The sequence below is a fragment of the Gracilinanus agilis genome, chromosome 1, assembly GCF_016433145.1.
Source record: "Gracilinanus agilis isolate LMUSP501 chromosome 1, AgileGrace, whole genome shotgun sequence".
NCBI classification, from domain to species: Eukaryota; Metazoa; Chordata; class Mammalia; order Didelphimorphia; family Didelphidae; genus Gracilinanus; species Gracilinanus agilis.
The window spans coordinates 186,619,011-186,691,099 of NC_058130.1; the positions used below are offsets into that span (position 1 = coordinate 186,619,011).

At 38.3% G+C, this 72,089-nt stretch overlaps 1 protein-coding gene across 1 annotated transcript; it reads left to right on the forward strand.

Annotated features, from left to right (window-relative positions):
* Positions 1-3,038: 3,038 nt before the first annotated feature.
* Positions 3,039-47,213, forward strand: TXNDC8 (thioredoxin domain containing 8). The gene is made up of 5 exons (XM_044657348.1): positions 3,039-3,059; positions 7,360-7,464; positions 23,404-23,463; positions 29,593-29,658; positions 47,151-47,213. The coding sequence occupies exons 1-5, from the start codon at positions 3,039-3,041 to the stop codon at positions 47,211-47,213; spliced, it is 315 nt and encodes a 104-aa protein (XP_044513283.1).
* The last annotated feature ends 24,876 nt before the right edge of the window (positions 47,214-72,089 follow it).

A 72,089-nucleotide genomic window follows, 5' to 3' on the forward strand; every position in this document is an offset into this window, starting at 1 on the left:
ATGCAACTCTACCTCGCTTAAATCCAATTTATTCACAAATCAAAAGACATCAGGATGTCATTTTGGTCTTCCTCAAGAACAAAGGATAACAACCAACTGATAACAGCACAAATATAAAGTGAATAAATAATATATAAATAGAAATTAAATATAAATAATATATAATATAGTATGTCACATAATATAATGTATATTATAAATATATAAATAAATAATAAATAATATCTAAATATGCTATATATAAATGTTATATACATAAATATATATAAAATATGTAAAAAGTAGTAAAGTAAAATGTGGTTTGCGAGGAGAGTACTTGTAGTTGGGGCAATTAGGAAATGCTTCATGCAAATCTGAGATGCATTTTAAAGGAAGAGAGAGACTCTTTGAGGTTGGTGTATTCTTGCATAGGGAAGTCAGTTCAAAGGTACTGAGATGAAAGATGGTATCCTGTATGGGGAACAAAGAGAAGGCCAGTTTGGCTGTATCATGTGTTGCCAGAGGGAATGTAATGAGGCCAGAAAGACCATTTGGAGCCAGGTTGTATAAAGTTCTCAGAGTGAAACAGGGGAATTCAGAGTTTATCCTAGATACAAAAGGAAGACCATGGAAATGATTGAATAGGGTAACCACCTGGTCAAATTTAGGACGGATTGAAATTGGGAGTTTAGAGGCAGGGAGGCCAATTAGGAAGGTGGTACAATGATATAGAAGAAAGATAAAGGCAGAAAATAAGTAAGTGGAGAGAAGAGGTCTTTTTTTTTTAACCCTTATAGTAGATATTGGTTCCAAGGCAGAAGAGTGGTAAGGGTAGGCAATGGGGGTCAAGTGACTTGCCCAAGGTCACCCAGCTAGGAAGTGTCTGAGGCCAGATTTGAACCCAGGACCTCCCATCTCTAGGCCTGACTCTCAATCCACTGAGCCACCCAGCTGCCCTGAGAGAAGAGGTCTTTGATGACCATTAGTCTGAAGCTGCACAGGGTGAACTACTGTTCTGGAAATTCATGAGCAACAGAGCACCAACTATTTTCCCTCAAAACCTACCCATTTCCAAGTTTCTGTATTTGTGTTGAAGATGCCTCCATTCTTCCAGTAATCCAGATTTGCAGCCTCTAAGTCTTCCCTAACTTCCCTCATCCACATAGGAAATTAGTTCTCAGGTCTGCCTAACATCTCTCACAACCCTCCTCCTTCTCTCCAAAATTTACAGGGGTACCACCCCAATTCAAGACCTCACTCCCTCTCATTGAGACTATTGCAACAGCCTCTTAATTGCTCCTCCCTGCATCAAATTTCTCCCCTCTCTAATGTCCTCCATGCAGCTACTAAGCCATAATCTGAAAGTACAGGTTACTACTACCTTGCTCAATGTTTCCCTATTAAATCTAGCATCAAATACAAATTCCTCTGGCATTTAAAGACCTTCACAACATGACTAGAAAGTTTTTGATCCTACTTGGTTTCCAAAAATACCTGCTGCTCTTTAATGGTGGGAAGTTGGAATGAGATAACTTTGGAGTAATTTAGTTGACAGATACTGTCCCAAAAGTGGGGGAAAAAAAAGGTTCTTCTCTTATAGACCAGAGGTGTCAAACCCAAATAGAAATGGAAGTCATGAAACTATACATAGGGATCCCTGCAGGCCACAAATTGACCTAGAAAATCACATAATAACATTATCTATGTTTTGTTGAATTTTTATTAATTTTGTCAAATATTTCCCAATGATATTTTTATCTGGTTCTGCCATACTGAGGAGTGTTCTAGGCTTGGCAGTGTGTTTGATACCTTTGCTGCAGAGATCTGCTTCCTCTGAGAAAGAATTTTGACTGATCTCAAGTGATTAGAGAGCACCAGGAGTGACATCTCAGAGACCCCCAAATAAAAGATTTCAGAGGAGGTCAGGAAGAGTAGAAAAGGGTGATTTGGGTGTTATGGCTGCATTTTAGGCCAAGAGCAGATCCGGGGAGAGAAAATCTCCAGTACTGGAGATGAAAATTGGAAATTTTGGTTTGAATAGGAAAGCGTATCCTCTTAAGGTCATGAATATAGCATTCAAAAAATATTACTGGGGTAGTCATTAAGGGCAAAGGAGTTTCTTCTGGGCATTCATGTCTTTTAAAAATAACTTCAAGTAAGGAGCAGTTAGCTGCCTCAGTGGATAAAGTCCCAGGCCTAGAATTGAGAGGTCCTGAGTTCAAATTTGGCCTCAGACACTTCCTTATGTGACCCTGGGCAAGTCACTTAACCCCCATTGCCCAGCCCTTATTGCTAGTCTACCTTGGAACCATTACACAGTATTGATTCTAAGACAGAAGGTAAGGATTTTTTTTAAAAAATACCTTCAATCTTCTGGAGGGCCAAAGTTCAGAATTTCATAGTTCTGAGCCAGATACATTCCAACCACATTGTCTAGTGTCTGTGGAAAATCTCATCATAATCGGAAAAGAATTAACTTCCTTTCATGTTTTCCTAACATTCAATAAGTTCTGAGAAAAGCATAAATCCAAAGCTTTCCCAGAGCAATGTTCTTACTTTTTTGGCTAAACAATTTACAGTCAAATAATGAGATTCTTTCTAAAAAAGGTCTATGTTTGAGTCATAATACCATGAAAACCTTATTACATTCTGTAATTATGACTTTGGAGTGTGTTTCCCAACTACAAAAGGAATCCTGTAAATGTGATATGTGAACCATTTAAAATTTTTTTATTTATTTACTTCCCTTCTCCACCACCTCCCCAAAAATAAAGGACGTAAGAAGATTTTAGGAAAGTGAGGCAGACAGATTAGCTAGGATACACCAGAGACCTTCAGAAAGTCTGAAATATTAAGACCCTCTTTGGATCTCACTTAGCCAAGACACAGCAAAACAGTAAAATGGATTCATAGTCCACTGAAGCTCTAGGTTCTAAGATGACGTAGGTGGTGATGTCACAGAAACCTCAATCCTGACTATTTAACCAGCAGCATCCAGCCACCAGTGCTGGAAGTAGTGAGCAAACTTAGCCTGCAGTTTGTTTCCATTGACAATCATTATGCAGAGCATTAAAAACATGGTAAGTAGTTGATTTGAATAGCTTTTTTTTAAGGACCATTTCTTTGGGTGCCCTACAGAAGAGAAAAGAAAAAGACTTTGACCGGCTTAAAGATGGTTTCCTAGAACAGTAGTCAGTGATGCTCATGGAAATGCATGTTATGGGGGCCTTTCACCTAGTAGGGCTTCAAATAGTTGTTAAATTGAATCAAATGCCTTTTCAAAGTTCTATAGCTGAGATCACAGAATCATTGAGTTATCATAGCAAAGAGAGCTGAGCTGTAAGGGGACCTCAGAAGCCATCTAGTTCGATTGCCTTCTTTAACTGATAATAAAACTGAGATTCAGGGTGCTTAAGTGACTTTGCCCAGAGTCACACATCGAAGTTAGTATTCAAGCTTAGGTCTTCTGATTCTAGACCCAGTGTTTCTTCCTATATCTTTATTTTTGATAGACTGTCCAGAAGAAATGGTTCCCATGAAAAATATCCAAGAGGCAAATTACCCAATTAGCAATTTTATTTTATTTTTATTTTTTTACTCAAGTTTCTACTGCATCAAATGTTTAATACTGCTGACCACTAGCTCAAAGTTTAAGGCAAGACTGAGAGAGTTAAATCTTGTTTTTGTTTCCTCCAGCTAAAAATAATCCCTTTATCTCCAAATTTCACAAAGCACCCTTCCTAGATCTTTCTTTCCTGTTATGGTTTATTATATTCCCCTAAAATCACCACAATCACTACCACCATCCTCAAACTTCCCCAATCCCCTGCATACCTCTAATTAGCTTGTAAGCTCTTTGAGACAATATATATTTCATATCTACTTTTTGTAACCCCAGTGCCTAACAAATTATTTGTTTTATTTTAATGTTTTTTGATCTGGACTTTTGATTTCATTGATGTATGAGAACTCCCCGTTTGGAATATCCCTTCATCAGTGCATATTTTCAGACATTCATCTATAAATTGTGATTTTAGATTTATCTGAACCACTAAGTTTATTATGTCATTGTAGGAATAGTGCTAAACTTGGAGTCAGAGAGACCCAAGTTCAAATCTAGACAAAGGTACTTTAAAGTGTATGGCAGTTGGAAAGCTATATCATTTTTCTTAGTCTCCATTTCAAATGGCACTAATAATGTCTACAGAATTTATTTGGGAAGGCTGCTAGAAGTCAGACAAAATGAGATAATACACATAAAGTGTTCTTTATAATTAAATAGGGTCAAGATTTGAACATAGATGTCCATAACTTTAAGGCTGGTGTCGCCCATAATAAATATTTTTTCAAATTGAATTGATAGAGCTCAACAACCTTTGGTGCAAATACTAAAGATCTATTTTCAAAATCCTACTCTCTACTATCTGCTCACTTTGCTGCTAGTAGCCCAAGACACTAGAAAACATCTGTTGTGATAATGTTGGCTATAACTATTTTGCCAATGACCTCCACCAAGCCCTCTACCAATATAATCATAGGATATTTGAGGAACTTATTTGCCAATAATTACCATGTTGCATCTCTTTTAAAAAATGAATGAATGTTTTGAATACTATCTCTGAAATATCAACATAGGAAATAGGAGAGAGTCATTGGTTTTAACTTCTGTTTCTTCACTTTTATATTTATATACTTTATATATTTTATATACTTTCACTTTTATATTTTGCTGATTTCTTGGGGAAACTATATAGATTTCATTAACTATCTAAATTGATTGGAGAAATGTAAACTAAAATAACTTGAGGTACCACCTTAAACCTATTAGGTTGGTTAATATGCCAGAAAAGGAAAATAACAAATGTTTGATGGGATAAGGAAAACTATGGACACTAATGCCCTATTGGTGGAGTTGTGAACTGATCAAATCATTCTGGACAGCAATTTGGAACCTTGACCCAAGAGTTATAAAATGTTGCATACCCTTTGACCTAGAAATGCCACTACCAGATCTATACCCAAAAGGGATCAAAGAAAAAAGGGAAAGGACCTATATGTACAAAAAGATTTGTAGCATCTCTTTTTGTGGTGGCAAAGAATCCAAAATTGAGAAGATGCCTATCAACTGGGAAATGGATGAACAAATTGTGGCATGTGATTGTTCTGGAATACTATTGTGCTCTAAGAAATGATGACCAGGATGCTTTCAGAAAAACCTGGGAAGACTTACATTAATTGTTGCAAAGTGAAATAAATAGAACCAGAAGATCATTGTACATATATATATATATATATATATATATATGTGTGTGTGTGTGTGTGTGTATGTATGTATATATGTATGTATATATGTATATATATATAATCATGCAATACATATTTTTCCATACATCATGTTGTGAAACAAAATATATATAACATACACTAAAAAAATTCATGGAGGAAATAAAGTGAAGAATAGTATGTTTCAAACTGCATTAAGACTTCATCTGTTTGGGGCAGCTGGGTAGCTCAGTGGATTGGGAGCCAGGCCTGGAGATGGGAAGTTCTGGGTTCAAATCTTGCCTCAGACACTTCCCAGCTGTGTGACCCTGGGCAAGTCACTTGACCCCCATTGCCCACCCTTACCACTCTTCCACCTAGGAGCCAATACACAGAAGTTAAGGGTTTAAAAAAAAAAAAAAAAAGTAAGACATCATCTGTTCCTTCTATGGCACTGGATAGCCTCTTTTGTTATGAGTCCTTTGGAGCTGCCCTGGATCCTTGCCTTGTAGATAACAGTTAAATCATTCACAGTTGATCATATCATCATACACAATTGTTGATACTATGTACAACATTCTCCTGGTTCTGTTCCCTTCACTTTACATCAATTCATATAAGTTTTCCCAGTTTTTTATGTGCATCTTTTTCTTATGGCACAGTACTATTCCATTACAATCATATACACAACTTGTTCAGCCATTTCCCAGTTGCTACACATCCCTTCAGTTTCCCTTCATTGCCACCACAAAATGAACTACTATAAATATTTTAGCATATATAGTTTTTTTTCCTTTTTCCTTGATCATCTTAGGAAACTGACCTAATAGTGGTATTTCTGGATAAAAAGGTATACACAGTTTTTGGATGAAAAAATCAAAACTATATATATATATAATTATCATTTAAAATGATCTAAATCATTATTGATAGGAGAAATACAAATCAAAACAACTCTGAAATATCATTTAACTTCTATAAATAGGGAATAAATCATACACAATTATTGTTACTATGTACAACATTCTCCTGGTTCTGTTCCCTTCACTTTATACCAGTTCATATAAGTTTTCCCAGTTTTTTATGTGCATCTTTTGCTTATGGCACAGTAGTATTCCATTACAATCATATACATAACTTGTTCACTAATACATTGTTAGTGGAACTATGAACTGATCTGAGCATTTTGGAGAACTATATGGAATTTATACTCCATATAGTTTTATATCTCCAAGAGATATAAAACTGTATGCTTTTTAGTAGATGTTTTTAAAAAGGCCTCTTCAAGTTTATATATTCAGTTAAAATAGAAATAAGTCCTGAGAAAATGCTCAAGTTCTTATTGTCATTTGCATAATAGTACAAAAAATAAATACATAAATGCCTCAAAGCATTAGCTCTGTTCCATTTGAAACCTTTGGCATCCACTGGTAGCTGGTATATTTCACAAGTTTGGGGGAAAGGAGAGTGAAAATTTTAATATTAATACTCTCTGGAAAATTGTGGCAGTGTTATATAATTGATAATGTACTTCACTAAGAATAAGAAGACAATTTCTAGGATATCTTTTTGCTTCCAAACACTTGTTAAGCACCTACTGTTTGCCAGATACTTTATGTTAGGGCTTTTTATATCTTGTGGAAGGAGATAAGTACAAAAATTGTGTATTCATTATCTGTGTGACATTGGGCAAGTCATATTATCTTAAGGGCCTCAGTTTCCCTAGATGGTACAGTAGATAGAGCACAGAGCCTGGAATGAGGAAGACTCATCTTCCTATCTTCAAATCTGGCCTCAGACACTTACTAGCTGTGTGACCCTGGGCAAGTTGCTTAGCCCTGTTTGCTTCAGGTTCCTCATCTGTAAAATGAGCTGGAAAAGGAAACAGCAAACCACTCCAGTATCTTTGCAAGAAAACGTCAAATGGAGCCATGAACAGTCAGACACAATGACCGAAATGGCAAACCACTCTAGTATCTTTGCCAACAAAGCCCCAAATGGGTCACAAAGAATCAGATATGACTGAACAACAACAAAGGTCCCTTCCTGTAGTTCCTTGATTCTATGGCTCATGTCTGATAACTAAAATGCATTTTCTCATTTATGTACTTGTTTCAGAATGAATTTGAGAGCTTTCTGAAGGATGCTGGTTCCAAACTTGTTGTCGTTGACTTCTCAGCAAAATGGTGTGGTCCATGCAAAAGAATTGGCCCTGTTGTTCATGTAAGTATTATTGACCACTCTCCTAAGTTCATTTTATTCTTCTGTTTGCTTTTTTCAATAAACCTTTTATCTTCTTAGAATTGATACTAGATACTTAGAATTGATACTAAGTGTTGGTTCTAAGGCAGAAAAGTTGGAGTTAAGCCCAAGATCACACAGCTCAGAAGTGTCTGAGTTCAAATTTCAACCCAGGAACTCCTGTCTCTCTATTCCTGGCTCTCTAGCCATTGAGCCATCTAGCTGCCCCTATCCCTGTCCTAAGTTTTTAAAGAGGATTTAATGTCCTTTGATATGCTTCCTTGCCACTCTTGAAAGCTGGACATTTGAAATTTTTGTATTATTGTTAATGAACCTTCTTCAGGATCTTGACTATTGGATTAGAAGCTCCTCAAGAATAGAGACTCATTTTTTCTTTATATTCTCAGTACCCAGCATAGTGCCTGGCACCTAGAACTATGCTTGAGAAATACTTGTTGATTGACCAGTTGAATTAATTAGAACTGAGTAAAATATACCTTATTCCAAATGCAGATATGAGGTCATTAATCTGGATACTCAGGAGTTAAAAGTTGTTATTCCTTTTTTATTTACTTATTTTTAAAAAAAATTGTAACATTTTTATTTATTTTTCACATTTATTTACAAATATGCCTCTATTCAACAAGTAATCTCTTATAAAAAAGATAATAATAGCAAAGGAAGAGAAAAAAAAAGTTCACAAAACTTACCAGTGCATCAGCTGAGTCTGATAGCACAGAATCCCTCACCTATCCTGGAGTTACGTTCCAGAGACCCCAATATAAGTGAAAATCCACAAAGTAGCGGGAGAGCAAACAGACTGATGCTACAGTTACTGAGCCAATTAGCCCCCCAGGATACGCTGTGGTTAGTCACCTTGGCAAACTTGTGCGATCAGTAGTGGCATACTGCATTTCCATTGTACATAGTACAGTTTTCATCCGCAAAATCCTGCAATATAGCAAAAACCACATGATACAGAATTAGTTGTTTGTTTTTTAAACCCATGATACAGTGAAGCCGTGATAAATGAACCGCAATATAGTAATGGACAACCTTATATCCAATATTCCATGCTCATAGTTGCCTACTCCTTCAGAGAAAGAAAAGAGGTATATTTTCTCAATTCTGCTATGGGGTAAAGTTTAGTTATTATAATTACACAACATTTAATTTCTTTTTTGCTATTCTTTCCTATTACTGTATTGTAGTTTTATATGATTTTCCTGGGTCTGCTCAGTTTACTTTACATCAGTTCATGTCTTACCATTTATCTCTGAATTCATTTTTTATATTTCTTACATATGAATATATATTCCATTATATTAACATGCCACAATTTGTTTAGTCATTCTCCAATACATAGACATCTTCTTTGTTTCTAGATCTTTAATATCTCAAAAAGCTTCTAAAAATATTTTGAAATTTGGGACATATTTTTCTTTGAGCTCCTTGACATGAATTCCCAGAAGTTACATAGCTAGGTCAAAGGTCCTTTCACTTTCGTGTATTTTATCCCCTTTGACAAGGGGAAGAGAGCAGATAATTCCAAATTTAATGATTTTTTTTTGGTGGGGGGTAGTTTCTGCAAAGAAATCCAAACTATTATAATATTACATGAGCTGATAAATTTATTCTCCCTTCCTTTTAAATCAGAATAATGGGTTTTAAAAGAACCCCAAAATAAATTCTATAAAATACTAAACCAAATGAGGAGTAGAATTTACTTTCATGGAGATTGTTAAAGTTAGAATTCATACCCTACTTGAGGACAGCTAGATGGTTCAGTGGATTAAGTCAGGCATAAAGATGGAAGGTCTTGGCTTTAAATCTGGCCTCAGATACTTCCTAGTTGGGTGACCCTGAGCAAGTCACTTAACCTCCATTGCCTAGCCCCATGGTGGCAAACCTAAGGAATGAGTGCCAGTGGCGGCACTCAAAGCCCTCTCTGTGGACATGGCCATCATCCTCACCCCAACACAGAGTTTTCCAGAGTGGGTTACTAGAAAGCCAATGGGTAGGCTACTCGCCGGCCTCTCTCCACAAGCATCTGAGGACATTTCTAACTTTACCCATCTCTCTCCCTAGCAGCCCAATGGGAGTGCTTCCTCCCTCCCTTTTCTGGGGTAAACTCAGTCTCTAAAAGGATTGCCATCACTGGCCTAGCCCTTATTGCTCTTCTGCCTTGGAACCAATAAACAGTAATGATTCTAAGATGGAAGGAAAGGGTTTAAAAAAAATTCATACTTTTTTCTTGAGAAAAATGTAAATGATCTTCTCTGAAGATAGAAGATTAGACCAGATAACCTTTTTAAAAAATTATTAAAACCTTTAGAGTTTTTTTTAGTCATCTTCATTTCTAAATATCCCTCCCCCACCACCACCCCTCAGAGAGCCATCCCTTGTACAAAGATTACAAAAGAGGAAAAGGAGTAATTGAGCAAAACTAATCAACACATTGGCCAAGTCAGGTAGTATATGTAGAGTCCCATATCCATAATATCCAAAGTTCAATCATCTCTCAATCATCACCCTCACCCCAGCAAAGGAGAGAAGAAGGGGAGTTATCCCATCTCTTATAGGCCAAGCTTTACCCGCTAAGTGGGGTACATGCATACCCAAGAGAATTAATTTGGTGTGCGTGAAGAAAATATTAGGATTGGGGCAGCCAAGTGGTTCAGTGGTTCAGGACAGGAAGTCCTGGGTTTAAAACTGATCTCAGATACTTCCTAGCTGTATGACCCTGGGCAAGTCATTTAATCCCAGCATTAGCCTTTATTCCTCTTCTGCCTTGGAAGCAATACTTAGAATTGATTCGAAGAAGAAAGGTAAGAGTTTAAGGGGGGAAAAAAAGAAAAGAAATATTACACCTGAAAACAGCCCAGCTGTTCAGTGAGTCTGCAGTTTCTGCCTGACTTCTGCTCTCCTTCCACCTGCATATATGATGGAAGGTCAGCCTAGCCAGAAAAGAGGTAGGCAGGAAAGCACTTGGGAAAGTCTCCATTCACCCTTGCCCTTCCTACCCAGTCCCCATTGCATCAGCACTACACACCTTTGATGTCCCAAGGCCAGGGCTCTGCATACTACCCTTGCCCTAGAAACCATGAACTGCAACTGCTTCCCCAGGAACTGGGGCCTTTCTAGGGCCTCACCTTCCCAGGAGGGGATGGCTGCTACACACACCCTGCTCCATCCCCCAGGAGAGACAGGAAGCAAGCTGCTAGAACTCTTGATGGGGCCCAGGAGCAATGGAAATTGGGAGACCCTGCTTCCCTGGGAGCCATTCATCTAGGCACCCAGAAGTTAAATTGACTTTCTCTTACCCCGCCCCCCCTTACCTTCCATCTTAGAATCAATACTGTGTATTAGCTCTAAGAAAGAAGAGCAGTAAAGGCAAGGCAAAGGGTGTTTAGTGACTTGCCTAGGGTCACACAGCTAGGAAGTTGTTTCTTATAAAAAAAAAAAATGGTATTTTTTTTTCCTTTCCTGGGCTTCAGGGAAGGATAGATGTGCTTCACAACATGGTACAAAAGGAGTCCAACCCTCCGGAATTGCTCGTGAGCCCCCGGAGCCAGGGTGGCCACAGAGATGGCCAGGCTTCCGGAGGATACAAATTCCTTAGTGCACCTCCCCCACCCGCAGAATTAGGGAGGGTCCTGGCAGCTGGCCGAAACCCTGAGGCGGAGGAAGGCTGAGGAGATGGGACGCAGCTGGGGCGGGAGGCCACTAAAGCCGCAGCTACTAGCAGAGGGAGGAGGGTGGCTGCCGCCTCTGCTGTCCGAAAACTCTGGGCTCTTGCCATGAGCCCCAGAACCCTGGCGACTCTGCAGCTGTGCCCCCGACTTCCAAATAAACCGGTCAGGAGGTGTGTGTGGAGGTAAACAAAGACCGCCCCCAAAAAGACCGCCCCCCATTACAGACCTGAGATCTGACTTCTGGACACAGACACACACAGACACACAGACACACAGACACACACACACACACACACACACACACACACGAAATTGACTAGTAGAATGTCCACAAAAACATCTTGATAAATTAGATGGGCGGAATTGAAAACTGAATATCGTGATTTTAGTAAGCACAACTTTGATCATTGACTTCCATTTTTATCTACAGACTGCAAAGGCCATTAAAACCAAGTATCAAAATAAAAGCAGACGTCATCACCACATCACAAAGTGTTAAGCTATGATTTTAAAACGATGAAGCATATTCAATCACCCAACTCTTATTAAAAAACGTAGGTTTTTAGTGAGGGCAAAATATTTTAAATAATAATAATATTTTAAAACTTCAGATTTATTTCATCTTTATCTATTTTTTTGTTTTAGAAGGGAGAGTATTGGCTTTATGATTTCAGTCTGAAGTCCAGAGTGAGGAAATTCCGTCTATCACTATACATTAGCACTCTCTGCAACATACATACAGTCTTAGAGAGTTGCCTGGATTACTGAGAGGTTTTGTTGTGTCCAGGGTCACAGAGCTAGTGAGATATGTCAGAGGTAGCACCTGAACTCAGATCTTTCTGGTTCTCTCAATCCACATCTGCATTTTTAAATATAATGAGTAGAATTATATAATAATATATATATATAATTTATTTAATGTTTATAATTATATCTAAAAATAATATATAATAATATATATTTAATATATAACTATATATGAGTAATATATAATTAATTGTTTGATATAATTTTAAAATAAATTAATATTTAGTGTAATGAATATAATCTATACTGATTGAATGAATTTAATATAATAAATATATAATACAATAAATGAATTTAATGTAATGAATATAATATGTAATATAATGAATGAGTTTAATATAATGAATATAATCTATAATACAATGAATTAATTTAATGTAATGAATATAATATAATGAATGAATTTAATGTAATGAATATAATATGTAATATAATTAATGAGTTTAATATAATGAATATAATATATAATACAATGAATTAATTTAATGTAATTAGTATAATATAATGAATGAATTTAATGTAATGAATATAATATGTAATATAATGAATGAATTTAATATAATGAATATGATATCATTGTACATGTATGTAAATAAATTTCTTATTTGGGGATGCACAGCCCCAGTTTTTGTTGATAGGAGTATACAATTTTTTTTAAACCCTTACTTTCTGCCTTAGAATCAATACTATGTATTCCAAGGCAGAAAAGCTGTAAGGGCTAGGCAATTGTGACTTGCCCAGGGTCTCACAGCTAGGAAGTATCTATCGACTGAGCCAGCCAGCTCACAATTTAAAAAAAAAAATCTTTCCTAAGTAACTTTTCAAGAGCCTTTCCTGATGTGAGATTCTATGTCAGATCAGGAAGACAAATCCCTACTTTCCACTGTGGGTTACTTGGTTGCAGGGCAGGTTAACAAGAGACATCTGCTATGTGACTTGATTCCCAGAACACAAATACAGTATCTCCCTGCCTCACTGCAGCTCCACATTCCACAAGTCTGTGAGAGAGTATGTGAAATGAGCCAAGCCCTAGAGTGTTTCCTTCCAGTGAATTCAGATTGCTAAAAGGACTGCTCCTCTCCATTAGGAACCAGTGTGCTCTGTGGTATGTTAACCGGGAAAACTAATGCAGAGAGACCAGCCCTAGTCCCTAGGGAATGCTGTATTTCACAACCCTTTTCAGACCAGACCAGATGCACTCATTAGAGAAATGACCGGTTTGGCCAATACTTCTCAGCATTTCCTCATTAAAAAGACCACCCTTGATCTCCATAACTAGGGTAATGAAAAAGAAACCAGGGTGGGGAAGAGAAAGAAAGGAGTAATTGACTTGGAATGCAACCTGAGAAGCATAGCCAGTATCAACAGCATCCTCCCCAATGGTCCCAAGAGAAAACTTTGGAGCAAGGGTTTTTCACTTTTTTGTCTCTTAGGGCCCTTTCGGCTGTCTGGTGAAGCCTATGGACTCCTCAGAATAATGTCTTTAAATATACTAAATAGAATGCAAAGGATTACAAAAGGAAATTATATTGAGTATATTGAAATACAGTTATCAAAATCAGTTTTTTCAGAGATTAAAAGCTGCTGATTTGGAGAGAAGAATATAAAAAACTCAGGATCGACACAATAGTCTGCTTGCTCCCTGAAGGAAAAAGATATATAAGCGAATATGAACTAGATGGCACAATGGATAGAGGGCAGGAGATTTGGAGTTGGTTCAAACTCTGTACTTACTAGTTATGTAGCTCTGGGCAATTCCCTTTTTAAAAATTCAATTAAATTAGTTTTTCATTAAATTTAAATCAAATTAAATTTGTTTGTTCAATTTAAATACCCAGGTTAGTTCTCTCCATCCCTCCCCATATTAGAGACATCATTTGACAAAAAGTAACATATATACATATATATTTATATACTATATATATATATACATATATATATATATAACCAAGTCTTGCTTGTTTCCATTTATCAGTTCTTTCTCTAGAGATGGACATACACAAATTATTCTTCAAATGATATTTCTGTTGCTGTGCACAATATTCTTGTGGTTCTGCTTATTTCACTATTCATAATTTCATGTAGATCTCTCCATGTTTTTCTAAAATGAAACTGTTTATCATTTCTTACTGCACAATAGTATTCCACAATCATATACCACAACTTGTTTAGCCATTCTTAATATTTCCTAACCCCAATTTCCTCACCTGTAAAATGAGGATAATTATACCACGCACTTCACAGGATTATTGTAAGAGTGAAATAAGATAGTCTATGTAAAGTGTTTTGCAAACCCGAAATTGCTATGTAAATGTATATTTTGTAGGTTCATAGATTTAAAGGTGGAAAGGAATTTAGAGTCACATAGTCTAGGCCTGTCATTTTACAGATGAGAAGCCTCAGAGAGGTTTAGTAAATTGTTCATGGTCTCACAGCTAGTCAGTATTAGAGGCAGTATTTGAATCTAGATTTTCCTCGCTTTCATGTAATATTCTATCAGCCATACCTTACCTTATTACTTTTCTATTGATAAGCTGTTTGTTTCTAAGTAGAGGCAGAAGGATGCTATAATGCATTTGGTACCCACAACTCATACCCTCAGGCCATTATTACCCTTCCTTTCTTTCTTAGCCAAACTCTTAGATAACACTTCTTTACTCATAGCCTCCTCTCACTTTCTTCTAAAACCTCTGAAATATGGCTTCCAACTTCCACCACTCAAATGAGAAACCTCTCTCCAAAATTATCAATGTTCTCTTTTTTAAGAATTTTAAATTTTTTTCTCAATTATTTGTAAAAACAATTTTAACATTCATTTTAAAATAATTTTTGAATTCCATTTCTCTCCTTCCCTCCCTCATTGAGAAAGCAATCACTTTGATAGAGATTATACACATTCATTCATGCAAAATGTGCTTCCCATATTATCAATATTACAAAAGAGAACACAGACCAAAAACAACAATAAGAACAACAAAATAAAAGTTTTAAAAGTATCTGCATTCAGTCTCCATAAGTTTTTCCCTTGGAAGTAGATATCATTTTTCATCATATCTTAGATTATTGTTTTGCTGAGAATAGCTAAATCATGACAGATGATCAGCATACAATATTGATGTTACAGTGTACAACAATCTCCTGGCTTTACTCATTTCACTTTGCATCAGGTTTTTCTCCCCAGGTTTTTCCAAAACCAATCGACTTATTTCTTATAGCACAATAGTATTATATCACAATCATTATACTACAACTTGTTCAGGCATTTCACAATTGATGGTCATCCTGCCTCAATTTCCAATTGATGCTATAAATATCTTTGAACATATAGGAAATGCAAAAAGAGATGCTATGAATATTTTTGAACATACAGGAAACTTTTATTTTTCTTTGATCTCTTTGATAAACTACTTGTGGTGGTATTGCTGGGTCAAATGGTATGCACAGTTTTATAGACCTTTGGGTATAGTTCTAAATTGATCTCCAAGATGGTTGGATCAGTTTACAACTCCACCAATAGTACATTAGTTTCCCAATTTTTCTAAATCCCCTCCAACATTTGTCATTTTCCAGTGTTCTTTTAATTGCCAGGTTGAATAGTGTCATTTCAATCCTCACCCTTATTGACTAATCTTTAGCATTTGACACTGCTGAATACCCTTTCCTCCTGTATATGCTTTCCACTCTAGGTTGTAATGCCACTGCTCTCTTCTGGTTTTCTTCTCTATCTGACTACATTTTCTTAGTCTGCTTTGCATATCATCATATATATCACACCCAGTATCAGTAAGCCATCAGTAAGCCATAAGTAAGGACATCAAATCAATGTGCTAGGTCCTATTCTTTTAAATTAAAATGTCTTACGTAGATGAGTCACAGATTAACTAGATTTGCTTAGTCTTTTTTTTTCCCAAGCTCAAGTCCTATAACTCCAATTACCTACTAAATATTTCTGAGATATGAGTCCAAAAAGATGGAGGAATAGACATTTTCTCATGACCATGAACTTTCTAACTTCTCTAAAATAGGAATTATGTACAAGAGATAAGCCAATCTCAAGTGTTTCCACAGCCTAGGCACAAAGAACCAAAGTGAGGTAAAAATCTAATGAATAAATAACAATCAGCACATATTATCAGTATAAACTGCAAAAGCCAATCCGTGCATTTACAACAAGGACTATACTGCTCTTTTCTCCTCCTAGTCCCAGGGAAAATCAAAAGGAAGAAATTTGTCCTGAATGAGACGGCAGCATGGCACCACTCTGAACTCAACAGAACTCAGTCAGAGAACAAAGAAACAAAGGGAACAGGAGCAGAAAATGTTTATGGCTATATGACACTCCACTAATCCTGAGGGGAAAAGTCAACTATCTATCTAGGGACAGTTCTATAACCCCAAAAGTTACTTTGGGCAGAGACCGAGGTTGGTAAAATGTGAACTTCCCAGGATAGGAAGAAATTCAGAGCCAACCACCAGGGAAACTTTATTAAAGGGGAAGGAGTCAGAAAGTGAACAATAGGGGAAAATAAGTAAAAAAAGACTGAAATTACCAATGATCTTAGAAAGAAGAAAATTCAGTTAAAAGTTTTGAGTATAAGTAGATAAACATCAAGGAAGATATTTTTAATAGAATGGAATATAGCCTCTGGATCAGCAAAAAAAGACCAGGCATCTATAAATAAATATTTCAAGACATATAGCAGATGCAGAAGAGAAACTCATGGATTGCCAAGAGAGCATGGAACGACAATAGAATATTCTTGTATGGTTTAATAATAATAATAATAATACCTCAAATGCATTTCAGATTCAGCACATTCAAAATTGAAGTAAGTTGTCTTTACCCCAAAACCAATCCCTCTTTTGAACTTTCCTGTTAAGAATGCCACCATTTTTCTGGTGACTCAGTTTCGCAACTCCATGATTTCTCATTGTCACCACACATATCTAATCAGTTCAGTATGTACTTATATATGTCTTTTTTTCCCAACTCTCCCATTTTTAAGCAAAACAAACAGGAACCACCCTAATTTAACCCAATGTAGCATATAAATATGATTGATTATAATTAACAATTAAAGGAAAAAGTAACAAGGTACAGAGGTCTTATTAATCACCCCTGATTCTATATGCTACTATCACAAAATAGGTCTCTGACCTTTTTTTAGTTTTTTCTCCTTCATTTTTTCATGACTTAGCACCTTCTATAAGGATTTTTCATTGATATTAGCTCAATTTGAATACTGCCGGGACAGCTACTCCATATCTCAGTTTTTTATATTCTGCTTCCTCTAATCTTTTAGGGAAGACCAGAGCCTTCCTATGACAGACCCTCCCTGTGTATACTACCCCCCCACAAACACACACACACACACACACACACACACACACACACACACACACACAAATAAATAAATAAAAACACCAGTCCTTTATTCTGAGTTTCAAACTTTCTACCCTAACCTAGGTCTTAGCATACTGTCTGACACAGAGTAGGTACTTAATAAATGCTTGTTGACTTGACCTGAATTGGCAATGTCTACTTATGGCAGACTCTGGCCAAAGAACTGAGGAAGTGATATTCATGTCCCATGGCTCTTTGGACAAGAAAGACTCTGCTGTTTAGCCTCCTAAACTATCTCTTAATGCCATGTTGTCAAACCTATGGCTTATGTGCCAATGGGGGCTGCTCCTCCTCTCCACTGTGCCTGAGGACATTACTCATTTCACTCGCCTCTCTACCCAGCAACCCAATGGAAGTGCTTTCTCCCTCCCCTGTCTGGCATAAGGAGGTGGCTCACATGTGGTATGAGGATGCAGTTTGGGCACTCAGTCTCTAAAAGGTTCCCATCGCTGTCCTAATGCATCAAAGATATTGTGGGAATTGGAAAAGTCTTTGATACTGCCAAATGATTTAAGATCTGAAATTTATATCAACAGTGGAAATGACATTTAAAAAGAAGCATTAAGATCTACTTTGCTGCTGAACTCTAAAGATCTTGGGATCTTTCCATATAACTTGCAGCTGAAACCTTACATATGTGCTGTTTCACCTATAACAATGTGAGGTCCTTAATAAGAAAGATTCTTCTTATTTTTCTATTTATACCCCAATACTTAACATAGTACTTTGCATATAGAAGGCACTTTATAAATGTTTCATTCATGAAGTCATAGACTTTTTCTTGGCTTTTTCTATTACTCTGGCTCTTGGAGTCATCTTTTTCTTACTTAATCCTTAGATTAGAATAGAACAGAACAACTATTCCTGGTTGTTTAGACTGAAACTAATCCCCTGCTAAGAGTGTGTTGGCTAGGCCAGTCTCTGCTCTAGAGATTCTGGCCAAACCTCCATGATGCCTTTCCCTGGTCAGGCTTGCACTATGTTGTGGGGTATACAATATGTAAATATATAGTTAGATTCAAACTATTTGCAAAATAAATAGTAATTTAGGAGGGAAGCACTAATGCCTGGAGGAATTAGGAAAGGCTTTTTATAGGAGATGACCCTGAGCTGAAACTCCAAGGGAGGAAGGGATGCCAAGAGGCAGAGAATGAGAATATTCTACAGAAAGGGCTCCCTCCCTCTATAAAGATATATTAGTTGGAGATGAAATGGCATGAACTGGCTAGCTCTTAGACCAATTTAACTAGAATATAGAGTTCATGAAGAGGAAGGTATTAATCTGCCTGGAAAGATTGACTGGAGCCTGGCTGAAGGGCTTTAAATGTCAAAGAGAAACATTAAATAGGGAACCACCTAAGCTTCTTGAGCAGGGGAATAACCTTGTCAGTTAACCTTGTTAGTAATATGATTTGGTAGCCTTGTGGAGGAACAGGGAAAGGATCAAAACAGGAAGACCAATTAAAAAAATACTGTCTGGGCAGCTAAATGGCTCAGTAGATGGAGACCCTGGCCTAAAGATAGGAAGTCCTTGGTTCAAATCTAGCCTCAGATATTTCCTGGCTATATAGCCCTGGGCAAGCCATTTAACCACAATTGCGTAGCCCTTTACTTCTCTTCTGCTTTGGAACCAATACTTAGTATTGTTTCTAAGCCAGACAGTAAAGTGTGAAAAAAAAAAAAGGATATTTTCCCCAACCTACCCCTTCGGTAGAGATGGGAGGTCTGCCATTGCTATTAAATATTGTACGTTTTCAGGTTTATTCAATGTACCAATAGGTTATGATGATTTTTTTTCCTCTAAAAATATTATTTGTTGTATGGGATGGGCTGGAGAGAGGGAAAGAGAGTTGGGATAACTATGCTGATGTAAGAAATAGAAATATCAATTTAAAAAATCAGAAAAATACATATATTCTATTAGTCTTAGAGGAGTACCTGAATTCAGCTGACTGTGGTGGGAGAGAACAGAAGGGAGATATGATATTTTACCTAATTGTACAAAGCAGGACATTGTGCACAATAGTGATTTTAAAAAACAAACAAACACAACGCTTTGTTCTACTTAGGGCTCTGTAGACAGGTGCCACAGCTGTTCTTGTTATGTTGCTGAGCAACCACCCATTTTAAATAGAAGAGACCATCCTCTGAGGCTCTTATTGTAAGCTGCAAAGAGACTAAGAAGGAGCAAAGCCTGACAGAACAGACCTGGCTAATGAAGCTTCACTCTCTTGTTCATTTTTGTACCTTTCAACAATAGATGTTGGTCAAAATAAGAAAAATTGAATGGACAATATTTCCTTCATGACAAATGAATCTTCCTAGATGATTTCTCAAGGAAAAAATTATATTGGCCAAGTCCCAGACCCTTAAGTGCTTGCTGATTCGATTTGACTTTTTTAATTGAACTTAGCAGGAGCCAAATGTACCTTGTCAGAAAGCCAGGCTCCTCAGTTTAATTTTTTAAAAAGCTTTTCCCATCCATCCTATTGACCATGTAGTGAAACCTATTCCCCTAAATATGCTGCAACCATATTATTCAAAGAGCCTTGGCTGGAAAGATTGGATGGTGCAATTTCCTGCTTTCCTGTGAATTATTGAACAAATGATGCCAACCTTGATATTGTGATTGCTTTCTCAGTGGATATTTGTTCATAATGGGATCATTTTTAAGTTTCTTTACGAATGATACCATTTATTGGGTAATTTACATGGTGTCTAACAAGGAAAAGAGAGTTAACATTTGGGGAAGTCAATACTTTATAAAATTGGAATTTTTGCCTTGTATTGAGCACATAGGTTAATACTTGTCCTAAAACAGTGATGGTGAACCTTTTAGAGATGGAGTGCTTGGCCCTGCCCCACCCCCACCCCCTAGACCATGAGCCATGCCCCCCCCAGACCCCATGATGTGTCCCTCCCCCCACTGCATGCTGAGTATGCCTTGTCCCTCCCTTATTCCAAAAAAGGGGAGGGAGAAAGCGCTCCCATTGGGCTGCCTAGAGGAGGGGTGGGTAAAATGAGGAATGCCTTCAGCAAGTGTAGAGAGCAGGAGGAGAGTGACCCAAGTGCTTTGCTCCCCTCTAGCTCTGACACCTGTTAGTTACTGACCTTACCCCCCTGTGCGCTTCCATGGGCTGCTCGGCAGAGGGGCCAGGGATGTGAAAAAATGTCCTCAGGTGCAGTGGAGAGGGGGAGGGGAGCAGCCCCACCAGAGTCCCTCTGCCTTTCTAGTAATAAACTGGGGGGGGGGGGGCGACGCATGCCCACAAAGAGTGCTCTACATGCCGTCTTTGGCACTCGTGCCATAGGTTTGCCAATACTGACCTAGAAGATTGCTTCAGGCACACCCTTCCCCTTCCTACCCAACCTGATAGTGATCTCTCCCCATCAGCAACTGCTTATACCTCAGTTTTACAGAGCTGCTTCCAATGGGCAGAGCTTAGCTGCAAGCAAAGTTCACATGAAGTTGGGATAGGATTTTTTTAACATAAAAGTTATGCTACGACTTGAGATGCGACATATGTATATATATATGGAGAGAGAGAAAGAGAGAGAGAGAGAGAGAGAGAGAGAGAGAGAGAGAGAGAGAGAGAGAGAGAGAGAGAGAGAGAGATGCTAAGACCTAAACTAAAAAACCTATTATCCTTTAGACCAGTGATTCCCAAAGTGGGCGCCACTGTAACCTGGTGAGTGCTGCAGTAATCCAGGGGGGCAATGATGGCCACAGGTGCATTTGGCGGCGGTGAATAACTGCAAGGGGGCGGTGATAGTATATGACAGGGGGCGCTAAGTAATATTTTTTCTGGAAAGGGGGTGGTAGGCCAAAAAAGTTTGGGAACCACTGCTTTAGACCTTGAAAATCTCTGAGATGCTTTTATGATAACAAAACAAAACAAACTAAACTAAACTAAACTAAAATAAACTAAAATAAACTAAAATAAATAAAATAAAATAAAATAAAATAAAATAAANAGGAATGAAGAAATGAGATACACCGTGCCAAAAGAGATCTTCAGGTAGAGAAACTGCTTATTATTTCCATTCAATGAAATGAAGCAAGAACAGGAATACCAATAAAATAAAATAAAATAAAATAAAATAAAATAAAATAAAATAAAAAACCTAGAAGCAAGTCAGATATACATTGATTGTGAACTGGTTGAAATAAATTGTGGCATATGAATATAATAGAATATTGTTGTGTCCTAATAAATAATGAATATGATGAATTCAAATAAATTTGGAAACATATAAACTAAGACAGGGTAAAGTAAGAAGGACTAAGAACAACATGTGTTGTATATGTAACCCAATAATGTAAAGGAAAACACTAAATGGTGTTAAAATTCAGATCCATACAATGATCATTCATTATTCTGGAGGACTAATGATGAAATATATTCACCTCAGTAAAGAGGTGGTAGACTATAGAAGCAGAACTGTCAGACAAAGTCAACATGTCCATGTTCTGTTTCACTTAACTTTGTTTTAAGTTCTGATTCAGGATCTGTGTATTGGGAGAAGGGGGTGGAATATTGAGAAGTGGCACAATGCAAAAAAAAAGCATAATTCCAACAAAAAAAAGAAAGAAAACAGATGCCATTATTATCCCAATTTATTAATCAAGGAAGCAGGACCCCATCATTCAATTTAAAAAATTGATTCAGCATTTCAGTGTCTAATAAGGGGTGGAGATGGAGAAGACAGGAGATTAGGATTTAGGACAGTTGTCATGGTGTAGGAAATCCTCTACTAGGAAAAGAGGAACAAGGTCTGAAACAGATTCTTCTCAAGCATAAATCCAAAGCCATGTTGGGTGGGAACCAAAGCTTTTCCCATGCACAAAAAAATCCAAAAAATTCCTGAATGGGCAATATGAAACTGGGTGCAGAAACAGCAGATTCAAGCTAGAAAAGTCAATACTAGATCAGGAAGTATGTGGATGATTCAGTCTGCCCTTCTCAAAGCTCTGTCCTTTTCTTCCCAGCCATAAGGATGGGTCCCTCCTTGCCAAGCTGCCCCAGAGTTCTGATGGGTTTGGACACCTAGTACTGCTCAGTTAAATGCCACAAGGTATACAAAAACCACCTTAGGCATAATCTGTAATCCCAGATTTTATAATCTAATTGGAGAAACAAGACATGCTAATAGGACACAGCTCATCCCAAAATGCAAGGCTTACAGCAAATATCTTTTATTTGGCAAATGGTTTTATATGGTTTATGTGGCAAATCATCAAAATGGCTGGTAAAGACATGTGTCAAAGTTAGTTTGGTAAAGACAATAGTGTCAAAGGACATCATTGTAAGGAGAGATCCACATGGGTTCAAGTCAGCTAATCAGTAGTGGTATCAGAACCTGAATCCAGATCCCTTGACACCCATTCTAGACCCTGAAAGCACACCAAATGACACTTTGGCTTAAGATGCCAGTGTGTCTTGTCTTAACAATGTCCTGAGAGAGCCATGTCATTCTTGGGAAGTCTGTCTACTCTAGATAGTACTAAAATACCAGAGTTATGTTTAGTAGATTGTGAGCTTCTCAAGGACAGGAACTGTCTTTTGGTTTTCTTTGTATCCCTAGATACATGCACAGGCAAGTCCTTAATAAATGCTTATTGATTATCAATTAACTCTTTAAGATCATTTGATTTATGTAAAAAGCTCCTGTTAACACCTTGCCATTTGTTAATATAAACATACAGAAGGGGCAGCTGGGTGACTCAGTAGATTGAGACTCAGGGCTAGAGACAGGAGATCTTAGGTTCAAATTTGACCTCATATATTTCCTAGCTGTGTGACCCTGGGCAAGTCACTTTACCCCCATTGCCTGTCCCTTGCTGCTCTTCTGCCTTGGAATCAATAATTGGATTCTAAGACAGAAGGTAAAGGACTTTTTTTTTAAAGAATTTTAAATATATATATATACATATATATATACATGTATGTATATATATATATATATATAAACTTACAGTGTACTAATTTTGGATTCTTCCATTTTGTTTTTAAGGAAATGGCTATGCGATATGAAAATGTAATATTTGCCAATGTGGATGTGGATGCTGCAGAGGTAAGATGTTTAAATCCCCCCCACCCTTGAATGATGTCCAATATAACGTGCACTGAGTATATTATAGCCTTATGTATCATCAATCTACAGAATCTCAGAGTTGGGAGGATCCTAAAGCTAAGGAGGGCCGCTTCTACACAGACCCATCCTGTGGTCACATCCATCCTTTATTCAAAGTATCTCCTCTGGGGAAGGGAAAGATGACCCACTGCTCCCCAAAGCAGCCTATCATTCTTTGGGATGTGTTAAGAAGTTTTGTTATGAAATGTTCCCTTCTCGTTAAGCCTAAATTTGCTTTTTTTGCAACTCATACCTGTTGCTCATAGTGCTGTGATCAAGCAAAAAAGTCATCTCCCTCTTGCTCTTGAAAGCCCTTCAGATCCTTGAAGGCAGTTTTATGTCCCTACTAATTCATTTCTTCCTGTAGAACACCCTAATTACTAATCTAGCTAAGTTAAACACATTTCCCTGTGGGAAGTGAGTTCAGCTAGTAATTAAGTTTTGCTTTGTTGGGTTTTTTTAACCTTTATTTTCTGTCTTAACAGCTGTAAGATAGAAGGACAGGGGTTAGGCAATTGGGGTTAGGTGACTTGCCCAGGGTCACACAGCTAGGAAATGTCTGAGAGCAGATTTGAACTGAGGACCTCTTGACTCCAGGCCTGGTGTTCTATCCACTGTGCCACCTAGTTGCCACTAGTAATTAGATTGGGGGGGGGTGTTATCTATTTTTTTAGTAGTTAGTTTTAATGCAAATGTATTAGTTCAGTCTTTATTAAACTGTAATGAACATTTCTGGAAGTGCTTGAGTATATGTCAAACTACATAAGGATAGGGCCCTTCTTCACCCATGTGATTTCCTAGGTATGGAAACTCCTTCTAGCAAGGGAGGTTGGTGCCATTTATGCAACTTAGAATCTTACTTAGAGCACTAGAAGGTTAAGAAATTTGCCCAGGGTTACCCAGTTGGTTGTATCTCTATGACAGGACTTTAACCAAGATCTTCCTGACATTAAGACCCTCTCTCTATCCACTAAGTAATGCATGCTCCCATGCTGTAAGTCCTAGGACATTCCAACAGAGACAAAAATATTTCTACCACTTCCTGTCATGTGAGAGACAGAGGAAAAGGAAGGTAGAAAGGGAAGAAGGGAGATGGTTGCTCATATTTATTTTATACAATTTTTAAGATTTTTTTGAAAATTCATTTATCTTTTTTTTCCAATTCTTGCCCCTGTACAAAAGCTAGAGCTATCTTCTCATCAAAAATATAATATTAGAGAGCCATAGAGAGGTCTACATGATACCCAGTGTCTTTTTTTTAAGTATCCTACTTTATATTCTATAATTTTAGCTGGAAAAACATTTTTATCAGTGATTTATAGTTAATTAATGTAAACAAAATAAAAGAAATGAGTACATTTTGTGAAAGTCTGTTGACTCATCATCTGTGATGACTCATTAATTAATTGACGTTGAGAAATCTTTTGGAGTCTATAAAAGTCACTAACATAACTGGTTAGGATGTAAAAGGATAATCATATTTCAGGTTTCTTGTGTGGGTGCCACCCATTCCCTGAAAAAACTCAATTTTCCTCCGAGTCAGCCAAATCAAGTACTATACATTCAGCCTGAGTCTCTATCAGCATTGTTCCTTAGCCATTTAAGTGAAACCCCTGATATTCTCTTCTGATGAATTTATTTGGTTGCTAATGTCAACGGTTGCTAACATTATGAAGATTCAATTCAATCCAAGTATATTTTGTGCTAGGCACAAAGGTTACAAACACAAAGATCTTCCCTGCCCTTGAAGAGCATCATTATCAGGCACCACCAACCCATTTCTCTCAGTTCCAATGGCTACCACTTTAGTTTGGGATCTTATTACCTCCCCTGGATCACTAAAGGAACTTCTTAATTAGTTTCCTCAGGGGCAACTAAATGGCACAGTGGATAGAGTGCCAGACCCAGAGCTAGGAAGACACCCTCCTGAGTTCAAATCTAATCTCAGATACTTAGGAGAAGCTGTGTGACCCTGGGCAAGTCACTTAACTGTTGGCCTCCATTTCTTCATCTATCAGATAAGCTGGAGAAGGAAATGGTAAAACCACTCCAGTATCCTTGCCAAGAAGACCCCAAATGGGTTCACAAAAAGTCAGACATGTCTGAACCACAAAGAAAGTTAGCCTCCCTGGCTCTAGTTCTTCCCTTCTCCCATTCATTCTCTGACATCTTATTTTAATCTTCATCATTCTTTAACCTACATTTAACACATTTGACCATCCTTTCATCCTGGACACTCTCCTCTCTCGGGGTTTTTATAACTCTTCTCTCTCCTAGTTTCTTCACCTGGCTAGTTGCTTTCTCCAACGCCATTGCTTGGTTCCTCATTTCATGCAAGCTAACTGTGCCTGTTCCTCAAGGCTCTGTCTTAGATCCCCTCTTCTCATTCTACACTTTCCTTTGTTGACTTCATTAGCATCCTTGGAGTTAATTATCATCTTTATGCTAATGACTCATAGATGTAAGCATCTTCCCCAGACTCTCCCTTTAGCTTCAGTCTTGCATCACCTAATTATTTATTAGACATGTCCAACTGAATGGCCTAGAGACATCTCAAATTTAGCATGTTCCAAACCAACTTCAGCTTTCTCCCCAAATTCTAGATTTGTAATCTTGTAGTTAACCTTGTTTCCTCACTCTCCATCTCCCCAAGTATCCAATTAGCTGCCCTTTATTTACCTCCAAATCATCTCCTATATTCGACTGCTTCTCTCTTCTCAAACACTTTAGTTCAGACCCTCATTTATCTCCTTGATTATTGCAATGGCCTCTTAATTGGTTTCTTTACCTCAAGACTCTTCCCTTTCTAGTTTATCCCCCACATCAGTGCCAAAATGATTTTCCTTAAGAGCAAATCTGACCACGTTACTCCCCTACTCAACTCCAATATCTCCTTATTGCTTCTAGTATCAAATCAAGCCAACAATTATTTATTAAGTACTTACTGTGTACCCAGGGCAACTAAGGGGTGCAGTGGATAGAGTGGCCAGTCTGAAGCCAAGAAGACTTGAGTTCAGATCTGGCCTCATACATTTACTACCTGGGAAAGTCACTTAACGCTGTTAACCTCAGTTTCCTCATCTGCAAAATTAGCTAGAGAAGGAAATGGCAGATCACTCTGGTATCTTTGCCCAAAAAAAGTCAGACACAACTGAAAAACAAAAATATATAACAAAATCTAAACAAAAAATATAACAATATGCCAGGCACTCACTGCCTGCCCTCAAGAAGCTCACAATCAAATCTAATGATAACATGTAAACCATGTGAACAAACAAGATACTTACAGAATAAATTAGAGATGATATAATAGCTAACATGTATATAATACTTTGTGCTAGGCACTGAGCTCTGAGATCATCTCAAAGAGGAAAATACTACCATTAAAGACCAAGAAAGGTTTCAAATATAAATTCTTCCATTTGGTTTTTGAAACATTTCACAACCTGGCCCCAACCAGTCTTTCTAGTCTCGTTGGACATCATTCCTTCTCTTGTGCTCTGTCATCCAGCCAACCTCATTTTCTTTCTCTTCTTTCTTCTTGACCCTCTATCTCTCACCTACATGACCTGGCATTGACTCTCTCCTCACCTCTGCCTCTCCGAATCCCTTTCTTCCTTCAGTTCTCAGATGAAGCACCACATTCTATATCTGATTCCCCAAACTGTCAGTGTCGACTCTTTCAAACTTTTTTGGGGGGAGGTTTAGGCATTTTCAGTCATGTCTGACTCTTCATGACCCCTTTGGGAGGTTTCTTGGCGAAGAGACTGGAGTGGTTTGCCATTTCCTTCTCTGACTCATTGTATAGATAAGAAAACTGAGGCAACCAGGGTTAAGTGACTTGCTCAGGGTCAGATAGCTAGTAAATGTCTTGTAGTTAACTGCTTTATGCTTCTATTTATTGTTTTTATATTTATTTCACATTTATATATGTAGTAGCTATCTCTCCTGTTAGAATGTGGAACCTCTTTGTGAGGCTCAGTTGTTTAATTCATTGTATTTGTATATTCAAGAATTACCACAGTGCCTACAACATTGTAGGCGATCCTCTCATGCTTGGAACTCTTTTCCTTGGCTTCTCTGGCTTTTTTTTAAGCCCTAGATAAAATCTTACTTTCTACAAGAAGTCTTTCCCAATCCTTCTCCATTCTAGTGCCTTCCCTCTGTTTATTATTCCCAGTTTATCCTTTATATATCATGTCTGTACAGTTGTTTTCATGTTGTCTCTCCAATTAGAGCATGAGCTCCTATAAAACAAGAACCATATTTTTGGCCTTCTTAGCACTTAGAACTTAGAACAGTGCTTAGCACATATCAGGTACTTCATAAATTCGTGTTAAGGGGCAGCTAGGTAGCACAGTGGATTGAGAGCCAGGCCAGGAGTCAGGAATTCAAATCTGGCCTCAAATACTTCCTAGCTACGTGACCCTGGGCAAGTCACTTAACCCTAATTGCCTAGCCCTTGTCCCTTAGAACTGATACTAAGACAGAAGGTAAGGATTTTTGAGGAAAAAAAATGCTTGTTCATTGACTGATTAATAAATGTTTATTAATCAGTTTGGCAGCTAGAGCTTCCAAATTGATATAATGGAAAGATCTGACAGTGCCAACTGCCCCAATTCAAAAATCTTCAAATCAATCTTCCCATTATCTCTAGAATAAAATATTAACTTCTCAGTATTGAAAGCCCTGCCCAATTTGGCTCCCACCTAGCATTTCAGCCTTATTTCTTATTACCACCACTTCATACACTCTCCATTCCAGTCCAGGTTGCCTGATAGCTTTCATCTTTGCTGGGCATCCCATTTTCTGCCTCAGGCCTCATTCTTACCTTTTCTACTTCTAAAAATCCCTGATTTCCTCCCACTCAGGCCTCCTGTTCCCTCCTAATTCACTTAGTTATTTGTGCCTAATTCTTTTTCCTCAAATTATCGTAAGGGGAGTGAGTAGGTAACACAGGAGACAGAAGCACCAGGCCTGAAACCAGGAGGACGTGGGTTCAAATCTGACTTCAGACACTTCCTAGCTATGTGACCTAAGCAAATCTTAGAGTTGTTGTTAAGACAGAAAGTACAGGTTTTGTAAAAAATCATTATGTATGTACTTACCAATTTACATTTTATACCATACCCTCCTTCCTCCAAATCAACTGTCTTCTTGCCTCTGAGGCCAGCTTTCTTATCATAACTCTAAGCATTTCTGATAATTTTCAGGTAGTTATTATTTTTTAAACTCCGCTGAACATAAGCTTATGTTTATTCTGTCTTGGAAGAAAGAACTCATTAAGTTTGTAGAGTGAGATTTAAGTAAAAAAAAAAATTCATATCTCTATTCACTATTTGAACCAACAAAAGCCTATAACTCCAAATGGCATTTGTCTTGCTTTTTGAAGAATTAGTCATTCTTGTGTAAGATATTGAGTCTGTATTTTATCCATCAGAAGTGCTCAAATAGGATTGGCTCAATAGAAGCTCTAAGGCTCAGTTTTGCACATCTGTAAAATGGGGTGGGACAGTGTCACTTGTGCTACTTGCCTCACAGGGTGGTTTTCAGGGTCAAGGGAGAAAGTACATGTGGTCTATAAATATTTTTTATTATTATCAGATTTGTATGCATTCTAGAAAAACCTTAAATTTTTCTCACTTCTTACTAATTTCAAGACTCCTTAAGGTATATCCCAGAAACCCCTGACCAGATGGGATAGAATGGAACTCTCCATCTTCCCCTTTTAGTTGCTTCTTGCAAGGTAACCCTGTCATGTGCAGAGACAGCTTGCTGGAAGCCTGAAGCATTAATATATGAGTGGCACAGTTTCTTGGTTGTCAAACTGAAAGGAATTCCTGGAGGGGAGAAAAGTCTGTTACAGTGTCCTATTTCCTGTCAAAAGAGATAAATTCAAGTCCTTCAACAGGGCACAGTTTCTTCTATCCCGAAGGGCAGTAATTCCTAGTTACTTCAGGGCATTCAGTGTGATTTAGTAAAGAGTAATCTGAAGCATGGGATGCCCCATTATAGATAGAGGAGCTATATCTAGTGACTGGCATCACTCATCTTTTTCCTCTCTCCTAGGAGGTGGCTAGTTCTTGTCAAGTCAAATCCATGCCCACCTTTCAGATGTATAAAGAATCCCAAAAGGTATTTACGTTCCTATACTAATTGGTAGTGGTTATGTTCTAATCATGGCAGGATGACAAGCAACTGTGTTTCCTTAATAACAATCTAAAAAAAGGCTTAGTGTAGGCTGGCTGTTGATAAAATATACTTCTGTATTTTGAGAAATTACTGAGCAGTGAAGAAAAGACATTCAAATATGGCATGGTTTATTGTGACATATGATAATTTCATGAATTTGTATGTGTCATTGGACCTCTCTGAGCCTCAGTTGCTTATCTGTAAAACTGTAATAATAAGGATTATCTACTTACCTCGCAGGGTTATTATGAGGTTATTTAAACTATACAAATCTTGAAGTACAATAAATTGTGAATTATTATTTGTTTGTTTGTTTTTAAACCCTTATCTCTCATCTTAGAATCAATACTGATTGTATTTTTAAATATAGGACTTTTCATTGACCATAAGCTTGATATAAGCCAACAGTTTGATGTGCTTATGAAGAGTGCTAATGTAATATATTAATGATGAATATAGAATTAAGTGTAAAAGAAGTCTCTTTTAAGGTTGTAAGTGGTAACCACAAAATATTGAATTGAGAACACTAGCAGAATTATCATTGCTATGCTTTCCTAATCTTATATTATTAGGGAAAGATCACATGATCTAATAGTCCTACTATGTTTTCCTCCATTGTTCAGATAGATTACTTTTGGATTATTGCGATTAATTCCAGGTACAACTTTTAAGATGAAAGTTATAAAATATCACTTTTTAGATGGCAGAAGGAGGGTCGGGAAGATGTCTTGTGTGAAGAAGTGAGCAGTTTGGTAAAAGAATTTAAAACTATATTATAGGATTTAAATTAATATCCAACATTATAAGAATTATATTTTATAAAGTTTATTAATAATCACTTGAAGTAGAAGTAAAAAAAACTAATTATTTTTAAAAATTAAAACCACATGAGCAAAACTCTCCTGGCACTCACCCACACCACCTCCACCAAACCAATCAGAGCAAGAAAGAGCGAGAGGCAGGGCTATACCAAATTTATATCTTCCCTATGTCAGTACATAATGTGAGGAGAGTGGGGTGCTGGGAATAGTAGTTCTAGAGTACATAAATTCTAATTACATGATATAATTAATGTCAGGGGCAGCTGGGTGGCTCAGTGGATTAAGAGTCAGGCCTAAAAAAGGGAGGTCCTGGATTCAAATTTGAACTCAGACAATTGCCTGTGTGACCCTGGGCAAGTCACTTGACCCTATTGCCCCACCCTTACCCTCTTATGCTGTGGAACCGATATTTAGTATTGATTCCATGATTTACGGAGCTGGTAATTTTTAGCCTGGAAAACAAAACATTGAAGATACATAATAGTTGTCTTTAAATACTTGACAGATTTCAAGTCTGAGAAAATCTTTTATAAGCAGCCTTTCCCAATCCCTCTCATTGCATATTATTTGCCCTATTATATCACAAGCTCCCTGAGAGCAGGCATTGTCTTTGTCTTTCTTTGAATCTGCAACACATGGCACCATGTCTGGAAAATGTTATTCAGTTGTGTTGAATTCTTTGTGACCCCAACTTGGGTCTTCTTGGCTGAGATACTGAAGGGGTTTGCCACTTCCTTCTTCAGCTCATTTTGCAGATGAGGAAACTGAGGCAAACAGGGTTAAATGACTTGCCCAGTTACACAGCTAGTGTCTGAGGCTGGATTTGAACTCAGGTCTCTCACCCCAGGTTCAGCACTCTATCCACTGTGTCACTTCCCTGTCACTGGCATATAATAGTAGGTACTTAATAAAAGCTTTCTGATTGATTGATTAATACATAAGCTAGAAAATATATGTTCTCACATTTGTTCTGTGTTGATCCAGAGGATAGAACTAGGACCAGTGAGTTCCAATTTCAAGACAGATTTCAGATCCACATAAGAAAGAACCATCTATCAATAAGAGCTCTCGAACAATGAAAGGGTCTGCCCTGTGGGAAAAAAGATATCCCTGTCACAAGAGGTGTTCACTCAGGCAGCAGGTAATAGAAAAAGGAGTGCTAGCTAACAAGTCACAGGAGAACTGGCTTTAAATGCTGCCTCTCCACAGTTACCAAGCCAAGAGACCATGGACATGTCACCTAACCCTGCCTACTCCCAGTTTCCTCATATGTAAAAATAAAATATCTCTTACCTTACCTTGATTCACACGACCATCATCCTAGTTTCAAGAATGCACCAACTTTCTTTTCTTTTTTTTTCTTTTAAAACCCTTACCTTCTGTCTTAGAACTGATACTATCAGTTTCAATTCAGAAGACTGTTAAGGGCTAGGCAATTGGGGTTAAGTGACTTGCCCAGGGTCACACAGGTAGGAAGTGGCTAAGATCAGATCTGAATCCAGGACTTCCTGTCTCCACGCCTGGTGCTCTATCCACTGAGCCACCTAGCTGTCCCAGGATCCTATCAATTTTCACCAAGACTACTGAAATAGTTTCCTAATAGGTTTTCCCGCCTCAAGTCTTTCCTCTCTCTTAATCTGACACATAGCTAACCACTAGAATGACAATCCTAAAGAATAGGTATGACCACATCATTCCTATAAACTCCAAGATAGCAGGCTTAACTTTGGGCTAGTATCAAATACAAACTTCTCTGTTTGGCAGTTAAAACCCTTCACAATCTCACCTGTTCTAAACTTATTTTTCTAGCTTTATTTGACAGTAGTCAGTATTCTATGGTCCACTCACACTGGCCTTCCTCGATGCTTCTCCCATATGACCATTTATTTCTCATGTCCAAGATCCATAATGGCAAACCTATGATACTAGTGCCAAAAAGAGCACACAGTGCTCTCTATGGACAGACATACCATCCCCTGCCTAGAAAGGCAGAGCGACTTGGGGCAGAACTGCTCCCTTCCCCCTCTCCACCATACCTGATGGCATTCCTCACTTCACCTGCCCTTCTGTCCAGCAGCCCAATGGGGGCACTTTCTCCCTCCCCTGTGTGGGGTAAGGCTGGGGGGGTTTGGGGGGGAGGGAGAGAGGGTGGGTAATATGTACTTGGCACTCAATCTGGAGGGGGGGCTTATAATGCTGTCCCCTTCTTAGAATTCCTAGTTTCCTTCAAAACTCAGCTTAAGCACCACTTTGCTACATGAGGTTATTCCTGATCCTCTCAATTAATTGTGTCAAAATTCTTAAATTTACTTTATATGGATTTTTTTTTAAATCCTTACTTTTCATTCTAAAACTGAAGAGCAGTAAGGACTAGGCAATTAGAGTTAAGTGACTTGCTCCAGGTCACATAACTAGGATATGTCTGAAGCCAAGTCCTCCCAACTCCAGGTCAGGAGCTCTATCCATTGTGCTACCTACCTGCCCTTAGATTTTCTACATATTTCTATTGTATGTATTCATTTCCCCAAAAGAATATAAGTTCTTTGAGGGAAAGGATTGTTTTATTTTTGGTTTTGCATTCCTAGTGACTTGCCTAATACATATGTGTACATAGTAGGAGCTTGATAATTTTAGCATGTGGATGAAATGAAAGAGGTAAAATCCCTTGCAAATAAATCTTAAAGTGCTAAGTAAATGCTAGCTATTATTATTGTTATGGACATCAGGCGGGAAAGTGGATTGTACTGCTATGTGCAAAATTGACCTAAAGGATTTCAAGTCTCTTCTGACACTAAATTCTATTATTCTAAGTTGCAGGTTGAGAGTAAAGACAGACCAGAGACAACCCTCCGGAAAATGCAAAGTGGCCATATTTCCACTATTTACAATTCATTTGAGAGATAAAACTGACCCTTTACTTTGATGCTTTGACATATTTGGGCTTTCACTTCAACCATTTGTTCTGTGCCTTCTTATGGCAGAATGCATATTGCACCAGCCAATTTCATTGAACCAATCCTCTAGGTCTAAGTCATTCCATTAAGGAGTGTCCATCGTAACTCACTTGGAGTCCTCTTCAGAGGCTGCATTTGTTTGGTCTTTTCTATGAATAAAGCTTTTAGGAGGTGAATAGTCATGACTGAGTGAACCTAATAAAAAGGCGTTAAGCCAATCTAGAGTAGTAGGCTTCATATAGATTGTGTGTAAAGATATATCTTTAGATTAACTTCAGCCTGATTCCTTCCATCTAAATGCTTCCTAAAGTGTTTTGGAAGCCAATTACTTCTCAAAATTGTAGCCTGAAGGAATCCTTTGGTGTACTCAGTTTAGCTCACTCTCTCTTTAAATACCAAGCCCACCTGCATGAAACGACCTGTTGGCTCTGGCTCACCCCATGCCCATCCATTCTCCCAATATCCCTCTATATTCCCCACCCCCACCAGGGAAGTAGAATTATTATAGACTTATTCAAAGAGACTTTTTTATTGCCTTTCCGCTCCTGTAACACTCATCAGTCTATGAAATTGTTTTTTCTCAGCACAGTTTCTTTTTGTGTGTCTGGTGATTACAAACTTTATTTAAAAAGAAAAAAAAAACCTGTTTATCTCAGAGCACTGCCCACAAGAAACAAAACAAATCTATTGTTGTAGGCAAATTTATAAATTAAGATGTTAGACATTTAGTGTAAATAGCACCCAGGCTGTCAGATAAGACCTAAAGGTTCCAATGATGGAATGGTGGGAAGAAAAGAAGTCTTTTTGTGGCTGACATGGAACAAACAATATCCTTTTTTAAGTACAATTTCAGATTCTAATATTTGTATGGAAACTTCTTGATACTGGAATACCTGACTTTCAATTGTTCCTAACATGGAAATGGTTGCTATAACTAGAGAATCAATATGTCCTAAGACCCCCTAAGATCAAATGCAAATAGGTACACACACACACAAACACACACACACACACACACACACACACATACACACACACCCCATTACCACTGCTACCAAGGACACATGGTCTTGATCTTCCCTCACCACAGTACTGCCGCAAAAAAACCCTAGGTACCAAAGGAGAAGTGGTTGGAGCCCCATCTCTTTCTTCCACTTTCTGTCTGTGTCTATCTCTGTCCTTCTCTTGTCTGTCTCTGTCTCTCTGCTTCTCTCTGCCTCTCTCTGTCTCTGTGTTTGTGTCTCTGTTTGTCTCTGTCTGTCTCTCCATCTGTCTCTGTCTCTATGTCTGTCTCTGTCTCTCTCTCTATCCTTGCTATATGTCTCTGATATATCAATTTACCTGTTGGAACCTGGGACTGTTTTCATGCTTTCTCTTTCTTTTGCTTAACTCCTACTCCACGTTTCTTCAATAAACTCACACAGAGGTGATCTATTCATGGAAATGCCCTTCATCTGGTGCAGACTGGCAACTCTAGTACATTAGGAAAGAATATTGGATTTAGAGGCAGGGGATCTGTTACTATAACTGGGTGATGCTGGGCAGGTTACTTAGAGCCTCTAGAGCTCAATTTCCTCTGTAAAATAAGGGGGTTGGACTGGATGTCTTCTTAGAACCTTTTCAATTCTTAATCTCTAATCTCAAAAATTTAGAGTTTTGAAGAATTACATGAGTCATTAAAGAGTCAAGCAAATTTTTATATTTACACAGTTAGTATATGACAGGCAAGATCTGAACTCAGTTATTGTGGGAGTTATATCCTAACTCCTTGTCCACAAGCAAGTTGGGCTACTTTTTCCTTAAAAGGCCATTTTTGAGACTTAATTGGCCCAGGTTTGGGCTGCTGATGTCACTTCCTGAGTACAAAGCAACTACATGGAGTTCTAGGAGCTCTATGACCACCATAGACAACCAAGAGACAAGGAAGTGTCACTTAGCTCAGTTAGCTAACTCTTGGTGTCCTTGATGCTTATCATTGCTGAGTAGCCTTTCCTATGGCTAAATGAATCTTTTGTTAACTATTGAATGACCTATGCGTGTCCTTATTTTATTCCAATATCAGACTTGAGTTATCAGGTGACTCACCTGAGTTAGGCCAGAAACAGAACACCTGAGAGGCCATCCCTCTATCCTCTTTGCCATGATTTCCTATATTGCTATAATTCAACATTTTTATGGATTATATAATAAAGCTCATAATGCAGACCAGTTAGAAGCCTAACTCCAATGAATACGATCAAATATCTTATCCCTCAAACCATCTCTTTCACTTGACTTTCCCTTTTCTAATAGTGGAACTAGCATCCTCCTACTTCTTCAGACTTGAAGACTTAGAGAACTTTAATTCTTTTTCCTTCATTCCTATACTAAATTGGTTTTGAAGCTCTATAGATCCTAGCACTGAAATGGCTCTTGCCTCCATCCCCTTCTTCCCATTTCCACTATCTTCCTAATTCTGATCTATGTTATTCTACTGGTTAAAAATATTCAGTGAAACATATATCCTAAAATTACTCAGTCTATACACAAGTATTTAAGAGATCAAAAAATAGACAAAGGATACAGGCACAAAAATCTTTATAGTGACACTTTTTGTAATCTAAAAAATACTGGACATTGAGGAATGACTAAACAAGTATAATACATGAATAGAAGGGAACATTATTGTGACAAACAAGACAGATTCAGAGAAACCCAGGTCCTCTTAACTCCAGGTCTGGTACTCTATCCACTGTGCTACCTAACTGCCTCTCAAACCTTTATTTCAATGAAGCTAAACTATTCAATCTTTTCAAATAGGTCCTATGCTTTCCCACCTTTGCTCATGTTATTCCCTTTCTTATGTGCCTTTCCCTTGAATTTCTGTTTATGGAAATCCTACCCGTCTTCTAAATGTTATTCTATTTTCACTTTTTCCCTTAAGCATTCCTTGACTGTTCTCAACTGGATCTCTATTTCCTCTTAACCCCTATAGCACATCTTTTTGTACTCACTCCTGAATCAACTTATTAGTTATGTATTATCTTATCCCCATTACCATTCCTGGAAAAAATGTATTATCTTACAATTTTACTCACTATCCTGAGATTTTTTTTAAATCCTTACCTTCTGTCTTAGAATCAATACTGTGTATTGTTTCCAAGGCAGAAGAGTGGTAAGAGCTAGGCAATGGGGGTTAACTGACTTGCCCAGGGTCACACAGCTAGGAAGTGTCTCAGGCCAGATTTGAACCTAGGACCTCCCATCTCTGGGTCTGGTTCTCAATCCACTGAGCCACCTAGCTGCTCCCTATCTTTTTTTTTTTTTTTTTTTGACACTTAACCAGGTCAAAATACCCCTCCTAGCAGAAAGAACTTGCTTCAATGTATGATCTTCCCCTATTGAAATGTCAGCTTTGCTGGGGAAGGTTTATATGGGTATCATTGTGGGACAGTGAGTTTTGTTGTGGGTGAGCAAATTTTGGTTCTTGTCTGAAGAATTGCAACTCAGACCCCTTCATCTTAAGGCATGGAAGTGTTTATTCAAGGATGTTATAGATAATATAGCCAGGGTGATGCAAAAGCCCAGAGGGTTGGAAAAAGCCAAAGCAGGATTTCAAGTTGCTAGATTTATTATGGGTCTGGGGGATGTCCTCGAGAATTCTCTGCCCTCTCTCAGTTTATTCTTCCTATGGGTATCTCAGAGGAGGTTCCAAGGGCAGGGTTAGGAAAGGGGTACAAATATCCCTAGTGCACCTGTGTGATGTTCTCTCCTGTGTCCTGTCTGCTGGACTTTCAAGGTTCTTGGGAGCTTTGGTATATATTTTCTCAGCCTTGCAAAATCTTATCAAAGGGGATAAAGTCCTTCAGGTTAACTTGGGTGCTTTCTCCTTTATTCATGCTTGACCTTGCAAACTCTTATTCACTGGGAGGAGAAGTACACAGGGAAAGAATTAAGTTTAAGTCTATATTCTGCCAACTAGTAAAAAAGCATAAGATCTAAAAGAACCATTAAAAAGGGATTTCAAAGCACTTCTAAGATTTTAAAGCACCATTTCTCATTCTTTCCTAATGCATAAACTTTCCCCCTCACAGTTTCCACATATTGTGGGTTGGCATAAGAAATTAAGTGGGAATTTGGGGGGAGTTTTACAGAAGCTGCAGACAACACACAAAAATGTTTGGAAACTCAGAAATGCATAAAATATATACATGGTATTATATAATACCAATGTATTTATCTTTTAATACCATAAATATATACAGTAAACACCCTAGAAAAGGAAAAGAAAAAATTCAAACTTCTTCTCTGGTACAAAGGGAGGACTAACAAATTTTCTATGAATCTCCTAGATCCGTGTTGGCAAACCTATAGCACATGTGCCAAAAAGTGCACACAGAACCCTCTCTGTGGGCATGCCTACAGTCACCAGCTAGAGTTCATTACTAGAAAGCCAAAGGGACTCGTTCCTCTGCCCCTCTCCATGCACCTGAGGACATTCCTCACTTCGTCCGCCCCTCTGCCCAGGCACCAAATGGGAGTCCTTCCTCCCTCCCCTGTTTGGGGTAAGGAGCAGGGCTGGAGGGTATGGGGGTATGTGGCATAGCCCTCATTTGGGGGGTGGGATGGGGGCAGGGCCCAGCACTTCCTCTCTAAAAACTTTGCCATCACTGTCCTCCCCCCAATGTGGAAGGGATACCTGTATTTGTATTTGTGCTTTATATTTGTATCCACAAGTACAGTGTCCTGCAACATAGTAAATACCTAATACCTTTTAATTCACTCATTCATTCCCTTCTAGTTTATAAACTCCTTAAGGGCAGGGACCATTTCTTTTTCCTTTTCTCTCCAGTCAAGCACTCCAAATAACTTAATTATGCCAACTGATTTGTACTTTCACTCCCCCTAAACAATGTAAATTACAACCTAATCATTCTTATCTCATGCAATTTTTTTCATCCTGGTCTGTCTAGACAAGCACTCTTTAGAGAAACCTAGTGCACTGAAGGATTTACTCTAGGTCAGTGATGGTGAACCTTTTAGAGACCAAATGCTGTGCCCACCCCCCTCTACCTTGCTCCCTGGCCCCCCTTACCCTAGACAGGGGAGGGAAGAAGCACTCCCATTGGGCTGCTGGACAGAGGGGCGGGTAAAGCGAGGAATGTCCTTAGGAGCATGGAGAGAGGCAGAGGAATAGCTCAACCCTGAGTCCTCTGACTTTCTAGTAGTGAACTCTGGCGGGCAACTACAGGCATGCCCACAGAGAGGGTTCTGCATGCCCTTTTTGGCATGTACACCATAGGTTCACCACCATGACTCTAAGTCTTTTGATATTTCAGAGATATCAGGGCAATATTTGTACTTTCCATCTGTTTTATCTCACTTTTATTATCTGTACTTCCTGTCTCCCTTTTACCCTCAACTCTTTTATCATCATTAATGTCCTTCATGCCACTCCTACGTGTAAGTCAATGTTGGGAAAATGCTGGCTTTCTTTAAAGATAACATTTTATATTCAAGTCTACTTTATCTTCTAATTGAGCTATGAGATTTTGCAAGTTTTACAAAGATTATGGGGCTACCAAGAAAAAGTGAGTTAAACTTCAATCCTAACAAAATTCAAAACAGGAAATGTTTACTGAATATTTACTATGAATGATAGTCAAAACTCTTGTGTTAAAGAGGTAATAAATGAAATTAAATAGATAAGAGACCAGGTCATCACATTCATAGTAATAAGAAAAACAAGTACAAGCAATGCCAGTGGATAATACATTTATTTGCTTACTTTGCTGTTCATAGCCTGAAACTTTGCATTTCGCATCTGAAAGACCTAGAATCAAAGTAATTGGAACTTCCATGCAGTGCTGAAAGAAACTTTCCCCATCAAACCAACTGGATTAGAATCATTGGCCTATTTCCTATATTACCAGTCCTTGTTTTCAGTTCAACTAACCTAATTATTTTAAATATTTCATCTTCCCCCAAGTATATGTAAAAATAATTTTGACATTCATTTTTTTTTTAATTTTAAGTTCTAAATTCTCTAGCTCCTTCCCACTCTCCCTCCCCACCCCCTGAGATGTTGAGCAATCTGATATAGATTTTACACGGGCAATCATGTAAAACATTTTTTCATATGTTATGGAAGAAGTTTCAAACAAAAGGAGGAGAAGAAGAGAAGGAAGGAAGGAAAGAAGAGAAGGAAGGAAAGAAGAGAAGGAAGGAAGGAAGGAAGGAAGGAAGGAAGGAAGGAAGGAAGGAAGGAAGGAAGGAAGGAAGGAAGGAAGGAAAAAAAGGNGCGTACTTGGTGTTCCTTGCAAACAACAATCCATTTCCTGTCTCCATGACTTTTCATTGACTATCCTATATGTTCTTCTTCACCTCTGATTTTTAGACTGCTTGGTTTATTTCAAACACTTATCTGCTTCAGGAAGATGTTCCTATTTCCTCTCCTCTCATGGTATGAGTGCCTTTCTTTCTAGAATTATATTCCATCTATTCTATATGTATCTTATATATAACCATTTATACATACTCTAGCTCATCTATTAGAATATAAGATCCTTGAGGGCAAGGACTGTTTTTACTTGTACACACAGTGCTTAGGACAGTAGATGGCACCTAGTAGGTGTTTTTGAAAAATAGTTTATTTTTTCCCAATTACATGTAAAAATAACATTTTAACATTCATTTTCTTTAAAATATTGAATTCCAAATCTCCCCTCCTTCTTTCTTTCCCTCCTCTTGTCCCTCCCACTTTTCCCTCTTCCCTGAGACAGTAAGCAATCTAATATAGATTTTACATGTGCAATCATATAAACATTTTTCCTTTTTAATCATTTTGTGGAAGAGATTTCAAGCAAAACAAAGAAGAAAAAAGTGAAATATAGCATGTTTCCATGTACATTCAGACTCTATCAGTTCTTTTTCAGAGGGCAGATGGCATTTTTCATCATGAGTCTCTAAGATTGTCTTGGATCACTGTATCGCTGAAAATAACTAGGTCATTCACAAGTGTTCATCAAAAAAATTGCTAAGGGGCCAGCAAGGGGCCTCAGTGGATAGAGAAACAGACCTGGAATCTGAAGAACTTGGATTCAAATTTGGCCTCAGACACTTTCTAGCTATGTGACCCTGGGCAAGTCACTTAACCCTCATTGCCTAGCCCTTACCACTCTTCTTCCTTGGAACCAATACATGATATTGATTATAAGATGGAAGGTAAAGCTCTATATAGCCAAGCTTCCTTTAAGTCTTCAACTCAAGTGATCCTTCCTACATATAAGTATTTTTTCTGAATTCCTTTTTTGTTTATATAGCCTGCCAATCATTTCATATATATTTTGCATTTGCTTATCATTGTACCTGTTTTTTTCTCATAATAGAAGTAAACTTTTTAAGGGAAGGGAATGCTTCCTTTCTTGTTTTTTTGTCATCAGCTCCCTAGCCCATTGCTGGCAATGTGTTTTTCATTTTTTGAACAGACCTGGGTATTAACTGGTTTAGGGAGTTCCCTATAAGAAAATGCTCCTACCAATAGAGTCTCGATTTTTCTCCAATTTACACTCTTAAAGGGTTGCTTAGGGCAGTGTGAAGTGAAGCAACTTGTCCTCAGCCAAACAAAGAGTATGTTTCAGAAGCAAGACTTGAACCCAGATCCTCCTGAAAACAATCCTGGCTTGAGGCTATGCTTTTTAACACATAGTAGATGGTTAATAACAATTTGTTGGATTGAATCGAAATTCATGTTCTCTGTCTTATCAGTCTGAATATCTTCCACAGTTTTACTCTTAAGTGACAATATAGAAAATTAAGAAATAGCTGGAATAATTGCTCCTGTTGGGGAAATAGAGATGGGAAGATAATCAGTTTCAATGGTGGAGGTAGAAGAGGTTATAGGTTGCTTTGAGGGGAGGAAGTAGTGCTCAAAAAGTGCCTAGCCCAGAGGGATAATTTTAGTCATGTGCACTTTTCAAGATAAAATTCTCCCCTTTCCAAAGACCAGTTTTGTGAATACATTGGATTAGGTAGACTGCCACTGCCTAGATATTCATTGCCTAGATTAGACAGGATTCCAAGCTTACCTGCCACATACTTTGTCCTAGAGGCAATAGAGAAATTTTTGAGGTTTTGAGCAGTTTGACCTCAGTGTGTGAAAGATGGACTGGAGACTGGTAGGACTGGATGCAGAGAGACCAGTTACAACATAATCCAGGTTATGAAAGTCCTGCTCTGCTGAGTCAGTGTGGGTGACTTGGGAATCGACCACAGAGAGGGTCATCATTAATCAAATAAGGCAGGGTTAAGATAGGATAAGGTAAGGAACAGATAAGATCTCTAAGGGCAGCAGCGTGGCATTCTGACAGTTGAATAGTGAAATGGAGTGTTGGAGTCAGGAAGTCCTGGGTTCTAATCTCACCTCAAAAACTGAGTAGTCTATGACCCTGAGTAAGTCAGAACCTCTCTAAGCCACAGTTAACTCATCTGCAAAATGAATAGAGTGAGAGTTTGGACTATATGGCCTCTAAAATACATTCCAGGTCTAAATTAATGAAGTATAGCCACAAAAAAAGAAGAAGAAGAAGAAGAGAGCTGAGAACAGAACACCCCAGAGTCACTCAGACTCTAAGAAAAATTATACATTAGGCTTTAGAGTAGTTGTGTGTTTGTACTTGTTTTTGTTTATTTGTTTTTTTTTTTAACCCTTACTTTCTGTCTTATAATTAATACTAAGTGTCAGGGCAGCTGGGCAGCTCATTGGATTGAGAGCCAGGCCTAGAGATGGGGGGTCCTGGCTTCAGAGACTTCCTGGATGTGTGACCTTAGACAAATCACTTAACCTAGCCCTTATTGCTCTTCTGCCTTGAAACTGATATTTAGTATCAATTCTAAGATGGAAAATAAGGATTAAAAAAAAAGAATTGATATTCATTATCTGCTCTAAGACAGAAAAGTGATAAGGGCTAGGCAATTGGGGTTAAGTGACATGTCCAAGATCACACAGCTAGAGAGTACCTAAGGCCTTGTGCTTATACTTCTAACAGAGATATTTATTATATATATCCTACTATGTGACAACTCTCATTCAAAAAGTATTTATTGGCTGCCTACTACATAAAAGGCACTGTTCTACATGCTGCAGGAATTTTTTTTTAAATGGTCTCATAGGGAATTGGGGTTCGGGGAGAGAATTTTGAAAATAACCTAGAAAAATATATGTCATAGATTTTTGTGAATTATTAAAAATCCTCTTCACAATCCACTTATCAATGGCTATCTCCTTCCTCTCCAGATCTATTCTTGCATGCATTCGAATGACTTGGTTCTACTAGGAGTCAGTCTAGATTTAGGAGTCTTCCTGAGTACAAGTCAGAAGATGGAAAAGGAATGGATGGGGTTGCAGAGCATGTCTCCCAGGCCAGGCATATTGCCACATACCACAAGAATAATGAAACACTGACTGGTGATAATCCTGTGATGAATAGAGAATGTCTAAGGGCAGAGTAATGTGCAATTTCATCAGTTACATGACTGCATGGTAGGAAACTTTCTCCACCGATGCAGATTGATGAGTCTCACTCACTTCTGGTCTTAAAGTATTGCCCAGAGCTTGAGAAGTTAAGTGACTTGCCCAGAGTTGCACATCCAGAATGTGCTAGAGGTTAAACTTGAATCTAGGTCTTCCTGATTCCAAAGCTATCATGGCTAGCTTGTCTATTGTTGATGCCCATGTGAAATCAGTAGTACTTCTGGGTTTGCATTATAAGAAAATAAGGAAAATTTCCTTAAACCCTCTATAAAGCTGCTTCCCTTCTACTTATAGCCTCTTAAACTCTCTGGCTTTGTGGTATGGTGCCTAGAGTCCTAGAGTAGGAATCAGAGACTTGTATTCATATCCTAGTCCAGACATTTTATAAGCTATGTGGTACTGGGGTATGTCTCTTAGCTTCTCATCTGTAAAAATGAAGGATTGGACCCCATGACCTCTAAGGAGGCCTTCTAGTTCCAAATCTGTGATCATGAGATCTCATACAATCTCCACTTCTCTCAATATTAGAGGAAGGGAGAAAGACCCAGCTCCATGCCCATTTTCTTCCTGTGTAGGTCATCCTGCTACCAATGATTTGCTCTCTTTAACCTAGGCAGGAAGAAAAATTAAGGAGCTCCCTTCATATCCTAGGTCAGTGATGGTGAACCTATGGCACGGGTGCCAAAAATGGCATGCAGAGCACTCTCTGTGGACACTTGGCCACCCTACCACCCCCCACCCAAGAGTTCATTACTAGAAAGGCAAAGGGACTTGGTTGTAGCTACTCCCTTCCCCCTCTCCACCATGCCTGATGACATTTTTTCACATCCCCCACCCCTCTGCCTAGCAGCCCAATGGGAGCGCTCTCTCCCTCCCCTGTGTGGGGTAAAGGGGGGTCAGCATACCTAGCATGTGGAATGGAGGGGCAAGGCACTCCGTCTGGGGGTGGGGTGGGGGTGGAGCCCGGCATTCTATCTCTAAAAGGTTTGTCATCACTGCCCTAGATAATCCCGCTGTTGATATGAGGTTAGAAAAAAGGAAAAATTACAAATGTTGCAGTACCTTCTTCACATACCTAGGCAAAATAATACCAGGAAATGCAATAGCTTTTTGTTTATTTTTGAGGCTGCATATAGGTCAGAGGTACTTAGTATAACCTACTTTTCTGGCACTTCCATAGCCACACTTGAATAAACCTATTTTCTATTTTTCTCAAGAATTTCTTAAGAATACTTTACTATTTGGGGCAAAAGAATGCAGCTCATTGTCACAAAGAAGTGAAATGTAATCAAAACGGAGCTATAATTATAGGGTTGACTTACAAAATGCTCAGAGAGTGATTATTGAGGGTATTATAAGGTAAGGCATCCAGAATGGACATCCAGAATGCCCATGCAGCTGCTCTTTGTTTAAAGTTGGATTATCCAGTATTCACATCAGATACATGCTTATATACTATTACTACTACCACCACCACCACCATCACCACTACTTTGAAAAAGAAAGGGAAGGAGGAGAAGCTAGAGAAAAAAAGAAAAGGAGAAGTATTTACAATAAAGCTTTAAAGTTTACAACATGCTTTACAAATATTATCTTGTTTGATCCTCAAAACAGCCCTGGGAGGTAGGGGCTATTATAATCCCCATTTTACAGATGAAAAGACTAACAGAGGTAAAGTGACTTACCCAGTGTTGAACAGGTCAGAAGCTGAACTCAGGTCTTCCTGACTCCAAGCCAATACTTTATCTACTGTACCACCTGGCTTCCTAAGGGTCCCAAGATCCATATGACCATAGATTTAAAGTTGGAAGGAACCTCAGAGGACATACAGGCCAACTCCTTCATTGAACAGATGAGGAAACTAAGACCCGATGCTCAAGATCAAAGTACTACACAAATTATGTACCTTAAGAGAAAGAATTGTTGGAATCAGAATGCATATGAAAGCACGAGATTTTTCAGTTGTTTATTTGGGTTTATGTTTTGAGGTTTTGGTTTTATAATATTCACTTACAAAAATGAACAATACAGAAATATATTTTGTTTGATAATACATGTATAACCAAGATTGAATCATTTGCCAGCTCTGAGAAGGAGAAGGAAAAGGCGGGAAAGAGAGAAGTTTGATTATATAACTTAGGAAACTTGTGTGGAAATTTATTTCATGTAAATGGTAAAAAAAAAAATTTAATTAAAAATGCTTTTAAAAGCACTCTCAGATCATAAGGAACAGAACTGAGATTTGAATCAGATCCTCTGGTTCTAGGTAAAACACTCTCTTTTTTATTGTATCATATTGTTTTCCTAAGGTAGTTGAGTGATTAACTTGAATTATCCCTCCACCCCATCATTTAGCCTAGATGGAGAATTTTCACCTTCTGGCTTCCTACCTCTTCTTTCAACTGAAACTGTTCCCTCCAAAGTGACCAATGGTCTCTTACTGTCAAAGCTAATGATTTTTTCTCAATACCTCATCCTTCTTGACTTCTTTGTGATCACTGACACTGTCAATCACTCTCTTCTCTTTAGGTTTCCATGATGCTGCTCTCTCCTGGTTCTCCTTCCTCTCTGACCATTTATTCTCAGTTACTTTTGCTGGATCTTCATCCAGGCCATCCTCACTATGTGGTTCCCTCCAGGCTCTGCCTTGAGATCTCTTCTTTTCTCTCCTCTCCTCTCCTCTCCTCTCCTCTCCTCTCCTCTCCTCTCCTTGATGGCTATGGGTCCAAAAAAGCCTCACAATCTCTCTACCCAAGATATAGCATTGGACTATTTTGTTTAAATAAAATTAATTTTTAAATGGAGAACATTTCATTTGGCCTTGATTAAAATTATGAAGTCAGTAAAGTTTATAGTAGGGACCTCCCAAGCACCACCTCTGACGAGACAGCTAGGTGGCATAGCAGGTTGAGGGCTGGACTTGAAGCCAGGAAGTCCCCAATTTAAATCTGCTACAGACATTTTCTATTTGTGTGACCCCCGGGCAAGACACATAACATTCCAGTCAAGCTGTACTCCTTCTAATTCTCCTCTCCATACCAGGAATGAATTTCCTTCTCACCTTGACCTCTGAGAATCCTATGATCATGGATTTAGAGCTGGAAGGGACCACAGATGTCATCTGTTTAATACCCTTGTTTTACAAATACAGACACTGTGGCCCAGAGAAAGTGATTTATATAAGCAGTAAATAGCAGGAGTGGGATTCAAACCCAAATCCTATGACTCCAAATCTAGAACTCTCCTTACCTTTCTTCAAGGTCCCACTAAGCTGCTCTCTTCTATGGGAAGCCTTTCCTATCTTTATCTCGAATTTGTCTACTATCTGTGTGCAGATTGCTCTCCCTGCTCTGCCCTCAACCTCATCAAATAGAATATAAACTCCTCAAGGGCAGGACAGGTTTCATTTTTGTATCCCCACAGTCTAGCATGGTACCTAGCACATAGTAAGCATTTCTTTTAACCCTTACCTTCTGTCTTAGAATCAGTACTATGTATTGGTTCCAAGGTAGAAGAATGGTAAGGGCTAGGCAAAAGTGACTTGCCCAGCATCACCCAGCTAGGATGTGTCTGAGACCACCCAGTTCCTCCCATGTCCAGGCCTGGCTCTCTATCCACTGAGCCACCCAGTGGCCCCCATAACCATTTTTTAAAATTTTTTGGTTGAATTGGAGCTTATTTATTTCCAAATATGTTATATGTAGTTTCCTACTAGATTAAAAGAACATTAAGGGGGTGCAGTAAGGTGGCTTAGTGGATAGAGTGCAAGGCCTAAAGACAGGAGGTCCTAGATTCAAATTTTGCCTCTGACACTTCCTAGCTGGGTCACCCTGAGCAAATGACTTAACCCCCACTGCCTAGCCCTGACCTCTCTTCTGATATTAAGGCGAATTTCTCAAATATAGGGAAAAAAGAACTGATAGGTAGTCTTTAAAAAGTTCTCAACTAAATAGTGTATTTTTCCATCTTTTTCAGATATTAAAATTTAAACTTGTAAAATGGTTAGGGGAAAGGGGGCATTAGTGGGATCTGTCAATTATCCAATTTGAAACAAAAATGGGTCCTCTAATAGAGCCTGCACAGGACCTCACTTATACAAATAATTGAGCTAACCATTTTTTTTTCCATTTTTAAAAATTTTGTATACAGATATTTGAATTCAGCGGTGCCGATGCCAAAAAGCTGGAAGAAAAGATTCAGGAACTAATGTGAGCTGAACTACAAGCAAAATTTTTGTTTCTCAGTTTGAAAAAATAACTAAAAATTGTGTTTGCGCTTTTATGTTCTTGCAGATAACGAACGGAATGCTCCATTAATTACACCTTCATCATGACTTAGAGCTTTACTTGTATGTTATCAGCTCATTTAAAAATATTCCAAAACTGCTCAGAAATGTGGACTCATTTTCATTTTCTAACCTGGTTATTTCATTCCCTTTCAGCGGATTCATCAAGAAATAGTTAAATGGCATCCACAACGAAAATAACAGCTCATATTTAGATAATGTTTTATTATTATGAAGTACTTTCACAAATATAATTTCATCTGATCCTTACAATAAAACAGTGCATACAAGTATTATTAACTCAATTTTGAAGATAAGAAAACTTGGGTTTAAATCAGTTAAGAGACTTGTCTAAAGACACATGATGGAGGCAGCTGGGTAGTTCAGTGGATTGAGAGCCAGGCCCAGAGGGGGAGGTCCTAGGTTCGAATATGGCCTCAAACATTTCCTACCTGTGTGACCCTGGGCAAGTCATTTAACCCCCATTGACTATCCCTTACCACTCTTCTGCCTTAAAACCAATTCATAGTATTGATTCTAAGATGGAAGGTAACGGTTTTAAATAAATGAAATAAAGGTACATGACTAGAAATTGCCGAGATTAGAATTTAAATCCATATTTACTGATTCTCAGTCCAATATTCTTTCTACTATAGGACATGGCTTCCATGGCATTAGCCTGTTATATTCCCAATATTCTAGGTAAAGCTTCTATGAGCCTGGGACCATATTATTTCCCATCAATCCATCAACAAACATTTATTAACAGCCTATTATAGTAGGCAGCTCCATGGTTCAGTGGACTGAGAGCCAGGCCTAGAGAGAAGGATCTTCCTGGGTTCAAATCTAAACTCGGACACTTCCTAGCTGGGTAATCCTGGGCGAGTCACTTAACCCCCATTGCCCAGGTCTTATGGCCCTTCTGCCTTGGAACCAATGCACAGTATTGATTCTAAGATAGAAGGTAAGAGTTATTATTAAAAAGAGAGAGAGAGAGAGAGAGAGAGAGAGAGCGCCTACTTTGTGCCAGGCATTCTGATAAGACCTGTAAGAGGGGAAAACTAGATATTTAATATGGTTGCCAGAAATCGATTAACTCGATTTCAAAATAAAATAGACCCAAGTCAGGATGACTTTTATGGTGGTTTTTTTACAGTTAGGAAGGGTGAAGATAGGGAAGTTGAGAGAGAGAAACTCTGGCCCTGACCAGAGGTCCGAACCAGGTAGGTATCTAGAGGCCCCAGCAGAGGGGCACAGAGGTTAATTAAACAAGGCTTCTAGCCACAAGGCCTCCTCCAATAAAAGGGGCCTCCTTGAGGCTAGAACCTCCAGAGATGCCAAGGGAAGAGAAAGTGAGTCAGCCTAACTTACCCACGTGACAATTCAAGGGGCAGCATTGAGGTCTCACCAAGTTCAAAAAACCAACTGCCTCCATAGGAAGTTACCATCATATTTAAAAGATAGCAGCTTTCGTCACTTCCTACATCCATCTCCAATTTCAAGTGGACAAATGTCAGCCTTGACACTGTTTTGGACTGCCCAAAGGGCAATCCCTTGTTTCTGATTTGTTACTTATCACGTGTGGGTAACAGACCTCCCCCTCCCCACTTAATTCTAAGTTGGGGGGGGGGGGTGACATTATTCCTGATGGCTAAGTCTACACCAATGAATGAGGATGAGCTAATTCCATTCACCCAGACCTGAGTAAATAAAGGCAAAAATAAAACAGTCCCTGCCCTCAAGGACCTTATATTTCAACAGGGGAGAGAGAAAACATACCTACAGAATTTATATAACAGAATATGTGCAACCTTAATACAAAGTAATTTGGAAGATAGCTGAGGGAATCAGAAAAGGCTAATGGATATGATGGAGCCTGAATTTAGTCTCTATGGAAATCAAGGATTCCAATAAGCAGAGGTAGGGAGGGAATGTATTTCTTGCTTGGGGAACAGCCAATGGAAAGATATAGAGATGGAAGGATGGAATATAATATGAGAAGAACACCAAATAAGGGCCAGTATAGCTGACCCAAAGAATGAATGTAGAATAGTAAAATATAATAAAATTGGGGAAAGATCCAGATTTTAAGATCTCTGAATAAAAACAGAAGGGTTTATATTTGATCTCTAAGAAAATAGGGAACCACTGAAGTTTACTGATTAGGAGATGGGGGGGGGGGGAGTTCAGAGCTGATAGCTATGAGGAAGAGGGATTCAAATGAGCCAAGACTGGAAAAAGGAGCCAAATTAAGAGGCTATTGCAATAGTCCAGGTGAGAGGTAATGATGGCCTAAAGTAGGATGGTGGCTATGTAAATGGAGAGAAGGAGAAATTTGTGAGAAATGCTATGAAAATAGAAATGACAAGGTTTAGGAACTGACTGTGTATGTGGAAAGAAGAAGAGGGAGGAGTCAGGGGGAACACCAAAGTTATGAACTTAGAAAATTGTATTGTCCTAGAAAAATGCAAAGCCACATCTTGAAATCAGAGGATCTGAGTTTGGGTCCTGCCTTTTTGATGACTAGTTCAATGGCCATCAGCAAATCAATTCATTTCTGCTAGTTTCAGTTTTCTCATTTGTAGAATGGGCATTGTGAACCTCATGTGGCTATTGTAAAGGTGGTGCTTTGCAAAACTTTAAGCATTATATGAGTAAATTGTCATGGTCACTGTTACTATCATTATCCCTTCACAGGCTAAAAAGCAAATATCTACTTTGGGATAGATGGTCCAGCAAGATTTTTTCCCATAATCCTGTCTCCACTGATGCTGAATTATTTCTAATGCAACAATAGTATGCTGGCAGTATAGTATGAATCCAACTAATTTTCTCCAGGCTTTTAAAAATAATTACTTGGGGTGAAGAATCCCTTGATTTTTGATAATATCTATAATGTTAGTCATCATAAAAGCAAACTAGATTTGCAAATGTTCTATCTTAAAGGATGATTCACTTCTTAGGCCTTCTGCCTGGGAAGCCAGGCTTTCCTCACCAGCATCCTTAAGTTATGGACTGTTGCCTTCATGGCCGAAATGTTTCCCAGCCACTGAAGACTGCGGTAAGTGATAAAAGTTCATGATCCAAGCACTTAATAGGCATTTTTTTTCTTTTTTGCCCATTTCAAAATATACCATGAGAAATCACTAAAATAGTGAATGGGGAAGATAACTACATTTGTTACTTTGCTTTGATGGATATGCAATGTTATGTGTGATTGCTTTCCTTATCATTAGATCATCATTTAAAGCCTGGAAGAACCTTAGATACTATCTGATCCATTTCACAGATGAGAAAACCAAGATTCAGAGAGATAACACAGGTAGTAAGAGATAGAGATACCAGGTCCCCATACTCCTAAATCTGTTTTTATAAACAATAGCAAATATTTATGAAGAACTGAATATTATAGGAACACTAGTGTAGCGTTGGTGGAATTATAAAGTGGTCCAAACATTCTGAAAAGCATTTAGGTACTTAAACCCATTAAAACCAATTTTAGGAATATACCCCAAAGAGATCAGAGAAAGAGAAAAAACATATGTATGAAAACTCCAAAGCAGTAGTCTATTTGTAAGTAAAGAATTGGAAACTAATGGAGTACCCACCAGATAGAGAATGACTAAACAAATAATGATATACGAGTGTAATAGAATATTATTGTGCTCTAAGAAATTATGAAAAAGGTATTCAGAGAAACCTGAGAAGACATGTGAGCTGACACAAAGTGAAGTGAACAGAACCAAAAGAAGAACTTACATAATAACTACAAAAATTATAAAGAAAAACAATACTGAAAGACAGAAGAGCTCCAATCAATATAATGACCAACCACAGCTCCAGAAGACTGATAATAAAGCATATTATCCAACCCCTGACAAAGAGGCCAGGGAGTCAATCTCAGATTAAGATACACATTTAGAGACATTGCCAAGGTTTGATTGGATTTGTTTTTCTGAACTGTTTATTATAGTGTTGGTTCATAGTTGTTGTTATTGGGGGTTTTTTAATGGGAGGGAGGAGATTTGGAAGAGAGAGTTAACACTATCAATTTTGATGCAAAAAGAAAAAAAGGAAAAGAGGTCAATGTAACATTTAAAAATGCACAGCAAAGAGCAATTGCAGGTTCAGAAGGATACAGACAAACATGATAGCTTTGAAACTAACAAACTAAATTTTTTCATGTATGCAAATTTTGCATAATATTCATGGTTTCATACAAAACTCCCTCTTTCTCTGTTTATTCTGTGTATGTGGAAATACTTGTGTTTGTCAAGTTCAGAAGGACATAAAAAATAAAAATATATTAAGCACCTGTGTTCAGAGTACTATGCCAAATGCTGCATAAGATAGAAAGTAGAGATAAGACACTGTCCTGGCCAAAAACAATAGATATACTGCTCAGAATAAGGAAGTACATTACAAAAATAATAATTAAACAGAGAGAGCAGCTAAGTGACTCAGTACCTAAAGAGTCAGGCCTAGGGATGGGAGGGCTAGGGTTCACATTTGGCCTTCGATGCTTCCTAGCTGCGTGACCCTGGGCAAGTCACTTGAACCTAATTGACCATTCTATCTTGGAACCAATTCTCAATATTAATTCTAAGTTTAAAAAAAAAACTCAACCAGATGGATGGAGTGCCAGACCTGGAGTTTGGAGGACTTGGGTTCAAATCTGGCCTCAGATACTTCCTAGCTGTGTGTCTCTGGGCAAGTCACTTAACCCCAATTGCCTAGCCCTTACCATATCTCTGCCTTGGAACCAATATTCAATATCAGTTCTAAGATGGAAGGTAAGCATTTTAGAAAAAAAGGAAAGAAAGACAAGAAAGTGCATTATAGATATAATAGAACCGCAAGTTCTTCAAACATATGCTATATGCCCTACCTGGTTCCAAATCCATATGAAAACTCTGCAAGCCTATTTCTGGGTATGCTCATTAGAGAGCTACTTACCTCAGAACATGGATAAGTATCTTTGACTGTTTCCTGTCAACATACTACATGGTGACAAAGGCCCTTTAATTAGCTGCTGTGCTAGAATTAAATGTACATCCCAAAATTTTCTGACTCTCTCCCCTGGTCACTTTCTGAGAGGAAGGTTTGCTGGGTGCCTCTGGGCAGAGGAGAGACAAACTGCTCTGTGTCTGCCCTTGGCCTCCCCTTTCACATTGCTAGATATGTTAATACAACCTACCTGTTACGTCTCTTTTATGTTTATTCTTTGCTGTTCAAAGGTAAATGAGTACTTTGAGATGGGAGTAAACAGATGACCAGTGTAAGGGTTAAAAATTTAAGGTTAGACTAAATATGAGAGAAATGTGGTTGCTAAAATTAATATATCTCAAGTCAAAATGACTTTTATAGCAGTTTATTTATAAAATAGAGGGAAAGAATGAAAGTAGAGAAATGAGAAAGAAGGAAAAGTAAGAAATCTAGCTTTGCTCCGGTCCTGGCTTTATTCCAGCAGGGCTCCAGAAGCCCCAGCCAGAGGACCTAGGGGTGCATTAAGCAAGAACTCTAGCCACGTGGCCTCCTCCTCCAAGATGGTTGAGGGGGCCTCCTCAGATGCTAGTCCCTCCAGGAGCCAGGAAAGGAGTCAGCCTTTTCACTCACCCACGTGGTAGTCCAAGAAGAAGATCCAAGAACAGTTTTACCAGAAGCAGTCTGAGGTCCCAAGCCAGAGCTCCTCCAAGGCCAAGTTCAAAGGATAAAGAACTGGTCACGGGAAGTTACAACTACTTTTAAAGACCCTTTGCATCACTTCCTGTGCCTTCTTTCCACTTTACATGGACCAATCGCAGTTTTAGAATTTTCTTAGGACTGTCCAGGGGGCAGTCAGTCGTTTTTGAGTTGTTACCCAGTTAAGCATGTGAGCTGTAGACCTCCTCTCACTTAAGGAAATGTGGGGGTGTATACACTTCTGGTGATTAAATCTAAAAGTGGGCAGGGGAGTTAACCTCATCTTCACACCAGTGAAATTAGAAGACTGATCAAGGTCAACCAAGGTCCTAACAACAACTAAATTCCTAGAGCCAGTGGCAAAAGTAGCTATCTTATGAGTAGCCATTGGGATTCCATTCCCTAAAAAATGGGCCTGCTTGACCCAATAGTCAAGCAAGGGAGTTGATTCATCCATTGGCTTTGCCATCTAAAGGTGAACTTGGTAGGGACTCAGAGAAGAGAGAAGAGAATTTACTGCACCAGGAAGTGCCTCCACTATTTGAGGGAGATGTTTTGTATCTACCACTTTAGGTTTGAGCCCACTCTCCAGAGGGAAGAGAGTATCTTCCAATATGGAGGCATGCTTTTTCAATCTCTATGCTTGCTATCCCCCCTCAGAAAATATCCTTTAAAAAAGTTAGTTGAAATCAACTAGTTAAAATTTTTTGGAAAAATACACAAGATGGAGGTTCATGAACAAATGTTCTTTAAAACCCCCAATCCCTCAAGGAAACCCCAAGAACCTTGAGGAGAGGAGTTATTGCCTTCTGGATATCCAAACTAGGATCAATGAGGTAGTAAGTTCTAAACTGTGACCATGTTAACAGAATTGGTCTGAAAATCATAGAAATTAATGAGTTTTAAGAATTATGTGGTGAAGTTGTTGAAAAGATAATGGCCATGGAGGGCAGCTGGGTGGTTCAGTGAATTGAGAGCAAGGTCCAAAGATGGGAGGTCCTGGGTTCAAATATGAACTCAGCTACTGTAGCTGTGTAACCCCAAGCAAGTCACTTATATCCCATTGCCTAATCTTATTGCTCTTCTGTCTTGGAATCAATACACAGTATTCATTCTAAGATGGTATGGTAAGGATAATGACCATGAATATTCAGTCCTGAGGAGGGATCAGAAAAAGATTCCCTAAGAGTCTGATCTTCGGTGGTCTTCCTACTGCTTTCTATACTTTCTCTGTAGATGAGAATTGATTCTTTAAACTCTCTTCCTTGAAATCTACCCTGCTTTGCTAGAAGGAAATCTAAAACAATACATATGGAGAAAGCCCTTCCTCTGTATGAATTGGTGCAAGTCCAACTTTTCTGCCCACTCCATCAAAGCTAAGTGGAAGGGAGATCTATAAAGTCCTTAAAAAAGCAGGAATTGAAGCTCTGAAAACCAAATTTCTCAACAGGTACCATTATACAATTAACTAGTCACCTGTCCTATCTACCCCCAATCATAGCTGGAGATCAGGAAATGGCTCCTCAACATAAAGGAGAACTGGTAGCATCTCATTTGGGGATGTGGGTTTGCAGAGAAATGCCAAAACACCAGCATTTCCAAATCTATTTCAAACTCTAGAGCTAATTAATTCTGCTAGAGTTCTACTTATTAAAATCTATCTATAAACACCAAAATTCTACCTAGAGTGATTGAATGGTGCAATGCATAGAATATTGGACCTAGAGTCAGGAAGGCCTGAGTTCACATCCAGCTTCAGACATTTATAAGTTGTGTGATCTTGGACAAGTCACTTAACTTCCTACTTGCCTCAGTTTCCACATCTATAAAATGGGGATAATAATGGCACCTATCTCCCAGGGTTTTTGTTCAGCTTAAAGAAGATAATATTTGTAGAGTGCTTAACAGGTTGCCTGGCACATTGTTGTTGTTTAGTTGTGTCTGACTCTTCTTGACCCCATTTGGGGTTTTCTTGGCAAAGATTTTGGAGTGGTTTGCCATTTCCTTCTCTAGCTCATTTTATAGAGGAGGAACTGAGGCAGACAGGATTAAATGACTTGTCCAGGGTTACACAGCCCATAAGTGTCTGAGACTTGAATTCAAGAAGATGAGTCTTCCTAACTTCAGGTTGGCAGTCTATCCACCACACCTCCTAACTGCCCTCTGACACATAGTAGGTGCTATATAAATACTTATCCTTTTCCCCTTATGGGATATGCCTTTGTACCAACTCCCCCATCCATCATCCCAATCCTACATAGGTGTAAATGAGATGTCTCACTGCTATTTTATTCATCCCTACCTCTCTTTCTCTTCTATCTGGATCATCCATTATCTGAATTCTCATTATACTATGGCCTCTGTAGTATCAGCAAATTCTCATACATCTTTGAATTTTTCAAATATTTCTTTTATCACCTTGATTTAACTAAAACGTGGGTACCACTAACTTACTGGCACTCCCCATGCTCTTGGACTGATATCCACTGGAGCTCCCTCCTTTTCCCCCTTCCTATGATTCGCATAGCCAAAAGAAGATTGAGAATACAGCCGCACTGGTTTGTTCTTAAAATGACCTCTTATTAGAGGTAGCATAGTACAATGGACAGAGCTCTGGATCTGGAGTCCAGCAACAAAGGTACCAATCCTAACTCTGCACTTACTACTAGTGGGACCTCAGACAAACCATTTAACTATCTTGGTTCTGTTTCCAGCTCATCTCAATAGAAGTTTTCCCCAAATATGGGTAACAGAGCCCCTAACTCCTACATATGCACTGAAGATACTAAATGTTTATTGGTTATGAGAGTCTTTACTTGACCCACAAAAAATACAAAAACCTGTATGCCCAGGATAAACTCCAGACATACCTAGAGCATTCAAATAACTCCAAGCAGCTTCCTGAAGTCAAGAGAACTTGCTTGTCAGCTTTGGGAGGGGAGAGGAAAGACTGGGGGGAGGGGGAGGATCATGAATCATGTAACCATGGAAAAATATTTTAAATTTTAAAAATAATTTTAAAAAAGAGAGAGAACTAGTAGTTCTAGTTCTGTACTATCAGGACAACACATTGACATTCTAGAGAATTCCTTTTCTCCCAGAAGGTCATAAACATACGAAATCCTTTCCAGATACGAAGTGTAACCCTATGCCTAAGAACTCCCCTTTCGAAGTGAACATATTCTAGGGACTGATGAATAATCTTCTTCCCAATGGACCTGCCTTGTCCAAGTAACTCAGTGGCTTTGCTGCTCTTTTTTCCAAGAAGCATGTTGCATGAACTCTTAGAAAGCATAGGTATGTTTGTGTGTGTGTGTGTGTGTGTGTGTGTGTGTGTGTGTGTGTGTGTGTGTTTAAAACCCTTGCCTTCCATCTTAGAGTCAATAATGTGTATTGGCTCCAAGACAGAAGAGTGGTAAGGGCTAGGCAATGGGGGTCAAGTGACTTGCCCAGGGTCACACAGCTGGGAAGTGTCTGAGCCCAGATTTGAACCTAGGACCTCCTGTCTCTAGGCCTGACTCTCAATCCACTGAGCTGCCCAGCTGCCCCCGATAGGTATGTTTTTTTTAAACAACCACTGGCTCTAGAATTTAGGGGACCAGAGTTCAAATTCCACCTCTGACACTTCAGCTAAATCTCTTAACCACCCTAGAACTCAGTATCTTCATCTCTAAAATAAGGGAGTTGAACTAGATGACCTCCTGAGTTTCCTCTCCTGATCTTATAATGATGATTCTGTGGTCCAATTAACTCAGAAATTCTTAACCTTGGGGTTACCCACAAGGCAACTTCCAAACCTCGGACTCTTCCTTCAGATTGAGCCCAGGTTACTCACATGTCTGTTTTTGCCACGTCCTTTTAAGGAAAACATGAGTACCACAGTTGCTACTCTCTTGTAAGTTAGAAAGTCTCCTCAGTATTTCTTCTTTCAAGCTGTATTCAAGCACATGACTACCATCACCATGTGTTTCTGCCACAAGTTGCTATGGATGACTTCTGGAGTGATGGAGAGAGAGAAATCACTTTTGCCCTATTTTGACATTCCCTGTACAAAACCATAAGGAAAAAAACAAGGAAAGCCTAAAAACTGTAAAAATCAAAATAGCTCTTTTATAGACAAGAGAAAGGGTAGCTCAGTCAGCCAATCACAATCTCTGGTGATGGACTTCATCTCTGAAACCTAATCTGTATAGCTCTAGTGGGAAAAGGTTCTACATAAACATTACCTTCAGGCTATGATCTTTAATTTATACTCATATCAACTTGACTGAAAAAGTCCTGAAACTGATTGTTTCTCCTGATTATCACCTTTCCTTGTAAAATAAAGGGCTTGGATTAGATGACCCTGTGAGATCTCTACCAACTCTAAATCCAAGATCCTATGATCTTTTAAAATGAATTTAACCCATAAAGATCATTCTCTCCTCTTTCTGGTCACTGTCATCCACAGAGCTCTAGATAATCTCAAATTTTGTCAGTGATCCTAGTGATTAGCACAGAGTCTACCTTTTCTGCCTGTACCCTGTCATTGTCTGAAGGGGGTTTGTATTCCTAAATTATTTGCAATATTCATATTGAGGACTTCACTAAAAATACATCTTCTCAATTCTTTAACAAATGTCAATTCCAACATCCTCCTCTATATTACTCCATCCACATATCAGCAACTTCACCCACTACCTCATCATTTTGTAATGGTACCACTTCAACATTCTGAGTTTTGAAATTCAGGCTCTGACTACAACTTCCTATTTTTCCACCTCTCACATCCTTATACACTAAAATCTGTTCATCATACACAAACAAACAAACACATACATACATACAAGCAGAAATCTCTGGACCTAGAGAATACTCAATTCTCTTCTAGCTCTTAAAACATTCAAAGAGAAAGTATATCGGTTACAAAGAACCAAAACCCAATTGCAGATTGAGGCACAGAAATTGTTCTATAAATGTACTGTTTCTTCATTCCTCCATTATACAGAAATGGAAAGAAGTGAAAGAAAAAGAAAAGATTAAAAATAGAAAATGAAAATAATAAAAGCAGGAAAACAAAGATAGGCTTCATAAAATTTAGAACTTACAATTTTATGACATTTTATTTTTTATTTTAATTTTTATAACTTTTTATTTTAATAACAAATTTCCACATAAATTTTTCCAAGTTATATGATCCAAATTGTTTCCCTTCCTTCTCCCTCCCCCTCTCACGGAGCTGGCAAGCAATTCAATCTGTGTTATTTTCACATAAAACATTTCCATATTATTTATTTTTGTAAGTGAATAATCTTATAAAACCAAAACCCCAAAACATATACCCAAGTAGTGATAAATATACTTTCATCTGCATTCCTAGAATGACATTTTATTTTTGCAAAAGCATTATGACCTCCAATCCCATCTTTTATTTCTCTTCCCCAACTCATCTAGACTATTAGCACTGTACAGTCAAATAGAGCAATCTCTGAAGTCAGAGGATTTGCTTTCAGACTCCACCTCCTCTGTGTACTTCAGGATTTCAGGCAAGAACCTTGTGCTCCCTGGGTATCAGTTTACTCAATTACAAAATGAGGATAATTTGGATTAAATTAAATCTGAGAGCCTTTCTATATCCATAACCACCCACCTTCATTTACATTTTAAAATATGAGCAAAAAATCAAAGATGCCTGCCACAGGGCTGACTAGGTGATTTTTTTCCCCTCAAAAGCAATAAACTAATCCTCAAGGCTTAATTGGCCCAAAGGGATGAGGGTTAAACCACTGACATACCTTTCTGGTCCCTTAAGTATAAAAGCTGGCACATGAGGAGCCAGAATTCCTTGGGTTTTCCATATGCTTCTAACTAGGCCTGCCATATGGTGGCAAATGCGGAGACAGGGTAATAGAACCCAACTAAATCAATCCTGTATTCTTGTTGAATATATTTTTCCATGCTATTAAGGAGACCTCCCAGTCACAAACTGAGCTACCAGGTGAGCCCAAGGTTGGACTGGCCCAGAACATCCACCTAGTTTTGACCACATGGCCTAACATTTTATGTTTTACTAGCTGCTATCCTAATGAACCCTTACCCCTCTGGCTTTCTGTTCTTCCAGACTGTCAAATCCTTATCCCTAGATAAGCCCCAACACCTGATTTTTCTGTTCCTGTTTTGAGTGCTATAGATCATTGGCAGAGAAAATCCTGAAACTGAGCTGGCTTTACATCACAAATATCTTGTTTCATAATCTCATCTGGGCCTTTGCTGCTATTTACCAATTATTCTACTTTGCTCTAATGGACTCCCTACTTCTTTTTCTATAATCCCCATTTTCTTCTCTCTCTTTCATGAATTCCTTTGAGAGCATGGACTGCGATACTTTCTGATTTGTATTATTAGCATTTACTTAGTTTAGTAATTTATACATAATAAAAGCTTAATAAACACTTTCTTCATTCATATATTTTCCTATCCTCAGACAAAAACATAGCCTCCTATTTCATAGAGAATAAGCCCATCCAGTTATCTCCTCTTCCGTGTTTTGAATCTTCACAATGCTGAACCTCTTTCTCTCTTCCTTCACCTTAGATGCAGAAAAGATATCCCTACTCTTTACTAAGATGAATTCTTTTGGTCCCAGATTCAAATTTGACCTCAGAAACTTCCTAGATGGGTGACTCTGGTCAAGTAACTTGACCCCAGTTGCCCAGTTCTTAACATTCTTCTGCCTTGGAACCAATACACAGTATTGATTCTAAAATGAAAGGTAAGGGTTATATAATAAAAAAGAAAAACATGAATCCTCCTATCTGCCTCTTTTTGGTCTTGCTTCAAGACTCTTCCCCTATCTTTCATGTTTCTTCAATCACTTTCTATTTTTCTACAAATATTCTTATAAATTATATTATATATACATTATATTATATTATATTGTATTATATAATCTTAAACAAAATTCTTCCATGACCCATCCAATGCCATTTCTCTCTTCTCTGTTCAACTTCTTGAAAAAAGTAAGCTGTACTGGGTACCTCCACTTCCTCATTACTCACTATTTCCTCAGTTCTTTGCAATCCAGTTTCTGCTCCTACAACTCAAATGAAATTGTTCTCTAAGAGGTTACCAATAATCTCATAAAAACAAAACCTAATGACCTTTTTTCAGTTGTGAGCTACAAATTGAAAAAAATGCTATTTATTATTTGTGCAGTTTTTGACCTTGACAACCACCTCCTGCTTAATATCTTCTCCTCCCTTATCTCCTTGCCTCTGGCCACTCTGTCTCTTTCATCATTATACTCTTTCTAAACTTTTGACCAAGATTCCTCAACATGGATTCCTGGTCTTCTCATTTCTCTATACCTTTTCCTCATCAGTCTCATTTCTCATAATTCTTCATGAAGATGACTTAGAGACTTTTTGTTCTTTAGATCTAATTTTCTCTTCTGGGCTCCAGACAGGTATCTATATGTATTTATATGTCTATGGTATATCATGGTGTCCCACTAGCACTTCAAACTCAACTTGTCCAAACCAAATTCATTAGCTTTCCATAAATTTAATATTCCTTCTGGCTGCAATATTTCTTCCTACCACTAATCACCTGATCTCTCATGTTTGCAGCTGTGACAAATAAAAATTCTGAGGGACTGAATTCCAAGTAAGAAAATCAAATTGTTGATCAGACTAGCAAGAACCAATAAATTAGTTGATTGATGATCTCTCTCAGTGATCAAAGACTTAGAAATTCAGTCCTATGAATCATTAAAAATAATTTTGTAAGCTCATTACTCAGTCCTCCCCTAGATATCCCAAGATAGCTCTAATTAGTGAAGAGCTAATGAGGAGGCAATCCATCATTCTCTCAGTTCCTTCCCAATTCCTTGGTTGATGATGGAAAATCAGATGCCTGGTCCTAGATTCCAATGTCTAAAAGAAGAAATCAGGTTCTGCACAGTTTGGAATGACTTTGTTCAATACTTTTCAATGTGAGAGTTGAGGATTCTGTCCTGCTATTCACAGACACATCTGGCATAAGTTGGTTCTTATTTACTGGGCAAGATAGAACCCATAAGCTCACTTTTCTATTACCCTACAATGGGAGATAATCTATGTTTGAAGCATTCCTTTGAATTTGCTGGAAACAAAGAGGTAAGTAAAGAGGTATGAGGGATAAACCTGAACTTAATTCAAAACTCAGAATTAGAAATAAATCTTCTCACAATTTTGGTTGACTCTGAACTTTTCCTTTAGCTCATCAGTGATGCTAATTCTACTCCCATCATAACTCTCATATATGTAACTTCTTTATTTCCACCACCATCATATATCAATAGGACCTTAATTACCATCTACCGAGACTGCTGCAATAAATTCCTAAGAGATTTTCTTTTCCATTCTCTTCTTCTTCCCATCCATCCTTCAAACTACTGACAGAATCATTTTTCTTACATATAAATCTGGCCAACTCACTCCCTTGACCAAAAACCTTCAGAGTTTTAGTTTTGTGAAGACAGGACTAACTCTCCAATATTCAGTCCAACCATAATTTTACCCTTTACAATTTTGCCTCTAAAGTAAAGTTTGAATTCCTTTTCCTGGCATTTAAGGCTCCCCACAAGGATGGTACAACCTTGTTTTTTTCGGCTTTACTGCATATTACTATTCCATATACTTTCCTCTCAAGACAAGGAGATCCATAGGCCCTTTACCCTCCATTCCTTTGCTCATACAGTTCCCTATGTCTGAAGCTCCATCCTGTCCTATCATGATCTGGTAAATTCTTATATATCATTTAAAGTCTAATTCAAATGTTAGCTCCTCCATGAAGCCATCCCTGATCCCCCAAAACTATAGATACCTTCCTCTCAGACCTCAGATATCACTCTCTTTTTGTAGCTCTCTAGCAGTAAATCAAGAAGTGCCCTTGAAGCTAGAAGGACCTAGATTCAAGTCCTATCTTTCACATATATTGGCAAATCACCTATTCTTTCCACATTCTAAGCAACTCTCTCAGACTATAAATTGCAAAGACAGTATAGACTTGAATTAGTCTAGGGAGTTTCATAGGACCTGGAGTTAGAAGAGACCTTAGAGGCCATCTAATTCAATCCTCTCATTTTACAGATGAGGAAACTGAGGCTTAGATAAGTTAAATGACTTGCTCAAACTGATGCAAGGAGTAGACATCAGAGGTAGGATTTGGTAGGATCCTCTGACTCCAATGGCAATATTCTTTTCAACATACGAGAGTTTTCTCCCTCAGGAATTAGTGTACTAGTCCAATAGTACTAGTGTACCAGAGTACTAGTCCAACCTAGTTCACTAAACAAGGGATGCCATGTATTTTAGTTATTTGTGTTTGTATCTTTATCAGATGAAGAAGGAAATAGCAAACCACTTCAGTATCTTTGCCAAGAAAATGTTAAATGGGGTCATGAAGAGTTAGACATGACCAAAATGACTGAAAACAAAACCTTTGTCAGAATTTCAAATGACCTAAATAAAGATCAATGTGTGTGTGTGTGTGTGGGGGGGGATTTGTTGGTGTAAAGGGGTGGGGATCATCCCAGGGGGCAGTCAGTCAATTCTGATTCGACACCCAGTGGGTCACAGACCTCTCTCACTTGAGAATTAAGTGGTGGTGTTTACACCTTTGGTGATTAAATCTTAAAAAAAAGCAGGATAGGATTAATCCTATCTTCACAATGGACATACATAGACTATGATATATTTCCACTGATGACCAATAGCCAAGAAGTGGTACAATGGATATTATCCAGGCTATGTATGATCAGAAAATTAAGAGATGATCAAGGGCTATCAGATGTAAGTAACACTGGCTTACATGAAATTTAAAAGGAAAGAAGAAAACAAGTATTAATTATTAAGCAACTACTATGTACCAGGCACTGTACTACTTAGTTTTATCTCACTTGCTCTTCACAGCAACCAACCCTAAGAAGTGCTATTATCCCCATTTTATAGTTGAGGAGACTTAAGCAGACAGAGATTAAGTGACTTGCCCAGAGTCCCACAGATAGTAAATATCTGAAGCTATATTTGAACACAGGTCTTCCTGATGCCAGTTCCAGGGTGCTATCCACTGCCCTACCTATCTACCTAAAAGAAGGTCACTCATTAGCATATTGGAGAGATAAAGGATCTATGGGATAATATGAAAGACTCATGCAGAATGTAAAAAGATACTCTATATATTTATAATCCATATCACTGACTAGAATGTCCTTATCTATGAGATCACCCGTCCCCTGATCCCTGAGGGACATATGAAAGTGTTTGGGTTTTATCTCCATTCAGGAGTTTTAAGAGGCTATTACATCATGGATGGGCATGATGCCCAGCTTTTGTCAAAATGGCTGAGATCAGTTATTCTCACTTCTGAAGTTTATAAGATATCCAGATGCCACAGTGCATAGAGTGTTACACTTGAAGTCAGGAAGACCTAAGTTCAAGTTCTGCCTCAAGCCACTTCTCTCATTTCTTCATCCATAAAATTGAGATAAAAGTCACATCTGCCTTGGATAAAATGCAGAAATGTGTGTAAAGTGCTTTGCAAACCTTTAAAGCACCACACAAATACTAGCTATTGTTATTTATAATACACTGAAATCACTGTATTGGCCTCAGCATAGAATGAACTATGTATATACTTGTATTTCTTGTCCTGGTTTTATCTAGTAATATTATCAAGGATACACATCCTCAGCTGGCCACTCTCATTGAGGATGAGATGTGGCTGCCTTTGTCCTCCCAGTAAGAGATATTTCAGCTCCCCGGGGTTTAATTCTACTGAGCTCATGTGCTGGCACCAATACAAAACACAAATCATGCACAGGCAGAGCAGTATACCAAGACCAGCTTGGTCTCCAGGGATGTTTATATCTGAAGTCCTCACCTCTGTTCTTTCCAAGGTTGTGAAGTATTATTTATCTCTATTGCCTACATTCAAGATCTATGCCTTGGGTTGGTTTGGGTTTTTTAGTTTATTTTTTTAATCAAAATTAGTTATAGATCTAAAAGGAGGCTGGCCTGACCTTAAAAGTTATCACATATACACATGCAAAGTGTTTGTCTGCAAGGGTTTCTTGGGGCTCTTTATCATACACTCACCTGAAGTCCTAAGGGTGGGCCTATTGCAGAATTCTAGATTACAGTAAGTGATTAAAACATTACTTAATAAGGTACAAATATTCCTTTCTTTTTTTAGTTTAGTCTCCTATGCAGGGTTATGCTTAAAATTATAGTCCATCAATCATCAAATCATAAAGAATTTTATTAATTGGGTGCTATGTCCCAGCCATTAGGTATACACATATTTAAAAAAGAATTAATCCCTTTTCCCAAAGAAATTGCAAATAGGGGAGGCAAAACATGTAAGTATATACAGGATAAATATAATAAATACAAAGTAGTTAAATAATAAATATATACAAAATAAACAAGATAGTCAGAGAAAAAGAGAGGAAGGGAGAAAAAGAAGAAGGGAGGAAGGGAGGGTGGAAGAAAGTGATATGGGGTACAGGCTTTCCCTAGACACCCCAAAGCCCCAGATTGTGTCCCAGGCCAGAGAGAACATAAAAGATTCATTTTTCCTTGCATTGCTAAGGGAAGGTGACTTTGAGCTAAGAGAAAGATTCCCTCTGGCCTCTCCCCTCATGCTTGATGAACATAGATAGGCATCTCCCAGCTTACTCCTAAGAAGCATCTATTTTATATCCCAGATATCTGATTATCCTCTAAATCGGACAGTTCACCCCCTTTTTACTTTGAAGCATAGGACATAACCACATGACCCATCTTGGGTTCCAAAGACCCAGTAACATTCCATCATGCTTCTCTTTTTCTCTTCCTCCTCAAAGTCTCTTAACTCAATCCCTTCTCTCCATATAGAAATCCACTACCTAAGCAGACCTCACCTTTAATCTGTACTATCTCCTAAATGGTTTTCTTGCCTCCAGTCCGTCTCCTTCTGATCTATTCTCTTTTTAGATGCCAAATTGATAGTCCTGAAACACAGTTCTAACCATATTACTATTCTGCTCAAGAAACTTCAATAGCTTCCTATTGCCTCTAGAATAAGTTTTAATTTTTTCTGTTTGGTGTTTAAAGTCCTTTATAATGGCTCTCTAGCCTATCTTTGTAAGCATTTTACATTCCTACTGCTTATACCCACTATACTACAAACAAAATAAACTACTTGCTGCTCTACCTATTTAGCATTGCATCTCTTGAATGTTGTTTTCTTGATCTCATCTTCTTAATTGCCAAGGCTACTTCCTCATATGCTAATGTCTATTTATATAACACATTAAGGTTTGCAAAATAGTTTCCTTCAAGGTAGTGTAAATCATATTAATCCTACTTCTACAGAGGAATAAATCGAGGCTCAAAGAGATTAAATTATTTTCCCAGGAGGACTCAGCCAGCAAGTATCAGAGACAGGATTTGAAACCAGTTCTTTTGAATGGAAATCCATTATTTTTTCCACTAGGCATGCAGCATATAAAACTGATATGGCATAATCCAAATATAAGGGATCAATGAGACTAAATCACCATAGAAATGCCAGGATATCTGTTCCATCTCACCCCTAATCTGTAGTTTCTCTTTTACTCTCTTCTAGAAATACTCTTCTAGTTACTTGGCTTTGCTAGATCACATGTCTACCATTGTAGGAGCTCATTTTCACCACTGTTCTCAGCTACTTTGCCACCAAAAGCTTGAAATCTTACATCAAATATCTTCATAATGTGCTTCAAATAAGCTTACATTCTGAAACAAGTTTGTCCTTGGATTCCATGTGTTTCTAATTTGCAAGAAGCTAAAGTACTTGCTGGTGGAGAAGGTTTCTTGGTTCTTTGGACCTACTCTTTGTGATGACTCATTGCTTGAACTTTCCTAAGGAATGGTAATATGGCTAATTTGCTTCTTTTAGGCAATTTTCTACTTGTTCAGGGTTCCAACTTATTTAAACAAGTTGAAACTGCAGAAATAGAAGACAATGTTTTCTTCATCCTTCGAATTAAGAATTGAATTTTACTTTTAAGTTATTCAATAATCTAATTCCATATGGTTCTTGTGAAATGACTTCTATTCCTTTAACCAGTCATTTTCTATACATTAAGATATGGTAAAGTTCTTTTTATTTGAGGTTTTTCTAATTGTTGTGGTGCTATTATTCTCCATGCTATAAATCTCTTCACTCTCCAGTCCTTCCAGATACAACTGCCAGAGATATTTTTAAAACACGTCTGATCATATCACTCCCATACTCAGTAAACTCTAGTAGCTCACTATTAATTCTAAGATAAATACAATGCCTTTCACCACCTCGTTCCAATCTGCCTTTCCAGCACTGTTCTACATTAGCAACCTTTATATATTCTTCAGTCCAGTCAGACTGATCTTTTTGCTATCCTAAACACACACAAAAAAAGTTCTATCTCCCACCTCCACATTTTTGCAGTGGATATTCCCCAGCCCTCCTTATCTCCAATTTTGTAATCACTAGTTTCCTTCTATGTTCAGCTTAGGTTAGGTACTACTTCCTTCCTGCATTAGGCCTATTTCAGCCCTCCCAGCTTCTAGCCTCCCTCCTCCCACTACCCAATTTATGTGATGGTTACTTTGAATATAGTTTTATATGTTATCCCTCTAGAATTATCAACTGTGTTTTGGAACCATCAAGTTTGCCCTGACCCTTGGGATCTTGCCTCAAAGGAAGTCCCAGAATGGCCTATCTCTGACTGAACAATAAACCTTAAAGTAACTAAAGATCTCAGTTTAGATAGAATTAGTAGATATAATCAAATCTTACATATCCTTTTGTTTTACCTCTCCCAGGTAGCTCAGTCCCTTGCTAAAATCATCCTTTTATATCCATTGTAAAGCATCAGCCTCTTCTAGATAATCCAGTCCAGGACTCCTCATTCCCTTGTGGCCATTATAAAGCTAATCGATCATACTTTCCTGTCCTTTATTCCCTAAAAGATATATAAGAGCCCCAAGTTCTATTGCTCTTTGGAAAATCTCCTTTGGTGGTATGTTTTCCTGTCCTTTATTCCCTAAAAGATATATAAGAGCCCCAAGTTCTATTGCTCTTTGGAAAATCTCCAGCTGTGTGACCTTGGGCAAGTCACTTGACCCCTACTGCCCACCCTTACCACTCCTGGGCCAAGGACGGTCCCTAGCCCGGAGGAAAAAAGGAGGAGGGTTGGGCGTGGGGCTAGCAACCCCACCCTGTAAAAACTACATCTGCTAAAGAAACTGCAACCTAAAGTAGGGGCAGCTGGGCTAGCTCAGTGGATTGAGAGCCAGACCTAGAGACTAAAGGTCCTAGGTTCAAGTCCGGGCTCAGACACTTCCCAGCTGGGTGACCCTGAGCAACAGTGTGTCCCATTGCCTACTGGTTGTGGCCCTATCCTCCTAGAATGGAGTCCCAGGATTAAAAAAAAAAAAAAAAAAAAAAAAAAAAGCACCCATTAACTACCCATTAAGCACCCTAAATAGGAAGGAAAGATACTTAAACCTTAAGTACCCTTTTGTTTTAAAAGTTTTTCCCATTCAATCTAGGCCTCTCCTAGGTACTCCAGCCCCCCTCCTGGACTCCTCCTTCCCTTTGTCCCCATGTTAGCCAATCAGTTGTCCTTCCTTTCCTACACTGTCCTAAAGAGTATATAAGACCCAAAGTTCTTCAGTTCAATGGAAATTCCCATTCCTGCTGCATTTTCCTGTAGAGAGAGACATTGTTCCCAGAGTTTCAGAACTTCTATCTGTATGGTATTGGTTTTGCATGCACATGACTCTGTGTGGTGGCCATAAAAGCACTGTATGTCCAACTTGTCCTGATCAAAGATTTGTTCTTTTGTAACTACTTTGATGGTTCTGTAATTTTCCAGGATGACACAAAGTAAAGCTGAATTCTTTGGAAGATCCCACCAAGTTCTTCATAGAATCCTACAGCTTCTTCATGCTTGATATGATAAATGTTGGCTCAGAAGCCACTATTCTCTTACTGGTGGCCTATTTCCTTCTGTTCATCATAAGCACTGCCAGGAAAGATGATTAAATGAGGCAGACTGGTTAAACTAGGTCCCTTCCCCCAGAAGAAGAGACAAGTAGACAGAAAGAGCTTGAATGATTTAAGAACTTAATAAGTACAGCATCTGACACCAAAAGAATTCTTTACCATGTCCTATGATCATCTTTATCTAGCTAACATTATTGATGAATTCAAGGTGACCTGGGATTTCTTTATCCTGGATGTGTATATGTGTGAAGGGCTTCATCTTCCTTTGTCCTCCTAGGAACCAAACAGGACTAGCTTTAACTGCTATGAGCCACTTAGATGCAATTTCCAATTCTGGGAAGAAATTGGTTTCTCTTGGAACTTGTGTTATCTCATCTCTTAGGACCAAAACCCAATGAACCAAAACCTGGGATAAATGGCAAAAAAGTCAAGGAACATAAATTTTTTTTCCATCAGATCTAGCAGTTATCAGATCTAGCAGAGGGAGGAGCAAAGATCTGGCAAAAATGTGTGAAGAAAGTAGGACTTGAGCTGAGCTTCGAAAAGTAGAGATTTAAGGAAAGAATATATGATGTATGGGAGGAGGCACAGCCTGTGCAAACACACAAAGACAAGAGATAACATGTCCTGTGTGCAGAGCAAAAAGGCCAACTTGACTGATCTGAAAAACCCACTAAACAAGAGTATTATAGAGTAAGGCTGGAAAACCAGATTAGAACCCATCAATCAACAAACATTTAAGCACCTTCTATAAGGTGAGCATTCACATGCTGGGGATACAAAAAGAGACAAAAGACAGACTCTGTCCTCAAGGAGCTTACAGGGTAATGGACCCTAAATGTCAATCGAGGACTTTGTGTTTCTAGAGAAAATAGAGATCCAATGTACTTTAAACAAGGGAACAGCATAAACAGATCTATGCTTTAGAAATATCCCTTTGGTGCTGTGTGGATAATAGACTAGAAAGGGGAGAAACTTAAAAAGATAAAAGTAGATTAGTAGATTCATGGAAGGGTAGCTCACAAAGTTCTACTTGGATGAACAAATAAAGAAATTATTGTCTTTGGTTTTATCCTGCATCCAAAGGCAATAAGAAACATCATTTCATGCAACATTTGGTCATCTGTATTGAAGAGCTCATTAAAGTATTTGAAAACCACTCCATGAAAATTATTACAATTCATGAACTAACATCTGTTTCAGAGGGCAAAAAGTTAGAGAAACTCTTAAAAAAAGACTTGATAAGATCCTTTAAATTAAATCAACATCCATTTTAATATTCACTGTCTTTAGGACAAAAGTAGAAATAGGCAAAAACTATTTTTAAGAGTTGGAAATAAGGAAAGAAAGAATTCAAAGGTTTTTCAGCTATTCAGAAGAATCATACCCATATCCCAACGAACACTTCTCAAGAAGAGTGACAAAGGGGGCAGGCTGGTGGCTCATTGGATTGAGGGTCAGACCCAGAGATGAGCTCCTAGGTTCAAATCTGGCCTCATATACTTCTTAGCTGTGTGACCCTGGGCAAGTCATTTAACCCCCATTATCTATCCCCTTTCTGCTCTTCTGCTAGGGAACAAATACACTTTGTTTATTCTAAGACAGAAGGTAAGGGTTTGTTTTTTTTTAAGGAAGAAAAGAATGACAAGGTACTAGATGTAATGAGCATTAATAACATTCTCTTGCAAAATTGAAATTAATTATATTTTAATGGATGGAAAATGGCAATTACTCATATAGAAGTCCTTCCTGAATCAGCTGTTGGAAGTCTGTCAGAATGCTAACTTGTTAGAGCAAAGATTACAATTAATTAAAAAGAAAAAGAAAGAATACAAATTAGAAAAGACATGGCATGCAATTAAAACAACTCCAACTGAACGCATTTAAATGAGTTGCTGATTCAAAGAAAGGGAGGAAGGGGGAATATGGATGGAAGAAAATACATTACACTGATTGTAATAATTTCATTAAAGAATATAACTGATATAAATCAATGTGCTCTAATGAGCTCACCTAAAGAACCTAAAAAGCATCTGTCATCACACAATTGACTTCCTTGCCAAGCAGAGGGATATGGCAGCCAAGGGCAACATAGTTTTAGAACACAAATGTGTTTACAAAATCTTATGGGGAAGAAGAGTAGAAGCTTATGAGCAATGTTGCCTCATAAAACAGAGAGAAGCAATGGAAAGTGAAACTAGTTTAAAGAAAGATTGTTGAGGGGCCCAACAGAGCAAAGGCATTCTAAGGGCATTTAAGAATGAAACTGAAAGAAGCACAACAAACAAACCAAAGATGAAAAATATTTACCATGATTTTTATAGCAAACTCTTTCCACTGTCAAAAACAGTAGGACCACCACTGTTGGACTCTAATATCACAGTACCAGACATGCTTAAGGAGGTAAAAATGCAACTGGAAAGAACAAAGATGGGAAATATAACTGGATTGGGCCAAGTATATACTAAAGAGGTGCTATTTTTTTTAAACCTTTACCTTCTGTCTTAGAATTGATACTAAGTTATGATTTCAAGACAGAAGAATGATAAGGACTAGGCCAGTGATGGGCAACCTTTTGAGCTTGGTGTGTCAAAATTTGCCAAAAAAACAAGCATAACTTGGGTGGTGTGTCACTTTGAGAAAAAAAACCATAATTTCATGATATTTATAGTTTAAATAATAAAAATGTATAATTGTGATATATAACTGTATTTAATAAACCAAAATGGGTAAATTTATATAGGTAGAATTGTCATCCATAGTGCACAGAGTGTCTACACTACCCTATAGCAAATGTTTCATCCTTGGCATGCAGTCCCAGACTTCTCTGTATGCAGCCACATGTGGCCATGTGTCATAGAAAATGGCTGTGTGTCAGTGCTGACACACGTGTCATAGGTTTACCATCACCGGACTAGGCAATATGGTTAAGTGACTTGCCTAGGGTCACACTGCTAGGAAATGTCTAAGGCTATATATGAACCCAGTTCTGGCACTCACCACTGTGCTACCTAGCTGCCCCAACCATACATTAAGTTTAGAGGTAAAACAGTTCTGAAAGCATGGAGGCATCAATGCTCTAAGTCTCTGTAGGAGAGCTAGATATCAATGTAATGTAAAAAACAGCCATTATTACTATCAGGAAAAAGTGACAGAGAAAACTGCAACTACTCACTTTTGTGTAATGGTATGTATTTATGTGTGTCTGTGTGTCTGTGTGTGTGTTTGTGTGTGTGTGTGTGAGAGAGACAGAGAGAGAGAGAGAGAGAGAGAGAGAGAGAGAGAGAGAGAGAGAGAGAGAGAGAGAGAAAGTCCATAAGGACACTCTAGGCCCATTGAGGTGAAAGCAGCCAGAAAAGACATATTTGCAGATTTGCCTCAAGACTGGCAAGAACCAATCTAACCCTGCATGTCTACAAATCAAAGTCTGCCTAAAGAACACCTGGCTTTCTTAATTGGCTCAGAACATTCTGACTAGCTAATCACAAACCTTGAGCTCTATCTCAGGGACAAATGGCCTTCTGCATATCAGCTGTACTCTGGTACTTTTGTACTTCTAAAAAAATCCTTGTCAGTGATAACAAAGCAAAGAGGATTTTGAAGATTACTATTGATGAAGTGTATGCAGCTGACACCTGTGTACTTTAATTGGCACCAAGGACATATGCTCCTGACTATTATTTTCCTTTGATCTTAGAGTATAGAAATTATATAAATATTGGACATATATGCTCAATAAATTGGAATCTGTAATTTCACTCACAGCCCCCTAGGCTCCCATAAGTCTTGACTCAATTGCACCTGATAGACTTTGTACTTCTTTCCTGTCTCTCTGCTCTCTAAGTTCTCAGCCTGCCATTCTCCACAACAGGTTTCTCTTCTGCTGTCTCTGCTGGCCAGGACTCACTGAAACTTGACTCCCAGAAATTTGACTCCCAGCTGGCTGTACTGCCACAACTAGCCAGGGGCAGGGCTCTCCTGAAACAGTCACTGCAGCTGCCCATGAACTCACCGATGGGCATTTCCTGAGGCCTGCTACAAGAGAGAAAGCTACACACACAAAGGGCATTCTTGATAAATATATT

What these genes read in the sequence shown, in the direction of transcription:
- TXNDC8 (XM_044657348.1), top strand. Translation starts at nt 3,039, where the DNA reads ATGCAGAGCATTAAAAACATG. An exon ending in TGCAGAGCATTAAAAACATG is followed by an intron (nt 3,060 to 7,359) that starts GTAAGTAGTTGA and finishes TACTTGTTTCAG; the next exon opens with AATGAATTTGAGAGCTTTCT. An exon ending in TGTATAAAGAATCCCAAAAG is followed by an intron (nt 29,659 to 47,150) that starts GTATTTACGTTC and finishes TTTTGTATACAG; the next exon opens with ATATTTGAATTCAGCGGTGC.